General features: G+C 40.8%; 3 protein-coding genes and 2 pseudogenes across 4 annotated transcripts; 2 read left to right on the top strand and 3 right to left on the bottom strand.

Annotated features, from left to right (window-relative positions):
- Nucleotides 1-22,905: 22,905 nt before the first annotated feature.
- On the bottom strand, nt 22,906-26,713 carry LOC143529336 (uncharacterized; annotated as a pseudogene). The gene is made up of 9 exons (XR_013134637.1): nt 26,586-26,713; nt 26,334-26,514; nt 26,175-26,224; nt 24,873-24,942; nt 24,656-24,761; nt 24,504-24,570; nt 24,346-24,421; nt 23,307-23,608; nt 22,906-23,224 (listed from the first exon to the last, which is right to left on the bottom strand). The product of XR_013134637.1 is annotated as an uncharacterized LOC143529336 (transcript).
- A 2,472-nt stretch (nt 26,714-29,185) lies between these two features.
- Nucleotides 29,186-35,342, top strand: LOC143529375 (villin-2-like). The gene is made up of 22 exons (XM_077025190.1): nt 29,186-29,238; nt 29,551-29,650; nt 29,733-29,807; nt 29,881-30,117; nt 30,191-30,368; nt 30,466-30,598; nt 31,072-31,231; nt 31,310-31,475; nt 31,773-31,876; nt 31,955-32,113; nt 32,203-32,271; nt 32,569-32,637; nt 32,736-32,873; nt 32,931-33,059; nt 33,133-33,280; nt 33,369-33,379; nt 33,468-33,608; nt 33,904-34,029; nt 34,208-34,264; nt 34,557-34,773; nt 34,869-35,065; nt 35,194-35,342. The coding sequence occupies exons 1-22, from the start codon at nt 29,186-29,188 to the stop codon at nt 35,305-35,307; spliced, it is 2,781 nt and encodes a 926-aa protein (XP_076881305.1). The 3' UTR covers nt 35,308-35,342.
- A 5,123-nt stretch (nt 35,343-40,465) lies between these two features.
- LOC143529376 (uncharacterized) lies at nt 40,466-41,122 on the bottom strand. Its single transcript, XM_077025191.1, has 2 exons — nt 40,774-41,122; nt 40,466-40,719 (listed from the first exon to the last, which is right to left on the bottom strand). The coding sequence occupies exons 1-2, from the start codon at nt 41,120-41,122 to the stop codon at nt 40,466-40,468; spliced, it is 603 nt and encodes a 200-aa protein (XP_076881306.1).
- Nucleotides 41,123-52,324: 11,202 nt separating this feature from the next.
- On the bottom strand, nt 52,325-53,800 carry LOC143529364 (zeatin O-glucosyltransferase-like). The gene has a single exon (XM_077025180.1). The coding sequence runs from the start codon at nt 53,754-53,756 to the stop codon at nt 52,371-52,373; it is 1,386 nt and encodes a 461-aa protein (XP_076881295.1). The 5' UTR covers nt 53,757-53,800; the 3' UTR covers nt 52,325-52,370.
- Nucleotides 53,801-56,858: 3,058 nt separating this feature from the next.
- On the top strand, nt 56,859-58,613 carry LOC143529365 (zeatin O-glucosyltransferase-like; annotated as a pseudogene).
- Nucleotides 58,614-71,020: the final 12,407 nt, after the last annotated feature.

A 71,020-nucleotide genomic window follows, 5' to 3' on the forward strand; every position in this document is an offset into this window, starting at 1 on the left:
CTGCCCGGGGTCCGGTTGGTGTTTCTTCATTGGCGCCATCCGTGCATAAAAGCTAGAACTTCATTTCTTTTCAGTTTTTTCAAACTTCTGGAAAGATGGTTAAAGAAACTCCGGTAACCACAACCCCAGCTACTGGGGGGAATACCGGCTACACAGTCTTTACAAACACTACCCCGGTTACCCAAGCCGGGGCAAGTGAAGTAAATTTTACGAACACTACCCCAGTTACCCAAGCTGGGGCAAGTGCAGTAAATAATCGCTCACTGGGATTCACCGATACCCAGTTAGAGAAACGAACAAGAATCCCCCGCCAAACACTCGATGAAGTTAAGGCATGGGCGGAGGCACGTCAAAGGGAATTCCAAGCTGAGTTGGACGAACGCTTGCGTTCCGTCCAACAGGCTGACGAATTCGAAGAATACTTGGACGATGACTCGGAGGAATCCGACACCGACGCGAACCCTCGCCATAGGGCAAAAGGGAAGTGTAAGGAAACGGACTCCCAACCGAGAAGGCATTTTGGAGAAGCCTTCAAACCAAAAAACACAGGTGGAAGTCCACGTGACTTCTCCAAAACATTCAGACCAAACGTTGCAAATGCGGGAACGTCCAAATTTGCAAGGGACATTGCAGAAGCAATCGCCCCAAAAAGTGCCAAACAAATGTCCAACATAGGCACATATGATGGTATATCTGACCCGGATGATCATTTGAACAGATTCATAGCGGGGGCAACCGTCAGCAATTGGACGGAACCTACATGGTGTTACATGTTCCAAATGACGCTTGTTGGGCCAGCTAGAGCGTGGTTCGATCGTCTACCGGTCAACCACATCTACGACTGGGCAGACTTCCAACAGAAGTTTAGCCAACACTTCAGCCAACAACGAAAGTATACCGAGGAGCAATGGACAATCCTCAAATGCATTCGAGAGGAAGATGAATCTTTGCCAGACTTCATCACTCGCTTCAACTCAAAGAAGCTAAGTCTGGGTAACATTAGCGAAGATCTTGTTCGCGCTGCTTTTATTCAGGGCGCGAACGACCCAGAGCTCATCCGCACCTTAACGGGTAAAGATGGCATGCCATCCACATGGGATGCCATCATGACAGCAGCAAAACGCTTTGCGGAAACGGAGAAGCAACTGGGTAGAGATCTCCCATAGAGCACAAACCTCTACACCCAGAAAACAAGAGAAGACAACGTCCTTACCGCCCGATTAAACAAAAAGCGGAAGCTAGGCATTTGGCAGTCAAGGGTAAACTTTGACACATCCGGCTTGCAACATCGGTTAGGCGGAAGGGGTAACGTACAGTCGAACCAGAACTCCAGATGGACGCCGCTCACCAAAAGCGTCACCGAGATATTCGCCACTGAAGAGCTCCCATGGCCAAAGCCTCCAATAATCCGACATCGTCCCAATGCTGATCGGAGCAAATACTGTGACTTTCACAGGACGAAAGGCCACAACACTGAAGAATGCACAGACGTAAAGGACATGGTCGAAGCATTTGTCAGAGATGGGACGCTCGCGCACCTCGTGGCGCAATGAACGCTGAGCAGGCTGATGCGTGTAGAACCCCAGCTGGGGAAAACACGAATAAAATTTCCAGCTTCAATGTGGAGACTACATGCTGCGTAAAGAACGAGATCCCGAACCAGGTGCATATCGGCTCGATGGCACTCCCATCCCAACAACATGGAAGGGAGCTCAATTACACAGTTTGCATGTAGATCAATTCCAAATTTGTAAAGAAAAGGCCCAGAGCCACTTCTAATGGAAATGATTCTCCTTAGAACATCGACGCTGATGATTTTACATTTATACTTTATGAACTATCAACACTGATGCCGGTTTTCACCGCATACATAAGTGTGAGTCGTTGCGTAGGGAAGGCGGCAAAACCCGCATAAACCCAAAAAACGGCAAACCTTCACGCAGGTCAGTTGAAGGGGAAAAGTTCAGTCATCCTACTAAATGAAAGTGCCGGTCTATCCGCATGAATCATGATAGAGGAAACTGAACACTAACCTATTAACAACCGCGCGTCGAACGGTTAATTTATTCAACACGGATATGCCGGTTTTCACCGCATAATTACGTGGAAAGTCGTTGCGTGGGGAAGGCGGCAAAACCCGCATAAACCCAAAAAACGGCAAACCTTCACGCAGGTCAGTTGAAGGGGAAAAGTTCAGTCATCCTACTAAATGAAAGTGCCGGTCTATCCGCATGAATCATGATAGAGGAAACTGAACACTAACCTATTAACAACCGCGCGTCGAACGGTTAACTTATTCAAAACAGAATTTCTAACAAAAGGATGAGGAAAACCTACACGCAGGTCAGATATAGGTAAAGTTTAGCCATCCTACTAAGTGCAAGTGACGGTCCTACCCGCACAATCACGAAAGAGGAAGCAAAACTTCAACCTATTATCTACCACGTTCAAAGGTTAACTTATCCTAAACACTTAGAAATTTCAAAAAAGGATGAGGAAAACCTACACGCAGGTCAGATATAGGTAAAGTTTAGCCATCCTACTAAGTGCAAGTGACGGTCATACCCGCACAATCACGAAAGAGGAAGCAAAACTTCAACCCATTATCTACCACGTTCAAAGGTTAACTTATTCTACACTTGGAAAATTGCTAGTTTAAACTAAAGTATGCAAGTCATAACGTTTATAAAGCAAGGAATCCAGAGAAAGTAGCGGTCTTACCCGCACAAAGATTTATATTTCACAATGATTCATTACAAGAATGGCCGGGTAACTACCCGCCTACAAGAAAATAAATCTATACAAGATAAATCTATCCTAGCAGTGGGAAGGGATCTTCAGGATCAGGCTTCAGGGCCACTTCCACTTGGGCCAGCACCATCAGTAGATCGTGGCAGTTCAAGGAAAGCTTTAAGGATAGCTAGCCCATCATCAGCAGCAGTAACTTGGTTCACCTTCTCCACCACCGGATGCGGGAAGGCGGCATACTGATTCACTGCTTGGTCGTAAACAGCTTCAGTATCAACATTGTACAAAGGGAAGTTGGAAGGCGGGATGCCTTTCTCAACGAACCCTAGACCAAGCAGGAAGCCGGCCTTTTCCCCATCCTCGTGAGAAGCGTTGAGGGCTGCGCTCATAGCATCGTCATAAGACGTATCAGCAAAGACCCGATGCACAACCTACAAGAAAATATACATGTGTCAAAACCTTATCTATTTACAAAGAAAAGCGTAAAGAAATGAAAAGCATACCTGAGACAACGCTTCTCGAAGAAGCCATTCCTTGGCAACCAAAGCTTCTTGGAGGGCAGCTTGAGCTTCGTTACGGGCGCGTTCGGCTTCACTCTTGTTGAGGTTGGCAAGCAACACTTCTTTAGCCGCAGCCTCTTCGACGCCCTTTAGCTTCCGCTCAGTATGGTCAAGCACCCCCCTCTGGTCCAAGATCTCCTGGAGCTTTTTGGCGTCTTCCATCGCCAAGGCATCATGAGCCTGCTGGAGAGCCTCTAATTTGGCTTTAAGCTCTTCATTCTCCACGCGTAGAGGCTCAGCAACAGCTTCAGCCTTGGTGGCCCTCTCGGTTGCGTTCCTTGCAGTTTCCTTATCCAGCCGAAGCTGTTCATTAACAGCTTGGGCAGCCTTGGAACGGGCCTCGAGCCGGGCCTGAACTTCAACCTCGAGGGCCTTGAAGGCCTTCTCCTTTTCCGCAGCAGCTGCGGTAAGCCTTTGGTTCTCCTCCCGGACAGCCCGCGCCTGAGCTACTTCTTTAATGCGAGCTGCTTTTAACTTGTCGTTTTCACGACAAAGCAGCTCGACGCGCAGCTGCATCCGGGCCAGGAGAACCCGAAGCTCATAGGTTAGCCTACCCTCCTGGTAGCTAGCCATGGCTTCCCCCAACGCACCACTGGGAGCAGCGTGACGAGCCCACTCCACGCACTCCACAGGGGTGCGAAGGGTTGTTCCTCGGCGGATGTTCCATCGTGGAACATACACTTCATTGGAATCCGACACTGCAAAAAAACAAAAAGCAGGTAGGAAAAGATGATAAAAAAATATATAAAATAGACCAAAAGAACCCTACGCACCTGTAGGGTCAATAACAGGCCGATAGCCGCCAAACCCATCACCTGAACCCAAGGGAAATCCATCCAAGAGGTCAGGCAGATGGGAAGGAGGCAGAGTTTGGCGAGAAGCCCCATGCATACCTGAAGGATCGGCCGTCGTTGCCGATGACGGAGGCATGGTAGAAACCGCCGCGGTCGCCGCCGCGGAATCCGCAGCAAGAGTAACCGCCGGCTCGGTGAAAGATGCGGTAAAAATAGCACTCACAGCCGGCGGTGACGTCATCACAGCTGGAACAGTCGGCTCAAAGGAGTGAGCAACTGAACCAGCGGAAGCAGGCGCAGGCGCCTGGGTCGTCGCCTCAGGTAGGCTGACCAAGCCTACCGTCATGGGCGGAGGGATACTCTGCGCTCCACCCTGGAATGCGTCAACATCCACGCCTGCACAAAGAAGATAAGCATTAATGATGGAAAACTATGAAGTTAAAGATAAAGGAAGTTTGTACTTACGGGTTTTCTTGAGCCTGAAAGTGCGGACGGGCGGGGATGAACCCGATGGAGCCGGCCTCTTCACGCCGGTCACCGATGTCATCCTTGGCTCTCCGGAGGTGACAATCGTCGTAGCCTCCGGAGCGGCGGTCTTATCACCACCGGGATTCCCCGCCACCTCTCCGCTCTCGGTCTCCGAATCAGACCGAGGCGCCGGATCGGCAGTGGAGGCCACCTTCTCCTTCCCCTTCCCGCCGGCAGCCTTCTTCTTCCGCACCAACGGAGGACCATCTGCGGATTCCTCATCAGAACATACGATTAGAGGAATTCCAGCAGAGGTTTCAACATTGAGGGGTCGAGGGTCGAATAGCGCCTTACCTGGCCGCCTGGCGCTAAGGATCTCGTGGCCTAGCGGATAGACCTCCACGAACCGATCCGCCGTTTGTTCTAGGATGGACAACTCGTTCTCGTCTAGAGCACGAGTACCCATCCGAGCGGGACCGTCAGCCTCCCGCGGGTACATGAGCGACTGCAAGTCGTTCCCCTCTGAAATAAACAGGAAAGAAGTTAGAAGAAATTCTAAATTAACAAAAGGAAACAGAGCATACCGTAAGGAACAGAGTTCGAACCGTATTCGAGGACGATTGGGATCTTTTGCGCATCCGCATTTTTCCACACCCGGCTCATCCCCAGCATCACCATCCCGGACTACGCAAACCGGTAAACCGGAGATTGGACTCGGGATATCTTCGCAAACCATTCCGCCTCCTGGTAGTTGGAGGCGTGAAGGCTGGGAAGTGCTTGCCCATTCTTGAATTTCATGGCAAAGAGGATGGCACGAGCGGAGATGTAGAAGAACTCCCGCTTCCACGAGCGAAGACTGCGCTCGGTTGCGCAAATCTTCAAACCCTTTATCCGGGTTATCAACGTATACCACCCCTGGATGCACCTCCAAGTGTAGAAGGTCATCAGGCGGTCAACATAGGGCTCAATGCCCAGAATCCGACACACCCACTCGAAGTGCCGAATCTTGGCAATCGCCATCGGGTGCACCTCGGTCAGGTGCACACCGTGCCTCTCCAGGACACGGTAAACAAACTTTGTCAATGGGAACCTAAGATTCCCATAAACAAAGAATGCAGCATATACCCCGATCTTGCCTCTGGGGGCATCGTACACCGTCTGATGGGGTTCAGGAAACTCAGGCTCGAGAGACTCGAGCATGAACTTCCTGACGACGTACTGATACAGATCGACAGGCAGAGCACACTGGCACTCGCCAGCAGTACTCTTGTCATCGGCTGTAGATTCGAGATCACGTGAAGACATCTTGCAGATAAAGAAGAAAACGATTTCAAGGGAATGCTCGACTGAAAAGATGAGTATTCGCCGGAAATCGTTTTGAAGATGAAGAGAAGAGTGAAAGTGTGGATTACAAAGAACCCTCTCCCCCTTTATATACTAATCGCAATTAATGCGATGAATTTAATGCGTAAGAGAGAGAAATCGAAGGTGCAATGAAACTATGACACGTGGCAAAAAGCAAGCTGGCAACAGCTGTTGAAAGGACGCGTACCATTAATTTCGCGGCCACGCGCCCGAAAAATCGCGCCCACGCGCCTGAAAAAGCGTCTGGAATGACCATGTACTGTCACGTCACCATAACTTCCTGCACGTCCTGACATAGTCAGAAGAAACCGTCGCACGACGTTTCAGAGGTTTGGACTGTTCTTATCCTTTCACCAACTCTCCGAATTTCAAAATTCAAAAAGATTCAAAAGTAAGCGGGAAAATACCCCTTACCTTGGAAACCAAGTAACCTTAAGACGGGTGCGGGTATAGTGTTAAGGCAAAACCCTTCACATACCTAGCACCCGCAGGGAATTGAAGCCAAGAATACCTCGGCAACCAAGTAACCATAAGACGGGTGCGGGTACAGTGTTAAGGCAAAACCCTTCACATACCTAGCACCCGCAGGGAATTGACGCCAGGAATACCTTGGAAGTAAAGTAACCGTAAGACGAGCGCGGGTACAGTGTTAAGGCAAAACCCTTCACATACCTAGCGCTCCGCAGGGAATTGAAACCAAGAAGGATCTTCTGGGCAATGCTTGCGGAAACCGAAATAACATCCCCGCATAGCGGGAACGTCGAGAACTATATTGTTTGAAGCTCCAGGATGGAATTGGTGGTTTTAACATAATTGATCACTATGTTCAAAACTACCAAAACCTCATGGAGAATCCACACAAGTGGGACTCATCGCTCCTGACTCGCGAGGAGGTTACAGACCTACCCGCATCATACCCAAAGATCAAGCAGGAAAGTCGGGAATTTCTGCAAGTGACAAGGACTTCCGCGGGAAGAATCCCCATGGAAAACCTTAAAAAACCCTTTTCAAAACCCTTTGCTTAAGTCCAAAAGTTCACCTCACTTTATTAAACACTCATGAGAAAAACATTGGACTGGGGGGACTTGAAGAGGTAGGTCCCAGCAGAGCCCAGTTGGACCCGCAAGACTCACCTTGAAGAGGGACGTCTGCGCAGAAACCAACTGGATCCGCAGGACCAACCATGCTCAGAGACGTGACGTCCTTACGCGCAGTACGCAAGCTGTTCCCGCAGGAAATGCCTCCCAATGGTGAAGGACTCTGCCTGTTCCCGCAGCTGCGGATACAAGCCATCAGGGAAGGCCACCCGCGCAGCAAGGCTACACGCACAAGGCACTTAGCTCTCAATCACTCAGTGTCACCTGAAGGAATGAGCAAAGCCGGGGACAATCCCGCACAAAGGCGGGAGGGGGAATACTCCCGCCCATAAGCCAGTCCGTACGATACGGGAAGATCTTCTGTACTGTACCTGACGAGGTATGGGCAAAAGATCTGACTAAAGATACGACAGCTTATTGACAACAGTATGGCGAGCAGCATGCTCCTGTACTGTATGTCACTATTAGCCGCTGCCTACTCACCAACTCCTGTCATACCACGTGCATAGCCGGCAGTTGGTGGAAAAGGAATAGTACACAGCAGGCCTGGTCACTATCAGCCGCTGCCTACCCACCAACTACCAGCAGGGCACGTGCGTAGGCCACTGTTGGTGGAACAGGAATACTATTGCAGCCGGCCACACCTCCTTGGAAACCTACCTTCGGCTATAAATACCACAAATGGTATGATCATCTCATCAGAACATATCTTATCATATTATACCTGATATCTGCTCTAGCAATCTCTTAATATACATTTATATTTAAAGAGCAATCTAGTCTGATTCTCACGCCGGAGGGTGGTCACAAGGAGGAACCCCCCCCCCCTTCTCAGTGACAAGCTCACGGTGTCTGTTTTGCAGGTTATCAGAAGAACCATCTTTTCTGGGTCTAACCCCTCGTGGGAAACATCTATCTAACCCCCAGGTTATCCGTAATCTGCCCGGGGTCCGGTTGGTGTTTCTTCATTGGCGCCATCCGTGCATAAAAGCTAGAACTTCATTTCTTTTCAGTTTTTTCAAACTTCTGGAAAGATGGTTAAAGAAACTCCGGTAACCACAACCCCAGCTACTGGGGGGAATACCGGCTACACAGTCTTTACAAACACTACCCCGGTTACCCAAGCCGGGGCAAGTGAAGTAAATTTTACGAACACTACCCCAGTTACCCAAGCTGGGGCAAGTGCAGTAAATAATCGCTCACTGGGATTCACCGATACCCAGTTAGAGAAACGAACAAGACTCCCCCGCCAAACACTCGATGAAGTTAAGGCATGGGCGGAGGCACGTCAAAGGGAATTCCAAGCTGAGTTGGACGAACGCTTGCGTTCCGTCCAACAGGCTGACGAATTCGAAGAATACTTGGACGATGACTCGGAGGAATCCGACACCGACGCGAACCCTCGCCATAGGGCAAAAGGGAAGTGTAAGGAAACGGACTCCCAACCGAGAAGGCATTTTGGAGAAGCCTTCAAACCAAAAAACACAGGTGGAAGTCCACGTGACTTCTCCAAAACATTCAGACCAAACGTTGCAAATGCGGGAACGTCCAAATTTGCAAGGGACATTGCAGAAGCAATCGCCCCAAAAAGTGCCAAACAAATGTCCAACATAGGCACATATGATGGTATATCTGACCCGGATGATCATTTGAACAGATTCATAGCGGGGGCAACCGTCAGCAATTGGACGGAACCTACATGGTGTTACATGTTCCAAATGACGCTTGTTGGGCCATCACTCGCTTCAACTCCAAAAAGCTAAGTCTGGGCAACATAAGTGAAGATCTTGTTCGCGCCGCTTTCATCCAGGGCGCCGAATACCCAGAGCTTATCCGCACATTGACGGGTAAGGACGGCATGCCATCCACATGGGATGCCATCAAGACGGCGGCCAAGCGCTTTGCCGAGACGGAGAAGCAACTGGGAAGGGATCTTCCCAGAGTACACACCTCTACACGCAAAGGACTAGAGAAAACAATGTTCGGATCGCCCGCCAGAACAAAAAGAGGAAGCTAGGTATTTGGCAGTCAAGGGTAAACTTTGACACCTCATCCAGCTCTCACCCTCTTGTTGGCGGAAGAAATAACACACACCCTTCAAGCCAAAAACACCGGTGGACGCCACTCACCAAAAGCGTCACGGAGATATTTGCCACTGAAAAGCTACCATGGCCAAAAGCTCCAATGATCCGGCAGCGACCCAATGCGGATCAGAGCAAATCCTGTGACTTCCACGGGACAAAAGGTCATAGCACGGAAGAGTGTACATCCTTGAAGGATATTGTTGAAGCATTCGTCAAGGATGGAAGACTTGCACACCTGGTGGCATCAATCAAGAAGGGAGGAAGGAACGACAACCGGTACCGAGGCAACGGAAGAAAGCCCGTTGACATCAGCATCAACATGGTTCATGGTAAGATCAGAGGAAGAAAAAGGCGAACGACAGAACTATGCGCGTGGAAGGAAGCTGAGGTGCGCTTCCCGCGAGTGCCAGGAGGACCCAGCAAAGAAGGCCCTATCGTCATCAAAAGCCAGCTGGGGCACTACATCACTTCTCGCACTCTTGCTGACAACGGCGCCTCGTCAACGGTGATGTACAGGCAGTTCTTAGACAAGCTAGATGACGAAGACAAGGAATGCCTGGAAACGATCTGCGCCTCGATAGAAGGGTTCGATGGCAGCACAAACACCCCCCTGGGTATCCTATCTTTCCCCGTCACTCTTACGGACGGGAATCACTCACGCACAGAAGACGTGGATTTTGTCGTAATGAGGAAGCCACACCACACATACGACATTCTCTTCGGAAGAGACGGGATGGCAAGATTCAACGCCGTGGTATCCTCAGTCCACGGCATGATGGGATGGCCAACAGCTAAGGGTGTAGCGATGATCACCGGCATTCCCCAGGTGTGCATCGCATCTGTCTCATCTAAACCCAAACCAAAGATGGCTAAACCAACCATCACCGAGCCAGAAAGATGGGCCTTCAACGGCAAATACCCTGACCAGGCCGTTTCCATTGGCCCAACAGTTGTTGATCCCACACGCACCTTACTCAAGCGCTTATTACAGAAAAACGCTGACATCTTCGCGTGGACACCAGCTGACATGACTGGTGTACCTCGAAGTAAGGCAGAGCATAAGCTCAAATGCGATCCGGCTGTTACGCCAATCGTACAAAAGCGCAGAGTAATGGGGCCAGAACAAACTAACGCGTGTAGAACCCAAGTCAAGGAACTCCTTGACGCAGGCATCGTACAAGTTAGTAGATATCAAACATGGGTTGCAAATCCCGTTATGGTACCGAAGAATAACAAACAATGGCGCATGTGCATAGATTTCAAAGACTTGAACAAAGCATGCCCCAAAGATTGTTATCCGTTACCCGAAATTGATCTTAAGGTGGATTCGTTAGCACCATTTCGCCTTAAATGCTTCCTGGACGCGTATAAGGGGTACCATCAAATCCACATGGCCGTTGATGATCAGGACAAAACCGCTTTTCGGACGCCCGATGGCACATTTTGTTACCAAATGATGCCATTAGGACTTAAGAATGCCGGGTCCACATACCAACGCCTGATGGACAACCAGTTTCATGCCCAAATTGGGAGGAACTTGGAAGTCTACATGGATGACTTGGTCATCAAAAGCCCTGACGCAGAAGCGATGTTGAAAGACATCGAAGAAACTTTCAACACGCTCAGGAAGATAAACATGAAGCTCAACCCGAGCAAGTGTGCCTTTGGAATGGAAGAAGGGAAGTTCTTGGGGGTCATCGTCACTAAAGATGGCTTCAGAGCGAACCCTGAAAAGGTCGAAGCCATTATCAAAATGGAATCACCTACTACCATCAAACAGGCTCAGACACTGAATGGACGACTAGTCGCACTTAATCGCTTTTTGGCAAACCATGCGGATAAGTCGTTTCCTTTCGTGTCAACGTTGAGAAACTGTTTAAAGAAAACGCACTTCCGCTGGACACCAGAAGCAGAAGCAGCTTTTCAGGAGATTCGGTCACGCTTGATCGAACTCCCAACGCTCACAGCACCAAAAGCGGGAGAGGAGTTAATCCTATACCTTTCCGCAAACAGATAGAGCAACCGGGGCAGTCCTGCTAATAGAGCGAAAAGGCATCCAGATGCCAATCTATTATGTCAGCCGTATCCTAACAGACGTAGAAACCCGGTACTCTACCCTCGAAAAATTAGTCTTAGCACTTATACACGCTTCACGCAGGTTAAGACGATATTTCCAGGGTCACCCAATCACCATTCTCTCCAACTTCAAACTTGCAAACGTTCTAGGCAAACCCGAGTTATCGGGACGCCTAGCCAAATGGGCAATTGAGTTGGGGGAGTACGCGATAAAGTATAAGCCAAGACCAGCCATAAAAGGCCAGGTTTTCGCCGACTTTATTGCGGAAGTACCTGCATCGCGGGAAAAAGAGTGCCAGGAAGAGGCTCAACCCTCTCCAGCACAAGACATCAATGATGTCTGGCGACTCTACACTGATGGAGCAGCCAGTAACGAGGGTTCGGGCGCAGGGCTGAAACTAACCAACCCAGCAGGCCAAGAATACACTTACGCTATTCGACTGGATTTTCCAAGTACGAATAACGAAGCCGAGTATGAGGCATTCTTGGCTGGGCTGAGAATTGCGCGTAAGATGGGAGTGAAAAACTTGGAAGCCCACGTGGATTCCATGTTAGTAGCCAATCAAATCAACGGGACGTACACGGCCGTGAACGACACAATGGCCCTGTACCTCGCACAAGCAAAATCCCTTATGCGCGATTTCAACGACTGCAAAGTCATACACGTCAAGCGAAGTGAAAACAAATCTGCGGATGCGTTAAGCAAGCTTGCATCATTAGCCTTCACCCACTTAGGAAAGGACATTCGCATCGAACTCCTCGAGACACCTTCGGTCCCGCACAAGGAAATTTGTGTCATCCAAACCGGTACAGAAACGTGGATGACACCAATAATAAAATACCTTGCGGCAGGTACACTACCAGAGTCAAAAACACAGGCAAGAAAACTACGCTGTAAAGCACTGAATTATCAACTCATCGATGACATCCTTTACAGACGTAACTTTCTTGGCCCACTCTTAAGATGCGTGGACAACCAAGATGCTGACTACCTCCTAAGGGAAGTACACGAAGGCATCTGTGGAGTACACGCAGGTCCCCGCGCTGTTGTAGCTAAGCTAAACAACGCGGGATACTTTTGGCCGGGGATGCACACGGATGCGCTGGCATACATCAGAAAATGCAGGTCTTGCCAGCTCTACGCACCCAACACGCACCGCCCGAAGAATGAACTTGTTCCAGTCACCTCTTCATGGCCTTTTCAGAAGTGGGCCATCGATGTGACAGGCCCATTTCCTACAGCAGCAGGAAATGTTCAGTTCCTAGTGGTAGCCATCGACTACTTCACCAAGTGGATAGAAGCAAAACCCTTAGCCCAAACAACCGCGAAACATATCAAAAAATTTATTTGGGAATTCATTATTTGTCGTTTTGGACTTCCACAGAATTTGGTGAGCGATAACGGCACCAACTTTGCTGACAAGAAGCTACAACAGTGGCTGGAAGAACTTCAAATCACCCACACCTTTACCTCAGTGGCACACCCGCAAGGCAATGGTGAGGTGGAAAGAGCAAATAAGAGCATCGTCGAAGGCATAAAGAAAAGACTCTTGGAACATAGATCCGGCTGGGTGGACGAGCTACCGCACGTCCTTTGGGCAAACAGAACGCTGAAGAAGGCCAGTACGGGAGAAACCCCGTTCAGTCTCACTTATGGCACTGAAGCCATGGTCCCGGTCGAAATTGTTTTACCCTCACCAAGGGTCTTGATTCAGCCAGAAGACAATGATGCGGAAAGACGGTTGGACCTTATGCTAACCGAGGAACGCAGAGACTTAGCCGCAGTGCATGAAGAGAACTACAAGCGACAAATGCAAAAGTACTATAACACGCGGGTAAAACTCTGCAACTTCAATGTAGGAGACTACATACTGCGTAACAACGAGGCTTCGAACCAAGAACGCCCAGGAAAGCTGGCCCCGGTCTGGGAAGGGCCATCCATTATCAAAGAAGTTCTAGGAAAGGGCGCATACCGGCTCGAAAGGCTCGATGGCACTCCCATCCCAAGAACATGGAATGGAGCTCAATTACGCAAATGTTATATGTAGATCAATTCCAAACTTGTAAAGAAAAGGCCTAGAGCCACTTCTAATGGAAATGATTCTCCTTTCACAATGTGTTGATAGCCTTACCTTTATACTTATGAACTTCCCACACTGATGTGCCGGTATTCACCGCATAAATGGGGGAAGAAGTAAGTCGTTACGTGTGGAAGGCGGCAAAACCCGCATAAACACAACGCTAAAAATCTCAAGTTTTAAGGAAAACCTACACGCAGGTCAGATGTAAGTAAAGTTTAGCTATCCTTGTAAGTGCAAGTGACGGTCTTACCCGCACAATCACGAACAAGGAGGCAAAACTTCAACCTATTATCTACCACGTCCAAAGGTTAACTTATTCTGAACACTTAGAAAATTTCCAAGGAAAAGATGAGGAAAACTTCCACGCAGGACAGATATAAGTAAAGTTAAGCCATCCTACTAAGTGTAAGTGACGGTCATACCCGCACAATCATGAAAGAGGAAGCGAAACAAACTTATAATTGGCCACGTTAAAAAGTTAACTTATCTAAGTACTAAAGAACTTGCTAAGTTAAATCAAAACATGCGTAAAATAAACAAGGCAAGGGATTAACACAATCTTTATTCCACAAAGTTCAAATATTACAAAGATTGCTGGGTGCATACCCGCATACAAAAGAAGCTATACAAAAACAAAAATCTACGCTAATGGTGGAGAGGGATCTTCAGGATCATGCTTCAGGACCACTTCCACTTGGACCCGCACCATCAGTAGAGCGTGGCGGTTCAAGGAAAGCTTTAAGAATAGCTAGCCCATCATCAGCAGCAGCGACTTCGTTCACCTTCTCCACCACCGGATGCGGGAAGGCGGCATACTGGTTCACTGCTTGGTCATAAACAGCTTCAGTATCCACATTATACAAAGGGAAGTTGGAAGGCGGATGCCTTTCTCAACAAACCCTAGACCAAGCAGGAAGCCGGCCTTTTCCCCATCCTCATGAGAAGCGTTGAGGGCTGTGCTCATAGCATCATCATAAGATGTCTCCGTGAAGACCCGATGCACAACCTACAAAAAAAAATACAAGTATCAAAACCTTTTCTATTTACAAAGAAAAGCGTAAAAACATGAAAAGCCTACCTGAGACAACGCTTCTCGAAGAAGCCATTCCTTGGCAACCAGAGCTTCTTGGAGGGCGGCTTGAGCTTGGGTACAGGCGCGTTCGGCTTCACTTTTATTCAGGTTGGCAAGCAACACTTCCTTTGCAGCAGCCTCTTCGACGCCCTTTAGCTTCCGCTCAGTGTGGTCAAGCACGCCCCTCTGGTCCAGGATCTCTTGGAGCTTCTTCGCGTCCTCCATCGCCAAGGCATCATGAGCCTGTTGGAGCGCCTGTAATTTAGCTTTAAGTTCCTCATTCTCGAGGCGTAGAGGCTCAGCAACAGCTTCAGCCTTGGTGGCCCTTTCAGTTGCGTTCCTAGCAGTTTCCTTAGCCAGCCGAAGCTGTTCGTTAACAGCTTGGGCAGCCTTGGAACGGGCCTCGAGACGGGCCTGAACCTCAACTTCAAGGGCCTTGAACGCCTTCTCCTTCTCCGCGGCCGCGGCGGAGAGCCTCCTATTCTCCTCCCGGACAGCCCGCGCCTGAGCTACTTCTTGAATACGAGCTGCTTTTAACTTGTCGTTTTCACGACAAAGCAGCTCGACGCGCGGCTGCATCCGGGCCAGGAGAACCCGAAGCTCATTGGTTAGCCTACCCTCCTGGTAGCTAGCCATGGCTTCCCCAACGCACCACTGGGAGCTGCGTGACGAGCCCACTCCACGCACTCCACAGGTGTGCGAAGGGTTGTTCCTCGGCGGATGTTCCATCGTGGAACATACACTTCATTGGAATCCGACACTGCAAAAAATAAAAAGCAGTTAGGAAAAGATGATATAAAAAATAAATAAAAATTAGGCCAAAAAAAAAACCCTACGTACCTGTAGGGTCAATAACAGGCCGATAGCCGCCAAACCCATCACCTGAACCTAAGGGAAATCCGTCCAAAAGGTCAGGTAGATGGGAAGGAGGCAGAGGTTGGCGAGAAGCCCCATGCATACCTGAAGGATCGGCCGTCGTTGCCGATGACGGAGGAGGCATGGTGAAGGCCGCCGCGGCCGCCGCGGTCGCCGTTGCAGAGTCCGCAGCAAAAGTAACCGCCGGCTCAGTGAAAGATGCTATAAAAATGGCACTGACAGCCGGCGGTGACGTCATCGCAGCTGGAACAGTTGGCTCAATGGAATGAGCAACTGAACCAGCGGAAGCAGGCGCAGCCGCCTGGGTCATCGCCTCAGGTAGGCTGACCAGGCCTACCGTCATTGGCGGGGGGGTACTCCTCCCCGCTCCACCCTGGAATGCGTCAACATCCACGCCTGCACAAAGAAGTATTAATGATGGAAATCTATGAAGTTAAAAATAAAGTTTGTACTTACGGGTTTTCTTGAGCCTAAAAGTGCGGACAGGCGGGGATGAACCCGATGGAGCCGGCCTCTTCACGCCGGTCACCGTTGTCATCCTGGGCTCTCCGGAGGTGACAATCGTCGCAGCCTCCGGAGCAGTGGTCTTATCACCACCGGGGTTCCCCGCCACCTCCTCGCTCTCGGCCTCTGAGTCAGACCGAGGCACTGGATCGGCAGTGGAGGCCACCTTCTCCTTCCCCTTCCCGCCGGCAGCCTTCTTCTTCCGCACCAACGGAGGACCATCTGCGGATTCCTCATCAGAACATACGATTAGAGGAATTCCAGCAGAGGTTTCAACATTGAGGGGTCGAGGGTTGAATAGCGCCTTACCTGGCCGCCTGGCGCTCAGGATCTCGTGGCCTAGCGGGTAGACCTCCACAAACCGATCCGCCGTTTGTTCTAGGATGGGCAACTCGTTCTCGTCTAGAGCACGAGTACCCATCCGAGCGGGACTGTCAGCCTCCCGCGGATACATGAGCGACTGCAAGTCGTTCCCCTCTGAAATAAACAGGAAAAAAGTTAGAAGAGATTCTAAATCAACAAAAAGAAACAGAGCATACCGTAAGGAACAGAGTTCGAACCGTATTCGAGGACGATCGGGATCTTTCGCGCATCCGCATCCTTCCACACCCGGCTCATCCCGAGCATCACCATCCCGGACTCCGCAAACCGGTAAACCGGAGATTGGACCCGGGATATCTTCGAGAACCATTCCGCCTCCTGGTAGTTGGAGGCGTGAAGGCTTGGGAGAGCTTGCCCATTCTTAAATTTCATGGCAAGGGGGATGGCGCGAGCAGAGAGGTAGAAGAACTCCCTCTTCCACGAACGAAGACTGCGCTCGGTTGCGCAAATCTTCAAACCCTTGATTCGGGTTATCAGCGTATACCACCCCTGGATGCACCTCCAAGAGTAGAAGGTCATCAGGCAGTCGACGAAGGGCTCAATGCCCAGAATCCGGCACACCCACTCGAAGTGGCGAATCTTCGCGATCGCCATCGGGTGCACCTCGGTCAGGTGCACACCGTGCCTCTCCAAGACACGGTACACAAACTTTGTCAATGGGAACCTAAGGTTCCCATAAACAAAGAATGCAGCATATACCCCGATCTTGCCTCTGGGGGCATCATACACCGTCTGATGGGGTTCAGGAAACTCAGGCTCGAGAGACTCGAGCATGAACTTCCTGACGATGTACTGGTACAGATCGACAGGCAGAGCACACTGGCACTCGCCAGCAGTACTCTTGTCATCGGTGAACACCCCAGCCTCCTGGGCTGTAGCTTCGAGATCGTGAGAAGACATCTTGCAGATGAAAGAAGAAAACGATTTCGAGAGAATGCTCGACTGAAAAGTTGAGTATTCGCCGGAAATCGCTTTGAAGATGAAGAGAAAAGTGAAAGTGTGGATTACAAAGAACCCTCTCCCCCTTTATATACTAATCGCAATTAATGCGATGAAATTAATGCGGAGGAGAGAGAAATCGAAGGTGCAATGAAACTATGACACGTGGCAAAAAGCAAGCTGGCAACAGCTGTTGAAAGGACGCGTACCATTAATTTCGCGGCCACGCGCCCGAAAAATCGCGCCCACGCGCCTGAAAAGGCGTCTGGAATGACCATGTACTGTCACGTCACCATAACTTCCTGCACGTCCTGACACAGTCAGAAGAAACCGTCGCACGACGTTTCAGAGGTTTGGACTGTTCTTATCCTTTCACCAACTCTTCGAATTTCAAAAAAATTCAAAAAGATTCAAAAGTAAGCGGGAAAATACCCCTTACCTTGGCAACCAAGTAACCATAAGACGGGTGCGGGTACAGTGTCAAGGCAAAACCCTTCACATACTTAGCACCCGCAGGGAATTGACGCCAGGAATACCTTGGAAGTAAAGTAACCGTAAGACGAGTGCGGGTACAGTGTCAAGGCAAAACCCTTCACATACTTAGCACTCTGCAGGGAATTCAAACCAAGAAGGATCTTCTGGGCCATGCTTGCGGAAACGGGAATAACATCCCCGCATGACGGGAACGTCGAGAACTATATTGTTTGAAACTCCAAGATGGAATTGGTGGTTTTAGCATAATTGATCAATATGTTGAAAACTACCAAAACCCCATGGAGAATCCACACAAGTGGGACTCAACGCTCCTGACTTGCGAGGAGGTTACAAACCTACCCGCTTCATACCCAAATATCAAGCAGAAAAGTCGGGAATTTCTGCGTGACATCAGGAAAACCGCGGGAAGAATCCCCACGGAAAACCTAAAAACCCTTTTCGAAACCCCTTGCTAAGTCCAAAAGTTCACCTCACTTATTAATAATTCATGAGAAGAACATTGGATTGGGGGGACTTGAAGAGGTAGGTCCCAGCAGAGCCCAGTTGGACCCGCAAGACTCACCTTGAACAGGGACGTCTGCGCAACGACCAACTGCTCCCGCAGGACCCACCATGCTCAGAGAAAACCTTACGCACAGTACGCCAGCTGTACCCGCAGGGAAAGCCTCCCAATGGCGAAGTACCCCGCCTGTTCCCGCAGTTGCGGATACAAGCCATCAGGGAAGGCTACCCGCACTAACAGCAAGGCTACACGCACAAGGCACTAGCTACTTCAGTAGTCACATGAAGGAATGAGCAAGGCGGGAATACTCCCGCCTAAATGAGCCAGTCCGTATGCTTCTGGAAGATCTTTTGTACTATACCTACTAAGGTATGGGCAGAACAGACGATCTGACCAGAACAGCCCATGAACCAATCACAGGGTGACAGCTCACCGACAACAGTACGAGGAGGAGCACCCTCTAGTACTGTTTGTCATTATTAGCCGCTGCCTACTCACCAACCCTTACTATGGGACGTGCGCAGCCTACAGTTGGTGGAACAGTGCATAGCCGGCAGTAAAGGAACAGTGTACAGCCGACCTTGTTACTGTCGGCCGTAGTCTATCCACCAACCAGCATGGCCTGTGCGTAGTCCACTGTTGGTAGAACAGGAATACTATTCAGCCGGCTGTACCTTCTAGGAAACCTACCTTCGGCTATAAATACTCCAACACCTTGTAATGGTAAGGACATCATCTGATATCTCACTCTTATCTAGCAATCTCTTAATATACACTTATATTCAGAGCAATCTAGTCTGATTCTCACGCCGGAGGGTGGTCACAAGGAGGAACCCCCCCCCTTCTCAGTGACGAGCTTACGGTGTCTGTTTTGCAGGTCCCCTGAAGAACAACCTTCTCTGCTGGACCTCATCCTCGAGGGAAACATTACTTAACCCCCAGATTATCCATAATCTGCCCCGGGTCACTTAGTGTTTTTTCAATTATATAAAAATTACTTTTACAAATAATATGTTATGTTTGGATATAAATGAGCTTAAGGTATGAAATTCAGACTCCAATAAGTTTATTAATTTAGTTTAATTCTAACTTCTAAGTAATGAAAATGTATGACTCATTTACACTTCTATGTCAAGTTTTAATTAGTTTTTTAGGCACCCTGAGGGGTTTTAAGACTTAAAGACGTAACAAATACATGTTTTAGTACATTTGAATTATATTTAGTGTTGCATAAAACTAAACCATTTTTTTTAATAAAAATGAACTTAATGCCGTTCAAATGAAAATGAACTTAAAAGACTTTCTACTAACCAGTTGCCGTAATTATAACTCAATTAATAATATATTTTTTATTTGAACGGCGACTCAATTAATAATATTAAGTAAGATTCATGGTGCTATATAATTATACTATTCTATAATAAAAATTATTAAATTTACATGGCCTTTGCCTTGGAATGGTCTAATCATTAAACTTAAAAAAGCTAACGTTAATTGTGGCGGGATTTAGGGTTTTTGCTTAAAGGTATCTCTATAGTATAGTGATATTTCTAAAAAAAATATTGAAACATACTCATTTTGGTACGATAAAAATAATATTTATTTATTTTGTAACTTTTGAAAACTAGAAGATTGTAATGAGTCAGATTTGAGACGGGTTTAGGAGTTAGGTACTCCTATTTATAAAATCTGATTCCAAACCCATCCCAAACCCACGGGTTTCAATACTCATTCGGGTTTTGACAAAATATTACTAAATATTATATCATGTAAAATTACAAAAAGTTATTTGGGTAATATACTTAAGATAGATAAATAAATAAATAACAAAAATTTTGTTAGGTTACTCAGTCATATAATCACGTATACAGGGCTATGTTATCGGATAATCAGGCATATTGCAAATCCTATACCCGTCTAAAACCCGCTAAAATTTTTAAAAGTAATCCCAACTCGTCCAATACCATAGTGGGATGGGTATTACCCATCTAAAATATTTTAGGTTCGGGTTTTTCACTAGATTCGGGTTTCATTGTCATCATCTCAACCCGATAAAGATGCTTATTGAGTTATTTGGTTGTAGGCTAAATAACAAACCTAGGTTTTAATAAATTGTTATGAAAATGTTTTTTTATATATGGATATGACAACTCTAAATCAGTCAATCATCTATGTCTTCACAAAACTAATGAGTCATTGATAAGATTCATATTTCATAATTGAATGTAGACCGTAGAGGCATCGTTTTCATCTGTTTAAGAATAAATATGTTTATTTAGATTATATTTACATCAAGTTAAATCAATTTAAATTTGTTACACTTGTTGTAATAAATACCTTTTAGTGTTTTATAACACATAAATAAATAAGTATTGATAGCTAATAAAAAAGGGTTGGTTGTGTAATGAGTTAAGTTTGAGGTCGTCTAAACTCAAGATCAGTTCATGAGTAATTTTCTAGCTTAAACTTGTCAACGACTCACCATTTATTATTTATTAATTATTTAATTTTAGACACAAATTAAATGAAAATTTTATATGTATATTAATACTATGATCTTTTAGGCTTGCGAGCTTAATATAGCTCAAATATGAAACTGGGTTCAGACTAGTTTACTCAATGATCCTTGATTTAGACTCAAGCTCATTTAAGGTCGGCTATTTAAAATTTTAGCAAGCCGATATTAAGTGGCTTACATGTTGCTCGACTTGTTTACCTCTTAATTGATAAGTAATTTGATATAACTTAGTTTAATTTGAATATACTTCAACCCATCATGACCAAACTCCCTAGATTTATCACCTGTGTTAGAAAACCTTGTAAACTAATTTTTGAATTGTTATGATAAAAAGGGGAATAATATGAAAGGAAAAAGTAGTGGGAAAGAGGGCATGTGCATTTGTAATGGGATGGTGGGAGCCACAAATGGTGATGAGATTTATAGAAGAAAAGGAAAGCAAATTGAGGTTTGATGGAATCTCATTTGATGTAGATTGGGCACTCCCTTTACTAGACATGTATCATGACCCTTGTATCATGCATTGTCTCTCCCATTTGGGGCATTTTGGGCCACCATTCTTCCTTTCTTACATGTATTCTTTCTAGATAACTATAACCATCAAAATATTTCACCTATTTATCTATATATTAAATAAGTTTACATATACCTTTTGTTTTCATGTATAGTTGTATTGAGAAGCATTTTATTTATTTATTTCACATGTTTATATATATATATATATATATTATAAAACCTTCAATTAGAGGAATATTATGTTCATGATTATTATTATCTCAAGTGTTTAGCTGTATGTTTAATTAAAGTAATTATGCTTAATGTTTTGGATTAAGAATGTTTTTTTAAGTAATACATGTTTATTTGCGTTTTAAATCGTTCGTGAACAAGTTAAGACTAAACGAATGAACATTAACAAGGTTTCATTCGGTTTGGTTCAGTTTGTTTACAACCCTAGTTTTAAGTTTTTGAATAATAACCACCGAAACTCTACAGATGTGGGCTTAAACTTTCTTTGGGTTGCTATGTTTTACTTTCAATCCAAGTTTTAAAGCCCAAAGTATTATTATTATAGTAATAATAATAATAATAATAGTAATGAGAAGAGATTACATGTATAGGTGCATAAATCGGGTATGTATTTGTAAATTTTTTATACATGTTTAAAATTTAAATTGGCTTTGTAATTTATAAAAATAATTAAACTATATAACAAAAACCATAAATCTACTTAATTACAAATTATTTAATTAATAATGTGCATTTTACAAAAACTTAAACATAAAAGTTGTGAAGTAAACATAAAAATATACTATAAAAACTCATGTATAATTTCGGGTATTAGAATTGGTATTGGGTATCATGTATAATCGGGTATGGGTATTGGGTATGACCGTCGGGTATTTACGGGTACGGTTCCGGGTACGGGTATTGAGCTCAAAATGCATACCCTATCCATATGGGTCGGTTCCGGTTTCGGGTATAGAATACTCGGGTATAAAAAAGGCCGGTTTCGGGTATTTTTTCGGGTACGGGTTTTTTGTGCACCTCTATTACCATGTATGGGCTATTCATTGGGCCAATCTTAAAAATAGGGGCTAATTAAAGTGGGCCGTTCTTAATGAATGAGTAGGGATCAATGTTGAATGTGAAGTGGGCCGAAGTTTTGATAAAAATAACATTCCACGTCACTGATCCGTTGGCTTGCCATGTCAAGGCAGTAGTGGTGGTTTTCTTTGGCAGTTAGGGAAAGATAGATATGTTATTAACCTTCTGGTCCAATGGCATGTGGATGAAGTTTATGGCTTAAATTTTTGAGGTTTCAAGTTTATAACCTGATTCAAGAGGGTTTTCTCACAGTGGTGGATTTCCTCCTTAATGGTGTTTTTGGGTAAGTGAAACCTGGAGCGTCAAAATCAGTATAGAAGATGTCTAAGGAAAGATAGATATAGTTAGTTAGTTAGTTTAGCTGGGTGAAGTGATCAGTTAAGTTGACTAGGATCTATGTCTGCCTTTTGGAAGCTCAACTTCACATTCGTTATGGCCTATGGGTTTCACATTTGTATGTAGTATTTTTTTTGTTATTATTTTAAAAGTTGAGATGCTCTGTTGGGTTGTCTGTAAGCCCAATAACTACGTAACTTGATATGTATTTAACACAAAAATTTAATGTTATCTTTATTCAATTTAATGTAACACCCTGGACACCATGATTTGTTATGTTGTGACTTAAATCCACTACGACTTTGGTTACACAATTCTTATTTCATGATCACTATAACAATGATAGAGATTAAACTTATCTAAGTCATTCTTAGATTGTTATGATATCTCATTTGTAACACCCACAACACGTTTAACCTATCATGTTATATAAGTTAACAAGTTAGACACGTGTTCAACTAGCTTATCTCGTTTGTGACACCCATAACACGTTTAATATATCGTTGGCCAATAAAGGTAAACCATGTTCCAAAATTCAAAAGCTGTCCTTTTACAGAGCAAAGAAAAAAAAAATCCCAAAACTACAGCTCTGTAAAAAGATATAAAAGCTAAAGTGAAGAACAAAATAATATTATGAAGCTAATCAACTTCCATATCACAAATAGCTTCATTCAGAATCGTTTGAAGCTCACTCACTCTTTGTCTCGACAATGCAATACAATCCTGCACATGTAATACGACACATTTATATTATGATATAAAAACCTTTAAAACAATGATTATAAAACTGAAGTTGTATGCTGACCTGGATTATGGATTCATATGCAACAGCAGGACCACCTGGCTTGTAAAGAGAGACCAACTGATATGATGAATCTAACACAATAGTTATTAGTGTTTCCATGATGGATTCTTCCTCGGCTGTTGGATCAGCTAGGATGTAATTCTTGTGAATTATGCAAGTTAAGCCGAATGGGATATTCCTTAATTTAAGCTTTCATTTCTCCTCGTTTACTGGTTTGTTGTTCTTAAGTTTCTCACCCTCGTTTTCTTTTGAAAAAACCACGATTCTTCAATCGTCATTCAATGACACCACGGGAATTTGCACTGAGAATATTAATCATATAAATTTCAAATTATTAATCATATAAATGTCATGTTATTAATCATATTAAAATCTATTCTACAATAGGCCCATATATGTGTAAAACCAGGGCTGCAAAAGAATCGCATGTCAGCAAAAAGTTCGTCTATGCTCATTCGTTTATAAACGAATGAACATGAATAGAGGTCGCGCTCGTTCAATTGTGTTCGTGAACGTTTAGTAACGTGTTCGCTTATGTTCATTCATTTACGTTCGTTATAATTTGTTCGCTTATGTTCGTTTGTTTATGTTGTGTCATTAAAGGTTTTTTTAGATTTTGTACTTTTTACTTATAATCCAAACAACTTAACTTTTTATATTTTAAAAGTTTGTTTAGTTTAATCACCTTAATTTCTATAGTACGTTTATTACTATTATAATGTCAACCAATTTTCAGATATTTATGTCCCATACTTGAATTTATATTTACTTTTGAGTGATTATGTCTAGTACATGAGTTTAAGAATGTTGATATTGATTTTAACCTTTTAAACTAATATATTTTTGTTTGTGTTGGTTTATGAAATACGGACAGAAACAGACAAACAAATCACTTCCTTAATGAACAAACACGAACAAGAAGTACCATTCGAATATGTGTTTGTGCACCGTCCAAATGTCCAATAAATGCTTAACGAACAAACATGAACAAGGTCTTGTTCGGTTCAGTTCGTCTACAGCCCTGGGTAAAACCACTTACAATGAGAAAATGCAGCAACGGCAGCAAGTAGAGCAGCATCAAACAAGGAACCATCAGCATCCAAACAATATATATCCTTCAAAATCAAACTCATTTAATATAAAAATAAATAAATAAATAATATCTTGCAATAACATAAAATTATTAGAAAATGGTACCAGATATGCCATCCAAGCAGCTTTGCCACTGACCAATGACAACTCCTTAAGATCAAGCATCCCAGAACTACAATAACCACGTATATAGCAATACTAATATTAGATTTGTAACATGCAACAGTTTCAAATATTATGACTTATAAAAACTTTACCTTATGATGGTGTCAGATAACTGCTTAGAGATGACTGGTGCAGCCTCAGCGGGCCTGCCGGGCCTAACAATAGGAGAACAAATTGCAGGCATGTGGAATTCGATTGCTGATTTTAACATAAGATAAAATAATCAAATACAAGTGAAATAGTATTATCAAAAGTTCAAAACAAACAAATTGGCAAAATGATGAACATAAAAATGCGTCATAATCAAACCTATGCAGCCTTCATCTGGTGTTTCCTTTGCAGGAGTCATGACTTCCATTTTAATGGCAGCTAACATAGTCTAGACAAACAACACAACAAAGGGTACTTTAGATAAACATATCTAAAGTACTTATTATTACAGTAATCAGTTTTTAAACTTCGGATAAACATATTCTGATTCTGATTATTTAGGAATCGTATCACATTACTAGCTGCAACAAAAATTGAATCCCTGTTTCACTAAAACACCTCGTTTAACTTAAACACACAAAACAATTGATTATCTATGATCTATATATACACTATCTTCTACAGTCCGTTTCAAACAGCACAAAATAATTGATTATCTATGATCTATATATACACTATCTTATTGTTACAACATCAAACAGCACAAGCACATCTATGATCTATATATACTCTATCTTCTACAGTCCATTTCATCACAGCTAATTACATGTTCTGGATTTTCATAAAAACTTCCAAAATGCACATCCAAACACCCTCCAAATCAGTAATGCCTAGGCATGTAAAATAACATTTCAGTGAACCGTTTAGTGGGAAATTCATTTACTAAATAAACGAACAAACATGAACAAAGCTTTTTGTTCGTTTAGTTAAATGAACGGACATGAACATATATCTCGCTTGTTCGTGAAATTTCATTCTTTAAATCTGTTTATATTGGTTAGTTTACTGTTTAAGTTTGTTCATTTACATATTCATTTATATTTGTTAGGCTTATTACAATTTAGTGCATTATTATGAAACTAAATTATTACTCTTTAATTTGTTATGACCAACACAATTATTTATATTTACTTTAACTGGTGTTCGTCTAAGCAGTTAATGAGGAAAAACATCGGATATCGGTCAAGGTTCGATATTTGAGATATCGGTTATCGCGGTGGGGTATCGGTAATTTTATTATCATCCAGGATTTATATATTATAGCAATTTAACACCAACAACTTAGTAAACTCTCCTACTATCAACAAATTATCCTTTTACAACTTGCAAAACACTAACAATTGTAGCAAGTAGGAACTGACTAAGACTCAAAACACTACCATTAAACACTAAAAGTTGAAAATTAAGACCTAAAACACTGATATCGGGAATATCAGTGATATGTCGTTCAATATCACCGATATTATCAGTACCGATATCCTATCGATAGACCACCGATATTGACTGCATAGGTGTTTCTTCATGTATGTTTAGTTATGTTCGTTCATTTTCTTAACGAGCGAACACAAACACGAAATAATCATAATAACATTCATTAAGAGAATTATAGAAGGAACTTACAGTGGAGCCAATTTTTGCTAATGCTGATCCATCTGCAGATGCCACAGCCCCTAAATTCCAACAACAAATTTAAACAATTAGTACATAATATATCAAAAATATAAAATAAATAATATAAACTGATTAAAAACATGTTAGCACTAGACATTTGAAACTAACCTAGAGCCAATGAAGTATCTCTAGCTTTACCAAGTGGCCTTGCGTCCGGCCGTACGGACTCGAGTAAATGTCGTTCGTGGAATCGCAACGGGAAGAGTCTTCTGAACGCGTCGACTTCCATCTCCGATGACAAATCAGTCGCGCCGTTGACGGAATCCACCATTTTCGTCAAAGTGAAACCCTAAAAAACGATATTAAAAGCAGTTTGTTCAAAATTGGAATGAAATAATGATTGTTTAATGAGAATTGAACCTGAAACGATCAATTTGCGTAATTAGGGTTCAAATTACGGCGAGAAGAAAGAAGAGTGTGTTCTTTTGGTGGAGGCTGTGTGTGTTTGTAAAACGGTGTTTAAAATAGAGTCGGGTCGGGTTAGTAAAACGAGCCTAGCTGTATGCGAGTTACTCTAGCTCGGGTTGATAAGAAACTTAAAGCGAGCAAAACTTTTTCGAATGTGAGGCTCAAATAAAGATCGGTTGGTCATTGAGCTTTGTGTATTTTTAAGTTTAATCTCTTTTGGATTCTATGCATTATATTCACAATGCACAGTCGAGTTCTGGTTGAGCTTTGGCTCGTTGAAGGTATTACACGAATTTGAGATGTGTTTAGGCTCGTTTAAGGGTTTTTTTTCTTAAATATATAAAAGTAATTAAAAACTCATATAATTTAATTAATAAATAATAAATGTATCGAACTCAAGCTTATAAAACAATTCATGAGAAGGCTCACCCCTATGAATAATGCAAATTTTCCTTTATTTGTAGAGGCTATATCAATAACAATAATCTATACAGACGTTTTGACTACTAAAATATATTTTGACTTTTTATTTTAATCATTAATTAAAGATAACCAACGAATTTAGTCTCAAGTGTGAGTCGAGCTTGCGCTACTTGTAAAGTCCAATTTAGTTCGGACAACTTGTTGATGATAAGTTATCTCGTTCTTACATAATTTATTGTCTTTTCATTTTTTTGTTTATACAAGTTTTAAATAAGTTACAAAAATCTCAATTTATAATTGTATAGAGAATGCATATACAAGGAAATCAACAATAAAATTTGGACTAGTTAACTAACTCGAGTTGAATCAACAATAAAATTTGGACTAGTTTCTAAAAAACAATATTTTATTCACAACAACAAATCTCCACAAACCTGTTATAAAATATTAAACTTGTATATATGTGTACATTAGAATGGTGTGACATCATGGCCCACCATCTCTCGTCAGTCTATTGTTTGCAGATACCAACTTGCCACAAACTTGCTCCACAATGAAGAGGTTTGTAGCCGACACGAATTTTAAAAGACAAACTTGGCCACCTAGACCATGCTGCTGGTGCTCTTAGTGGTATCAAAGACACCAATACAATATCCACTTCAATACTTCATTAGACATGCACGTAAGAAAGACCATGCATGAGATCACGGGAACAAACGTTTGCTATATCTCTTTTGTTGCAAAATTTTAAATTTACTATTAACAAAAAAGGTATAGCAAACGTCTGATCTTAGCTTTTATTTTCAACAATTTTAAAACTATTTACAATATTTTGTTTTAGATAATCAACCAGTTGTTCGATGGATGCATATGAATTCATTGCTCATATTTTCACTATAAATTATTATCGGTCAATAACTTATGTTTTAAAATTAAAGTTGAATTAAAAAACATATTCTTTCATTACCATTTATTATGGATGAAGAGGTAGAACTTGAAAATAGGACTATCATCAATTACCTGTCAATGGCAAATTTAGAAATTAATGGAACCAAAAACAAAGGAAATTTAATACGAAAAAATAGCAAGACCATTCAAAACCATTCTAAAACTAATTACACTAATTCAGATATTCAATTTCTGCTTTCATTTTCATCCGCTTCTCTCATATCATCAATTTTCAATCCAACCTCAGGTACATTACATTCTGATCTTGTTAAGTTTTTGATAATCATGATCGTAACTTGTATCGTGAGTTTATTATGTTCATCGCGTTCGTTCATTAAGGAAATGAACTTGTTCGTGAACCGTCGTGAACGGTTCACGGACACAAATGACACAAACAATGTTTTGTTTGATTTGGCTAACCGAAAATGGATAGTGTCAACTGTCAACAGTTAGGTCCAGCCACCAAGTTCGTGTTAGCGTTATAGTTAATAATTTTTCTCGACTCTGTATATGATAAGAATAGAAAAGTCATTAAAAAATATTAAAAAAAACTTTAATGAACATTTGAACAAACATAAACAAGCACACATTGACGGACATAAACGAACACATTATCGAACGTTCACAAACATCATTGAATGGGCATGACCTCTGTGCGTGTTCATTCATTTAGTTAACTAAACGAAATTTTTTGTTTATTTATTACACGAATGAACATAAATGAACTTCCTGCCAAACAGTTCACAAACATTTCGTTGAACGTTCAGTTTGCTTACAGCGTTTTATATATTAATAACAGAGAAAATCACAGTTTTGTATGTTCCATGGGCCAACTTATATGAAATTTGTTCATAGAAATTATAGCTACTGATGTAAAACATGTTTGAGGTTGACATTGACTTATAAATATATCAAAATATGGACATATTTCTGTTCTGCTTTTAATATTAGCATAATGACACATCTTACATAACTATAGTTTATGAAGATTAAACAAAACTTACTATTGAATATTATATGATGTTATTATACTGTAATGAAAAGGTAGATTTGAAATTTACTATTGAATACATGTTCTTTTATACTTTGCAGTGGCTTTAAACTAGAGATTGCATAGTGGGAAATTTTGGATGTATATTTTTATCATAATTTAAAGCAACTAAAAGCCAATATTCAACAACATGGCTACTGCAAAAGCTCTTGAACCTGCTTTCCAGGGAGTCGGTTCTAGACCGTATCCTACATGCCTCATTATATTAGGCAGAACCGGAAGAACAAATAAATTATTCATTTTCCGATCTTAAAAAGTTCTAAAGTACAAGAAAATGGTTGCAGTACACGATGGCTATTCTTCTCTTCTAACATTTTAAAAAGAACATATTAACAAATTAGTTTAATGGTTTTTATGCACGTAACACAGACATTTGTATGTAAGAAGTAAAAGTTTTAAAACATATGAACCATTGATAAAAAAAAATTAAATATGTGTATATATGCATATATATCATTTTTGTATATTGTTATTTTTTTTCTTAACAATTTATAGAGGGCTTGGAATTTGGAGAATCGAAAACTTTCAACCCGTACCTTTGCCGAAATCTAGCTATGGCACATTCTACTCTGGAGACTCATATGTTGTCTTGCAGGTGTTTTATAATGTTTAAATAATATTATATTTTTATGAAATGATTAAATGATATTATTGTTTTAAACGGTTGATGTTTGCAGACTTCTGCTGGTAGAGGTGGTGCAGGTGTATTCGCGTATGACATACACTTCTGGTTAGGAAAAGATACTACTCCGGTATAACATATATACATACATTATGTCTATTTATGTATCTTGTAAATGTTTATTAGTACATGATATACATCAGGATGAAGCTGGAACCGCAGCAATAAAAGCAGTGGAACTTGATGCGATTCTTGGTGGGCGTGGAGTGCAGCATAGAGAACCTCAAAACTTTGAATCTGATAAGTTTATATCGTATTTTAAACCATGCATTGCGCCACTCGAAGGTGGTGTTAAATTGGGATTTAAAACACCCGACCCGGAAGAGTTTGAAATAAGATTGTATACGTGCAAAGGAAAACGTGTTGTTCATTTGAAACAGGTAACATATGTTTTCAACATATATTCATTTATGTATGCTTATGTTTGTATAAAGTATTTTTAACTTTTTAAAGGTCCCGTTTTCTCGATCTGTGTTGAATCATGATGACGTGTTTGTGTTGGACACGAAAGATAAGATATTTCAATTTAACGGAGCGAATTCGAATATTCAAGAACGCGCAAAGGCATTAGAGGTTATTCAGTTTTTGAAGGATAAATATCATGAGGGGACATGCAATGTTGCAATTGTTGGTAGGTTTTTGATATTAATAATGATATATATATATATATATGCATAGTTTTTAGTTTTTTTTTTACTAATTTTTCTATTTGTTATTTAACTTTTTAGATGATGGAAAACTACAAGCCGAGGGTGATTCGGGTGAATTTTGGGTTATTTTTGGCGGGTTTGCTCCTATTGGCAAAAAGGTTATGAGCGATGATGATATCGTTCCCGAAAGGACAGCTGGCAAACTTTATAGGTATTAGTCTAAAGTTTTGGTTTGGACTTTTTAGTCTGAAAATGTTTCAATTGAGTAGGGGTGTAAATGAGCTGAGCTGAGCTGAGCTGAGCCCAGGCTTGTTTAGACTCGGGCTCGGCTCGTTTCGAGCTCTATTTCTAAAGCTTGAGCTCAGCTTAAGCAAGCCAGTACGACCAAGCTGGGCTCGTTTACACTCCTACAATTGAGTATATAAGTTCAGTGACATCATGTACAAAACACGTGAAGGGTATTTTCGTCATTTCACCAAGAACATTTGTAGGGAAACTTACTTTTGCTCTATGACTTTTTTTTATCTTAACAACATATTATCTATACTTGCATACAAGTTCATTAACATCATATGCACAACACGTGAGGGCATTTTCGTCATTTCACCACGAAAATTTGTAGGAAAACTTTCATTTGCTCTATAATTTCTTTTTATCATTACAATATTTGATCTATATTTGCAGCATTACCGGAGGGCAAGTTGGGGATCAAATTGAGGATTATTCAAAATCTTCATTTGAAACTGACAAATGTTACTTAATGGATTGTGGTGCCGAGGTTTTCGTTTGGGTTGGTCGAGCAACTCAGGTGGACGACAGAAAAGCCGCCTCGCACGCTGCTGAGGTAAAATAAATACATAAATAATATTTTCTTTTACATTTATGATATCAGTTACTTATTTTCATTATTAAACATTTATAGGAGTTTGTCACTAGCAATAACCGGCCCAAAGCCACCCTTATAACACGACTAATTCAAGGTTACGAAACACATGCATTCAAGTCAAACTTTGACTCTTGGCCGTCATCAATCGCACCTTCTGCTGAAAATAGAGGAAAGGTGGCTGAAAATAGAGGGAAAGTTTCAGGTAATGTTAAAGTTACATTTTCAAATCATTCACGTATAAATGGGTCGATTTGGGCTGTGTTTGACCTTGGATGGGTCAAACGGGCCGTCTGGGTCAACGCTGTTCAAACTTGTCAAAATTCTATTTTTGATGCATACAACTTCCTAAATTGTTTTCATCAATGTACTATCTCATCATTGTAACAATATGGTGCATGTAATATTATTAGCGCAAGACTGCAAGATCTTGTAATGCATTATTCATTCTTTTACAAATATATGTAAAATGTTTTTTTTTTTTTTTTTTTTTGTAATTTAGCTCTGTTGAAGCAACAAGGTGGCGGGCCAAAAGGGAAAGAAAAAAACGCACCTGTAATCGAGGAAGTCGTGCCGCCTTTGCTCGAACCTAATGGGAAACTTGAGGTTTGATCACATTAATTTCTATATTCACCGGTTTCTTGTATTACCATTATTTACATGTTTAAGTATTTTGGGCATTAGGTGTGGTCTATTGATGGCGGTGCTAAAAACCCGGTAGCCCATGAAGACATTGGTAAATTCTACAGTGGAGATTGTTACATTGTTCTTTACAGTTTCCATTCTAGAGAAAAAAAAGAAGATTTTTATCTTTGTTATTGGATTGGAAAAGATAGTACTGAGGTAAAATAATAATAGTAATAATATTTGTTTTAATATTATGTGAACTATTAATATTGAATGTCTGCATTTTAATCCATCTCTATTAACAGGAGGACCAAAATACTGCCGCTAAGTTGACTACTTCAATGTTCAACTCACTCAAGGGGAGGCCCGTTCAGGTATCATTACGTCTGTAAACGAACCGAACATTCAGTGAACTGTTATAGCGGGAAGTTCGTTAATGTTTGTTTATTTATGTTTGTGAACCATTCGTTTATACATTAATGAACAGACATAAACGAACACTAACATGTTTACTTTCTTAACGAACGAACACTAGCAAGAAAACCATGTTCTTTAATTTTCTTATTTGATTGTTTGTTACGTTAGATTTAAATGAACGAACATGAACATGCTCCGTTTGTGTTCATTCGGTTCATTTACAAGCGAGGTCTAACTTTCGATCCTTTCTTTAGGGCCGTGTTTATCAAGAGAAAGAACCGCCACAGTTTGTAGCTATTTTTCAACCCATGGTTCTTTTGAAGGTACTTATTGTAACATTTATATAATTCTAAATCACATTTTTAAATTTTGTTAAAGTGAATATATGTTTTTTTTGTTTTTTTTTTGTTTTTGTACTTAGGGTGGATTAAGCTCAAGTTACAAAAGCCACATTGCAGACAAAGGAATAGCCGACGAAACTTACAGTCCGGATGCTGCTTCAATCATTCGAATATCAGGAACCGCAGTGCATAATAACAAAGCTATTCACCTAGACCCCGTAAGTATAAAATTACTTAATTACCCCTGTTTTAACTAACTATAACATGTATTTTAGGTACCAGCCTCTTTGAATTCACACGAATGCTTCGTGGTACATGCCGGTAACCACCTATACATTTGGCAAGGAACACAAAGTACTTATGAACAACAGCAATGGGCAGTCAAAATTGCTGATTTTTTAAAAGTATGCATTTCATACTCTTATATAGTTTTTGACTTTATGGTTAATGTTTTATATATATTTTTTTATATTTTAGCCCGGGGTAACCGCAAAGTATCAGAAAGAAGGAACTGAAAGCGCAACGTTTTGGCTCGGGCTTGGAGGGAAAGAAAATGTCAGCACTAACAAAGTATCATTGGAAACCATTAGAGATCCTCATTTGTTTTCATTTTCACTTGCCAAAGGTTAGAGAAGTAATTTTTACTTTTACATTGTGGTTTTGGATTTGACATATTAATGGTTCTAACTTGTTTTTTGTTTGTGGACTTTCAGGAAAATTTGAGGTGGGTAAATTATTAGATGGTTGGTTTTGTTAATTATTTATGTGACAAATGTGTAAATAAATTTTTTCTAAAAAACTTTTTGTTAAAGGTGGAAGAAGTTTACAACTTTGATCAAGATGACTTGTTGCCAGAGGATATATTAATATTGGATACACATGCTGAGGTTTTCGTTTGGGTTGGTCAATCCGTTGACACGAAGGAGAAGAAAAACGCTCTTGATTATGGCCAGGTATTCGTTTAGCGATCACAACAAGCGGGTTGGGTAACATGTCGAAATGGGTGTTATTTTTACAAATCCAATTTGCCATGTCATGTAAGATTATTCAATAATAATTTAGTAGTAACTTTTTTCCGGCAAAAATGATTTAGAAGGTTTTATGCATAAAAATGCACTGTGAAACTTTTGACTTGTTTCCTTTGGGCCTAATTTGAAGTTTAACGTGTTCATAACTAAATGGGTCAAAATTGTTACATGTGACATTTTTGTAATGAAAGTTTACTTTTTTTAACGAACTTGATTTCAGAAATACATTGCATGGGCTGAAGCTTTGGACGGGTTGAACCCGCGTGTGCCATTATACAGAGTTCCGGAAGGAAATGAACCTAACTTCTTCACAACATATTTCTCATGGGAACCTTTGAAAACCCAGGTATGTGTACTTGTTAAATAATAATAATAATAATAATAATAATAATAATAATAATAATTTATTATTATTATTATTATTATTATTATTATTATTATTATCCATCAACCCGTTTTTATAATTATTTGGATAGTAATTTGTTTTCATTTTAATTAATTTTTTTTTTGTGATGCAACTATAGATTCATGGGAACTCATTTCAAAAGAAGATTACTATACTGTTTGGAGCAGGCCATGAGGTAAATTCTTGCCTAAATTTTGGGGCTTTGGGCTTTTTGGGGTTTTGGGATTATTGGGCTTTTAGGCTTTTGGGCTTCTTGTTTTGGGTTTTTTGGACTTTTAGACTTTTTGGGCTTTTGGGGTTTTTGGCCATTTAAGGCTATGAGCTTTTTGGGCCCGATTAGTTAAACCGAGTAAAACTGGGTTGACAGCTAGGTTACCCGCTTTCAAAGTTGCCCATTTGGACCTGTTTTGATCCGTTATCTGACCCGCTCAGCGCATTTGATCATTTGACATTTGTTGTTAACACAGAGCTCTGGGAATCAAGGTGGTGGTAACACTCAACGAGCTTCCGCCTTGGCGGCTTTGAACTCAACTTTCAACTCATCTGGCGGCGGTGGTGGTGGCGGCGGCGGCAAAGGACCCGCTAAAGGTTCAAGTGCCGGTTCACAGAGACGGGCTGCAGTCGCTGCATTATCCGGGGTTCTTACCAATGAGAAAATCGAAGAACTCGCCCCCGAATCACCAGGTATTTAAAACGGGCCCACAAATACTACACTAAATAGTTATTTTGACTTGGCCCGTTACATACAGACTAACGGGCCAAATTTGTTAAACATGCAGAGAAGCCCGAAGAACCCCCAGAAGAACCCGTGGAACCATCTGAGCCCATTCCTGAAGAAGAAGACGATTCTGAACCGAAAGTGGCTATTGAGGAGGACGAAAACGGTATTTTATCGAGTCAATCCACTTTCAGCTATGAACAAGTTAGGGTCAAGTCAGAGGACCCTGTTCCCGGAATCGATCTTAAGAGGAGAGAGGTTAGTAATTAGTTTCCTCAAAAATATTCTTCAAATAATAGTTGAATAATATGCGGGTTAAAATGGGTTCGGGTCAGAATATCACCAAAATAGACATTTTAATCCATTATTTTTTTTTAATGTTATAGGTTTATCTTTCAACTGAAGAATTTGAGTCTTATCTTGGGATGACAAGAGAAGACTTTTACAAGTTACCAAAATGGAAGCAAGATATAACCAAGAAAAAAGTTGATCTCTTCTAGAAATCAAAACCACACACCAACTAATAAACACTAAACACCACATTATCAACATACTAATAACACTATTATTTTTAAAACTGATTATTTCGCGGTTTCGACTCAATCAGGTGCATATTCTTGATTGTGGTATGATATTATCATTGTATTTAGTATATGGTCTTTTTGTTATTTCATCTTGGAGTTTTAAGAGTCATTCTTTGCCTCCTTCAAGATTTTAAGACATTATAGCAAAATAAACTCTGTATTTTTTTTTTTTTTTTTGTTACTTATGATGTCTTTTATATTTAAGAAGGTAGTGCAATTTGTATTTGAATTCAATTACATAATGGACAAAGATTCATTGTTTTTGATGATATTATGTTATCGATTATTTATGATTTGTACGTACTAATTGTATAAGTAACTAAGTGCTCTCGCATACCACGATAAAATATGATTCTTGTCACATTGATGAAGCAATAATAGAGATTTTTGTATGTGATACAAGTAAGAGTTGTGAAGGTACATAAATGTTTCTATAGAAAACAAAGTTGTTATCAACATTCTCTAACGTGACAAATGAAGATCTAGAGAACAAGTTATGGTATATTCATTTAATTCATACAATAAATGTTTCATCCATGTTGTAAAATTGATTTAGGAAATTTGTAGTCCTTAAAATAACATGTATAATATAAATACATTTAAACAGTTATAAAAGACACAATTGCCATAGGGGCTAGTTGACAGCCTTTGCCCCCGTAAGTTCTAAGCCGATAACAAATCTTAATAGTTATGAAATTCTGAGTTAGTAAATGATAAGTCAGTGTTGAGTACACTGATGTGGTTGATTGGTGATGGAGGAGGTGGCGTTGGGCGTGAGTGGTAGACTAGGGGTTTTGAACATATGTGAATGGAGAAAGAGGTAAAGTTTTTATTCGACATCATTTTGAAATTTAATGGATAAGAGATTTGCTAAGTGATTAGGAGGTAATTTTCTGATAAACCAAACACACTTAATGATGCTACCAAACAACCCATTAATCTACACTGTTGTTAAAGAAATTTGCTTATTTTCTTAGTTAAAATATTTTTAGGAAGCAGATACTCCAGTCATCACTCTCTTGAAGTATACATGTATTCTCAAGCCACAAAAACGAAGTTGTCTCGGGTGATGTTTGTTTTTTTTAAAGGTCAGTGCATGCTCTTTTGTTTGCGTTGTATAGGCTATGCGCAGACATTGCATCTGTAGACTGTTTGTTTTTTCGAAGACGTTTCATTAAAAAACGTATGCGTAAACTCTTCTTGCTACACACTTAGCTCATCCACTTCTAAGATCTTCTAGGGTCTGAAAAGGGTTAAACATCGCCACCTACCAACACCCACTGTCCACCACCACCACCGTTCACCACCCACCATTCGTTTACCACTACCCACCATACGTCCACCACCACCACCCACTACCACCCTTCGTACACCACCACCAACTTATTTTAACAATTAGCATATGTTAAAAAAAACAAACAATCTTCTTCTTGCAGACTGCAGAGGTTTAGTCCACATCTTCTTCTATAGATGTCTGCAGATGTGGTCCGCAAACTGCAGACATTTTACATTTGAAAAAATAAACAACACCTTAATGTCCTTCGAAACTCCTTATGGCTTCCTCCTAACGGGTGTCTGGTTCACCGAACTTTTAAAAGAATTTGAATTGTAAATGGGAGTGGATTATTTGTTTGGTAAACTTGTTGATGAAATTGGAATTTTCCACCTATCTCAACCCATTAGAACTGAAACGGGGACGAGGCAGGTATATGGGCGGGACAGGTTCGGGGTGGGTTATGGACCATAACGGATTTTAGGTCGGGGCGGGTTTTGGGTCGTGACGGGTTTCAGGTCGAACAACATTGGGTTGCAAATGTTGTAAAAAAAGGTCGGCATCTTCTCATAGAGATTATGCTAGTTTAGTAGCACTTAGTAATATTAATTAAAAAAGAATTTGTCTTAATCAAGCAACTGACAATTTCGGACTACCTCATGAGTCGATTGGATCTCTATAATAAACTGTCACGAGAAACAATGATTTTATGTGTCGGGTTGATATAACATTATTAAGACGTAATCGCAAATTTTAGTTAAAAGATGCCTAAATTTATATCATGCAAATGTTGACTAGATCGATGTTGCACAAGGAGACTTTTATGTATAGATTTCAAGACATGTCCTCCGTAAACCCTAAACCATGAACTTTGGACGACTCGCCCTCTATCGAGTGCGACAAAAGATGAAGAACACGGCGACAACGAAGTCATAGGCACAATCCTCAACCATAGAAAGTCAAGGTGATTGCAGCTTGTGTTTGCCGTCGAACAAAAAAGTTAGGTTGATATGAATTGTATTCGTCTATTGAGAGAGAAGTTAAAATAACCGAAAAAATAAATGAATAATAATATTATAATCTAATTTGTCTACACATAGAAAAAGTAATATAATCAATTTATAAACTATAATGGAACTAATTTAGGGAAATGAATATTGATAGAATCAATATGATACTTTTTATAGAATATAGATTGAAATAAGCACAACAATTCACCAAATGTAAACAAGAAAAAGAAATACATAAATGAATGGAAAAGAGATTGAATGTGATTGGAGAGTCAATATGTTCTTGCCACCTTTTTTTAATGATCGATATCATTGTAACCAAATTGGAAAAGAGACCATGAACTGTCATTGTCTTAGGGATTTGTTTTTATACCCCGCATCTAGTAAACATACAAGTTGTTTAACTTTAACATACATCTCTTTATACTTTTTTTTAACGGCCAACAAAAACTTTAATATATAAACAAAATCAACACCTAGCAAGAAGCTAGCTAGCAACATCGAAAAACATATAAAACCAAACATATAAAACCAGCCTAAGCTACCAACCACCTAATTACATTACAAAATTAAAAGAACACCAACTCTCCCACAATAAGGCCATATTCTTTGACCTATTTTTCACCCATAAGAAGCTTAACGCCTTTATCTCGCTTATGATATTCTTTATACTGGGATCTTTATCATCAAACACCAAAGAGTTTCTAACCTTCCAGAGACACCAGATTGTAGTAAGACACACCGCATGAAACGCCTTAGCCTTACGGGTAGGAAGGCGAGAGAACTTGTACACTTCCAACAAATCACGAGTCTAGAACGCAAAAATATTTGGGACATTACACCAACTGGTAATAAAGCTCCACACCATTTTGGCAAAATGACATGAAACAAATAAATGTTCCGCCGTCTCCAAATCTTCCATACATATCGGACATAGCATCGATCCAACCATAATATTTCGCTTGGTTAACGCAAACACAGACGGAATCCTTTCCATTTCAGCTCTCCAAGCTAAAATACATACCTTCTGGGAACCAAATTATTCCATTTAAACACATACCGATCGTCTGCAACCGAGCCCATCCCGATTCTTTCTTTTATACTTCTTACCAAAAAACCGGAACCATCATCTAACCCCCAAGTAGGACGGTCCTTACCTGCACATAATTGGACAGTTTGGCATGCAAGTAACAAACCCCTTAGTTCATTAATTTTTTCATTCAATTGTGGAGGTCTCGTCCAACCCCACAAACCACAAATTTCCCCTTCATGCATTACCAATCTCTCTGCCACCTTACAATCTTTATGGAGCTCTAACCCAAAAAGCAAAGGAAACTGATCCATGAGAGGAGTTTCACCACACCACACCAAAGGTCCATCCAAAATAAAACACTATTCCCATCTTTAACCTCCCAACGAATCATATTACACAAACCCACTCCAAGGTCCCCAGCTCACATTCCATCTTAACTATGTATTTCCACACACCCGGAAGAGATAGATTGGCTGGAATACGTGACCATGACCGCTCCTAGTGGTGGAAAGCCCACATAATATTCCGCCACAGGTTGCTTTTCTCACTTTTGAACCTCCACCACCACTTCGCAAGCAAAGCAAGGTTCATTTCATGGAACGATCCAAAACCAAGGCCCCCTTTGTTCTTCGGAGCAATTACTCTATTCCATGCAACCCAATTTACCTTGGCCTCCTCCTCCGACCCTCCCCAAAAAAATACCCGCCGAATTCTATCAAGCTTCTCCAATACACCAACCGGAGCCTTGTATAAGGAGAGATAATATGTAGGTAAAGCGTTTAGAACCGCCTTTATCACTGTTGTCCTCCCACCTATTGATAATTTCTTTGCCTTCCAACGCGAAAGCCGCTTCCTGAACACCTCCACAACCGGTCCCATGAGCCCACTAGGTTCATGTTGCCACCAACTTGTAAACCAAGGTACTTAAACGGAAGCGACTCGGTTTTACATCCCAAAAGATTCGCCATTTCTAACCTTTCCGGCTCCTCCACATTGATTGCATAAACCCAACTCTTAGAAAGATTAATTTTAAGACCCGACACTAGATAAAAACATCTCAATATGCGCCGCAATTTTAAAGCGTTGCCCTTCTCCCATTCACCCATAAACGCAACATCGTCCGCATATAAGAGGTGATTAACAATTGGGCCACCCGTACCGCACTTGATGCCCTTGAATAACCCCACTCTACCGGCCCGTTTCATTATATTCGTCAACGCTTCCATTGCCAAAACGAATAAAAACGGAGATAGTGGATCCCCTTGGCGGAGACCCCGAGAACAATCGAACTCCGGCGTAGGCGACCCATTCACTAGAACTGAAGATCTTCCACCGACTAATATGGCAGATATCCAACTTCTCCATTTCGAAGGAAAGTTCATTTGTTCAAGTATGGAATCGAGGAATTTCCAATTTAACGAATCATAAGCCTTTTCTATATCCACTAGCCCCCTCTTCTTGGCTTTATTAAGCCACGCCACAATTTCATTCAAGATTAGAGGACCATCCAATATGCTTCTTTTTGCCACAAAAGCTGTTTGCTCCATGGACACCAACTTCCCTATCACCTTTTTTAACCTGTTAACGAGAACTTTCGAGATGATCTTGTTTATGCACCCAATTAAGCTAATTGGTCTAAAATCACCCAACTGAACCGAATCTACTTTTTTTGGGATTAGCGCGATAAACGAAGCTAGGACCCTGGCACTGAACTGCCCACCCATATAAAATTGGTCAAAGATTTTCAGCATATCTCGCTCAAAACAAGCCCAAAACCGTTTTAAAATTTAACCCGTCCGGCCCAGGAGACCGGTCCCCTTGACAATCCCAAACAACGTTCTTAATTTCTAATAACGAAAACGGTACCACCAGACATGAAGCTTCTTCATCATCAAGAACCGACAAATCCGAGCAAACTATTCGCGGCCTATCATCAATCGGTTCGGTGAAACGCTCAACAAAATAATTAAAAACCTCACCTTTCATAACCGCCGGATTAGAGTTCCAGCTCCCTTAAACCATAAGCCCATGCATTCTATTTGACGAGAGATTTGCATTCAACATACTATGAAAGTAAGCTGAATTATCATCCCCATCCAAAGCCCAACACACCCTTGCCTTTTGCCTCAAATCTTTTTGTTTCTCCAAATCAATCGACTCAATTAAGGCAACACATTCTGATCTAACATCTTGCTCATGAGTTGACAACGGCCGCTGTTGAGCTACTAACTCCAAGTCTAAAACCAATTGTTTTTTATAATCATACACACTATTCAACTCTTTTTTCTTTTTTTCCAACCATATCTTTATTCCATTCTTTAACCACCGAAATTTCGTAGTCAAAGCTAAATCAGCTGGGCCATTAAATCGGAACCGACAACACTTAGATACCACAAAGTCAAAGAAGCCAGGCATTTCTAACCAACTATTAAAGAATCGAAATGGAATATGACCAAAATCAGTTGGAACCATACTTAGAACAAGCGGCTTATGATCTGACATACCTTTTACAAGAACATTCAACGAGGCGAGAGGCCAAGTACTCATGAACTCCTCGCAAACCAGAAACCGGTCGATTTTACTGAACTTATCCCCCCGATCTGACGCTTAGGTGAAAGCACCACCCCCTATTTGAAACTCACAAAGTTCCGCATCTGCAATAAACTGATTAAATGCTTCCGCGCTAGAAGCCACAAAATCTGAGTTGAGTCTTTCAGAGGCGACTCTAACATCATTAAAATCCCCGGTGAGCACACAAAGACCCTCCACTGCCCTCCTCATTTGTAACAGGGCCTCCCATAACAATTTCCTTTCACCGGGCTCATTTGAAGCATATATGTTGAAAATATTTAGTCTCACACCAATAGCTTTGATAACCCCAGACACCAACAGAAACCGTCTATGTTTGTACACCCCTATTTTTGAGAAATAAGTCGGGTCCCAAACACTCAAAAGCCCACCCGACCTACCCACAGCCTCTACTAGCTCAAAATCATAGATCGTTCTACCCCAAACCTGATTGACGCGGAACATTGAGTTTGGACCCACCTTGGTTTCTTGAATCGCAACAAAATGAATTCCGTGACATGTCTTCAACCCCCGAACCCAGTTCATTTTTCTGAGTTCGTTCAACCCCCTAACATTTAAAGACATAATATTCATTTGAAACCACCAGCCTCCACTACCGCATACCTCACCAGATCAACATGGCCACAAAGTTCTACCCCAATTGACTTTCCCACGTGAAGCATTTCTCCAACTTCTGCCTCTAATGTAACCGGTTCAGGAAAGCAAATATCACCCTCAACCCCATCGCCCTCACTAACACCTACTCTTCGACCTTCCGAACTCGGGTCTTGAGCATCTATTCTTGCCATACAATCTCCTGCCTCTCTAGATAGAGTATCCCCAGAGTTATTATTTGTTGGATTTTATGGACGTTTCGGGTCAAGTCAACGTGATCGACCCGGACAGAGTTACACCGGGGATAAAGAGATAAAGGCCTACTTAAAGGTTAATTAGGCCCGACACATAAAATAATGGACAGGGTAATGGACTAGGCTTTGTTTGTTAATTGGGCTCAAGCCCAATTGGTTAACTTGGATAATACCCTAATAATAATACTATATATATAATAAGATTTTGTTATTTTATCCTTACCCTTAACAAAACATAAACCCTAGCTGCCATATTTACTCCGGCGCCGTTTTCCGGCCAGCCGTTTTTCCGGCGGGTCTATTCCGGCCGCCATATTTATATCACAGCCACCAAACGCTTGTACCACCTGTTCCTTAGTCACAGCTAGTACCGCCGCTGCTCTATACAAGCTCCGGCTGACCCGAGATCCCCGCAAACCTGCAACTCCGGCACCACCGGTTTTCCGGCGAGAACTATCCGGCCACCGTAAGCACCAAACAGCCACTATTCATCGTCCTTTAATCACCACAAACACCACCGTAGCTCCTTATAGCTCCGGTGCTGTCAAGAAACCGCTCATACGTTTTTCCGGCGACCTGGTTCGTCTTCTCCGTCGAGTCACGTTTTTCCGGCGAACTCCGTTTCGGTGATTTAAGGTTGCTGCTGCTTGCTGTCAAGGTTCACCGCTGTCCGCCGTGTCTTGTAGCTGTTGGATCTGAGTTCAATACCTTCTGCCGCCGTCATTACATACTGCCGGAATCCGCCACCGCCGCCGGATTTCCAGTTGGTTGTTGATTGTGTCCAGTCTAGCACTCTCGTTAATTCCTCGGTGTGTCTTCCCGGTTCTTGTTAACCGAGGTATATCGAAAACACCCTATGGTTGATTATTATTATTATTTGCTAGTCATACTCGTATCGTTTGTAATCGGATCCGGGTTCGGGTTTCGGTTTATCGTTCGTTTTTAACTCGTTTTTATCCGCTGCGTTTTATTGTTTAGTTTATAAACTTGATTATTAATATGGATTAATAATTATCGAAACGACATAAATAATTAAAACGGGTCTAAAAGATTTGTCCGAACCACCACCCAACATTATTGGCCTCAGGAAAATCATAGAACAATGATCGATTAGTACTTGGGCCCATACTTCCAACCCCACCATCGAGATCCAACATTGGGCTATTGGATCCTGGAGTCCTTAATCTCCTAGGCCTTTTCCTCGACAAAGTTAGTCTATTTTGGGCCACCATATCAGAGGGCCCATCCCCCTCCGGGTTCTCTTCACTAATTTGAATTTTCTCCTCAATGCGGCCTCCTAACTTTGTTACAACGTATACCACACCTTCGGAGTTAACCATTTTCCCCCATGATTGCCAGGCCACCCAACCAAACTCTTCTGCGATCTTATCACGCAAATGAACAGGCAGACCTGTCATTTTCAGACATGCAATCCTTTCGTACGGCACTTTCCCAAATAGACTTTTTCCCTGCAAACTCCTCCACGCCCGTCTTTTCATTGAAGATCACAAAGAAGGACATGCCTCCCACATATGATAAAATCGCCATGGGGAAACCAGCCTCCTCGAGCATAAGTCTAAGTTTACTAACAGTCTTCATGCACTTCGCCACCACCGATATTGATCTTCCAACCCATTCCGGTGGTGGCCATTCACCTATCCCTTCCAACCTTATGAGCTTCTTTATCACCGACAGTCTTATACGACCGTCCACCCATGACTGATCCATTCCTAACCGAAACCGAGGCATACCGAGCAACCGTCACCCCAACTTTTGCTTCTCTAATTTTCACCCCATTTAGCTCTTGTACATCCACGCCCCCCCTAAACCTGATGAAACCAAATAAATTCCCAAAGAAGTCTTTCTTTCTTGCCACATAGGCATCAGACATAATTCATCTCTAGTTATCCCTTCCGGGAGATTTGAAACGAAAAAGGAAGTTTCTAGTTTAGAGACTCCTTTCTCACCGCCACCAGGTTTCTTACTCCTCGCCTCCATTCTTCGAAAAAAAAATCAGAGATCTTAGCTCTTGTAGCAACGTCGACTTCTCTTTATACTTATGTAGTTATATAAAAATAACAATAATTATTATTATTATTATTATTATTATTATTATATACTTTATTAAATTATATGTTTCGAACTTATTGATGATGGACTTCTAGTATCTAATAAACATATTATTAAATCAATTTTTTGAGTAAACTAGGATTGGTGTCAAATTAAATTATCATTTACACTTTCCTAAATTTAAACTTGTCGCTAAGGTATGAATGGTCTGAATCTCGGTAATGTCGAGTGCTAGACCGATATTAAACCTTCCCAAAAACGAAAGAATGAATTTTGTGTCAAGCTAAAAGAATTTTCGTCCCTAGTGTCTGTTCAAATAAACATAATTCGTCTCAGTCATTATTTGTGAGATAAGTCTATAAGGTGGTTTACTTATGAAAAATGTCAGGTACTACTTAGGTTATGATGATAATGTTGAAACCGTGAAAGGATGATTGTAAGGCTCACGGTAAAAGGTTGTTGGATACAATCTTGAGTCAATCAAGATTTTGTAACGTTTTACCGCACATAATTAGTTGTTTGACTTTGGGTTACAAGTATGAAGCATTAGGGGTGGTGTTGTCTATTGTTATTTTCTGATGGTTTTGACCGTTTTGTAATGGTGGAAACTAACACAGAAAAGAAACACAAACAAAAATAAAACATTTAACATGAGAAACTAACAAATAAAACAGCCATGTCACACAAGATTAATATTTAACATGGAAAGCACCTACTTAAAGGAACATAACTAGTATAGAAAGAACCTATAGCGAGCTGCTCTAAACCAAAGAGATAAAGAATACTATTGATCATTATTATTGTCTGTTGTACTTCTTCCTTGCGACGTACGACAGTACCCATGGAAAGCAACTAGTCATTAACAAACATTGGGACCACCTAAAGACGATGCGATCCACTCCTCTAAAACCAAACATCTCTTCACTCCATTTGTTTTCAAAAGGTTGATGTTCAAAGGAACACATTGTGTTACATCTCACTCCATCTGCATTTGCTCTAACTTCATAAAGGTATTTTTTTGTAATATCGCCCCCCCCCCCCAAGTTATTTATAAAGAAAACTAAATGTTAATTGTTAACAAACTTATCATGGGTTTTGTTTTTATATTACAAAACACATTTTAAAAATCGACTATACATTATTTTAGTGATATGATGCTATATAGCATGTTTTCATTTTTAGGGTTTTTATTTCATAAGTTATGGATATAAATGAATATGTTTTATATCCAACATACATTTTCACTTTTTTGGGTTTCTTTTTAGATTTTTAGTCCTTGATATGAACTTTCGTAAATACACTTCTAGATCGATTATTTTGGTGATTCTTCTGAAATTTCAATAGGATAAAACTCATTAACTTTGACAATAACTTTGTACAAATTTGTGTGAGGATTTTTAAAACTGAGAAAATGAATAAATGATAGATGTGTTGTGTATATGGACATAAAAATTGGAAATTGGCTTTGGCAAACCTCTTGGACCCCCCTTGCTTGGGGGTGTTCACCTCTAAAATCATAAGAAACTCAAACAAGCACACACCCTACACATTTTGACTTGTTTGATGTATATTATGACTTGCGTTAGTCGACTAGTTCGTCCAATTGTACTTAAAAGTCTAACATGTAAGCAGAAAATTATTAAATGTTTTGTGATTTGTGTTTTATCTAAAAGAGCCGGTTGCAACATACATTTTCACTTTTTTGGGTTCCTTTTTAGATTTTTAGCCCTTGATATGAACTTTCGTAAATACACTTCTAGGTCGATTATTTTGGTGATTCTTCTGAAATTTCAATAGGATAAAACTCATTAACTTTGACAATAACTTTGTACAAATTTGTGTGAGGATTTTTAAAACTGAGAAAATGATAGATGTGTTGTGTATATGGACATTAAAATTGGAAATTGGCATTGGCAAACCTCTTGGAACCCCCTTACTTGGGGGTGTTCACCTATAAGGTCATAAGAAACTCAAACAAGCACACACCCTACATATTTTGACTTGTTTGATGTATATTATGACTTGCGTTAGTCGACTAGTTCGTCCAATTATACTTAAAAGTCTAACATGTAAGCAGAAAATTATTAAATGTTTTGTGATTTGTGTTTTATCTATAAGAGCCGGTTGCAACTCGTTGGCTATCATCACTCAAACAACACATCTAAAATTTTGTTTAGGTAGAAACTTATGAGCTCGGATTAGGGATGAAATTGGTACGACATAGTTACCGAACCCGTCTTACTGAGAAATGCAAATACAGAAATGAGCGAAACAATATAAAGAACACCATACCTACTGTAACATCCCAAAATTTCGAGTAATAATAATAATAAATATTGACTCGTTATGACGGAAAGTTTACTTGGGTTAATAAATAAGTAGTAAATGGTAAAAGGGAAAGATAAGTAGGCTAATTAAATGGAGCTAATCATGGACCAAAAAGGAAAGATGGGCCTTAGGTCCATGGGCTTAAGGGAGTATAAATACCCCTTAAACCCTAATTCTTTCCATTTCCATCCATATTTTCCATCTTATTCTCCCTACACCTCCATAACACACACAACCCTTTCCTTTTTCGGCCGCAACCTAGATCAAGGAACCAAGATCAAAACCAAACCTTTTATTGATAGATCTTTGGGATACAAGATCAATACTTCATAACAAGCTAGCCGCAACCTAGAAACACCAAAAAGGTATGTTCTTTACGTTAAAGGTTACGTTTTTGTGAACGGTTTGCTATGAAACTTGACCTTAGGGTAAATCGGACCTAGAGGTTTCATAAAAATGTAAACTTGATGATTGAAATGAACTCAATAGACACATGGTTATGTACGACTCGTATATGAGCCCTAAATCTAGCTTAAAACGTTTTAAATGTGTAAAGGTTCAAACTTTATACCTAAAACGGGATAGATCTTGAAGTCGTGATAGTAATGGGTGTAAAACGGGTATGTATGATGATGAAAAAGGTTAAAAGTCCATAACTTGATCCTTAAAACAAGATACTGGGCAAGGTGGAAACATAAGATAGGAAAGATTAGATGAACTGGGGGTTTTCGGCCAAACTTGAGAATCCTTGGTCAAACCATAGGGTTCTCGGTCAAACATGCAGTCAACATTGTGTTCTCGGTCAGATTTCTCGGTGGCCATTTCTCGGTTAAGGTTCTCGGCCGAAAACACGAGTTCTCGGCCAAGTATGAGATCTCGGTCAACACGAGATCTCGGTCAGACCTGAGAGTTCTCGGTCAAACTTGGGTTCTCGGTCAACTGGAGTTCTCGGCCAACATAATGGTTCTGCCAAGATTTCTCGGCTGACCCAATGCTGTTTGGGCCTGAACCTAGTTGGGCCTAGGTACCATGTTGGACAGTTGGACCAAGCCCATACCCACCCCATATAAAGCAAACTAGCCCATTATCATAGACTTAACAAATAAGCCAAATTTAGAAAATAATTAAAAAGTCTAATGGAAAATCTGTTAAGACAACTAATTAAAATAAAATTTTTTCAAGCTGACCTGGTAGCTTAACCCCAGCCAGGGGCTCTGCCCCTTGGACCCCGCTAGGGCCTGCCGCCCCTAGAACCCCGCTGCCAGGGGCGCTGCCTCCGGACCCCCGTTCGCTGTGGGTAATGATTAGACTAGAAACATGAGATGAGTAGTGATAGTTAATTGATGCATGTAATTATTATACAGTTAGCCGTGCCCAACTGAAGAAAGGAATAACTATCAACGGTAAACGTAACCGACTTCAGGTGAGTTTCTAGCCCCATTTCCTTGTTATGTTTTCGGGTTGTGTGCATACTCGATGTGATTAGTTAATACACTTACCTTAAGTGGTAAGTGTATGCCTTATATGATTTATGTATGAATGAATGCTTGACGATGCATGAACGATCTTCGGATATTGCATGTGCCGTCAAGGGATAGTATATAGATATGATTGACATGTACATGATGTATAGATGATGTATGGACGTATGAAATTTATAATTATGAATGGATAGAAGGATACGAAAGGTATAGATAGAACAAGGGAACCGACCCTAATAATGTCAGCGAATGTAGGGAACCGACCCTAATAATGTCAGCGAATGTAGGGAACCGACCCTGATAATATCGGCGAAGGTTATAGGGCGGAAGGCTCTTTAAATGTATGCGTATGAATGAAAGTATGTATGTTATTGTGAAAGAAAGAATGGAAGTACGTAAGTATGTAAGATAGTAGGAAGGCATGTACCTTCGGGTGCATATGTGAATGTATTGTATGTTACATGATTAACTAGAACTCACTCAGCGTAGCTGACTTTTAGTATGCACGCAGGCAAATAGGTTGAGGCAGCTCGCATGATTGAAGACACATGGCATGGAATCGAAGATACTGACATCTTGAAGGAAATGTTCTGATGTTTTCAAAGACTATGTTTTATGTTTAAATAAATCTGAATGTTCGTTAAGACAAGATTTGACAGTTTTGTAATATATAATGGTTGAAGTTATATTCCGCGTAAAGTTTTAAGTAACTCTGATATTTAGAACTGCGTTTATGAGTAAATCCAACACCAAAGTAGGGCTACCGGTGACAGGGCCTTACAAGTTGGTATCAGAGCAAAGTTCGAGAGATTTAAGCATCCTACATGCTTAGACTCGAACAAAGATTGGGATTTAAGTAAGAAAAGAGAGAATATGCTAGTTCAAGAATGTCATGTGTCACTCAAGCAAGCTAAGTAAAGGTAAAGTGTATGATTAAAAGACGCATGTGCAATGATAAGAAGGTTATGTGAATGATAGGGATAGGATTACTTGATTGCTTTGATTGACTAACTGTTTAAAGTAGAACCAGCACAAATAGACTCATGAGGGGAAGTGTATAGGACACGGAAAGTAACGTGATCAGCTAATCACAACTGGCCACTGTTATTACCTGTTAGCCTTACTTTCCTTGTACTAAATAGTTCTCTGAGTGATGATGTTTGTGTTTCCCCTTTTAGAATACGATGGCTGGAACTGGGGAGATTGTGAGAGGAGGAGGTCGCACTGGACGCCGAGGCAGGCCTCGTCATGCCCAGCGACCTTCGGTTGAGACAGCTTCCAATACCAGAGATGAAGGGAGTGCAGCTTGAGGAGGTCCGGTCAACAACGAGGGGGTTCAACTGGATCCCGCAATTCAGGCAGCTATCGTTCAAGCTGTAGCCGCTGTTGTGAAGAATATTACTCCGGGAGGGTCCACTGGAAGCCGGGAAAGAATTGCTGGAGGGGCAGATAGTGATGGTAGAAGAGATGAGGAAGAAGAGAGGGAGGCCTTGAGTGGGGTTAATTCTGTGAAAGCCGGTGACAGAAAAAGAGGCCGAGGTGGGTGCAACTATAAGTCCTTCAAGGGATAAACATTATAAAATATAACATTATTAAGATTTGATACACCTTAATTTTGGATAAATGATTAAGTTAAAGTGAAATTCGTCTACCCTTTGACAAGGGCTTGGGGCGAATGATGGAGTCAGCAATTAAATCGGCCAACTCAGCTGCAGACAGGGCCAACGCGGCGGTGGTGGCTGCCGGCCACGTTACCCAATAGGACGTGGGACTGCAATGAGAAGTCAATTACTATTTAGTATTTGTTATGAGGTCCACTTATATGTAGCCATTAATTTCCTTTTTTTCTAATATTTAATCTAAATTAATCATCAAAAACTATGTCAAAAATACTACTGTTTATTCAAAACATAGTTCTTTTGATAAATAATAAACTATTAATAAAAGGATAGTCCATAGGATCCTGGTTTGTTCGAATACTCATTGACATCCCATAGCATAATATGATTAATGATTCTAAAATTATTTGTAACCGTTAAAAGATAGTAACTAAGCAAAAACTTAAGTATACATAAACAAAGATAAAAAGGAAGAAAATTAAACACCGACGCAACGCACCGGAAATCCCCTATATATTATAAATACATATGTTTACCAATCCCCAAAACCTTAAAATTGGGTGCCGCTAACGACATACGGTGATCCCGATAAAAACGAAAATTTGGTCGGTTCGTTTTGGTCCTTTTTTGAGTCCGTTTTGTTGTTGTTGTTGTGGGCTTGGGTTTATATGCGTGGAGTTTAAAACTTTGATTTTGGGCTTTTAGTGGGATTGTACATTTGTATGGCCTTGGGCTCTTTGGATTGGGATAAGTAGGCTTACAGTGTTTTAGAGCTTGAACTTTTTAGGCTTTTACTGGGATTGTATGGGCTTCTTGTTGGGTCTAGAATAGTGCTATACTGCTATCATCTAAAAATTACCGAGTACCGATTAGTCGATTACATAATAATAATACTTTTAAATGGTTTAGTTTGTTACATTTCTTACTGTTTCGTAGTGGGGATGGAGTTAAAATATACATTCTGGGTTTATAATAGTTGTATGGGCTTGTTCTTTACTTTGTACCGGTGTAATTTTTTTTGTTGACTGATGCCGCTTCGTTATTATATTTGTGTCATGTTTTTTTAATGTGTTGCATGAATGTTTTATGATCGTACGCCAAAACAAAGTTTTTTTTTTTTTAATTTATTATTATTATTATTATTATTATTTTTATTAATGAAAGATATATAGAAGGCAATTATAAAGTCTGGCTCCATTGTGAACGGTATTTTGACATTATTTAAACACCAATGTTCGTTGTTTGTATAATAGCTGTTTAAATGGGTTGCTTTATTTTAATTGATAATTTTAATATTTTTAATGAATTATTTTAGTAAATTATATGGAATAGTTGAAAATCGAGTATCACACCTATTTTTAGATTAAACCAACTTTTATTAATCTAACTGGGGTTTCATTATCTCATAACAAAATCCTAACTCAACTCTTGTTTCTAAATTGACCAATGTTCTTTCAGTCATGATAATTAATTTCAGTTAAATTTAATATAATTTTTTGTGCTAGGGTTTGTATTAGACGGGTTGTTTCGATTATTGTTTATTTATTTCGATTGATTTTAATTATCTTTTTTACGGAAGTTTGTTTATTTGTGTATTTTTAAACCAAAAATAAAACTGAAAACATGTACATATATTTTTACCCCATTCGTCCCGTTAATACTCTCGCTACCTAGCTATACTCCTCTTTGTTGTTCTGTTCCATAACATATATCTACATGCATGTAAACGGTTACACAACCATGACTATGGTTTCTTTTCTTACTCACCTCCATTTCATTCCAAAGAGTGTCAGCTGGCATGCAATTCAAATATACTATATATACTAAATAATAATTTAGTAAAAATATTCAAGTAATTTTGCATCTGAATATAATAAAAAATTCAAACACAAACAATGTTAGCAACAATACATTAAACCATACATGCTTACTTGGAATATATTCACAAAAGTCGAAGAATATATTCACAAAAATTAGGGGCCTTCAATACATATCCGAAGGTTTCATTTTTGTTTTGAAAATATATGTTCGCTTCAATCTTCAATTCATAGTTATTGCATGATATAGTTATCGCATAAACCTAGTTATTACATAAAGGTAGCTATCGCATAGTTAAGTACTCTTTGCATAGTTATCACATGCTAAGCGAGTACTCATGCTATGCGATTGTTTTTGTTGTGTGATTACTAGGTCCTTACAAAAATATGTAGGATGCAATTACTTATTAAGCGAATATTTTTGGATGAGCTACTATTTGAAGTCCTCACTAGGTATTGAAGTTGATAGTTTTATGTGGGAACACAAAGATATCAAGAATGAAGAAACGAGTACCTAGACTAGGAATCATTATTTTCTGTAAAAGTTCATTAGTTTTTAGATGCTACTATAAAAATGTTAGCTTATTTACCTTTCTATTCTAAAATGTCAAATCTGAGAGGCGATTTGACGGTTATAATAGAAGATGTTATTGTATTTGAATCCAACGTTGTCATAGTCAAAGTTCATTAAAATCAATGACAAAGATTATTAATATTTATTTTATCTAATTTTATATAAAGATAAATATAAATATAAATATACTAGTAGATTAAAATCAAATCAATTACATTGCTATTGCATGCCAAAACATATTTCATTTGTTTTTTTATCGTTGAATCAACCAACATATATATAGATTATAACACACATAGATATGAAGACAGATTATAAAATAACTACTTTCACATATTTAATGTCTTCTGATGTGTGAAACAAAATCATCAATCTCCATACGTGTAACACCTTCTTCTTTCACAGATCGCCTAACATCTTCACCAATCTTCTTGGCCCTCTTCCTCATCTCATTGCCCCCATCAGAATCCATCAATATTCTAATGGTTTCCTCAATCACCGAAGACGTTACTACGTCACCATTACGCCCCCAATCCCCTACATTTACACCAGTCTTTAAAACTTCAGTTATTAGCGTAGCGTTTCTTGGTTGGTCCGAATGCATAGGCCAAGCAGCAATTGGAACTCCCATTGTAATACTCTCCATGCTGGAGTTCCAACCACAATGACTCATGAACCCACCCGTTGCGACATGAGCCAACACCTCTAACTGTGGTGCCCATTCTCTCACCACCAAACCTTTTCCTTCAACTCTTTCTTCAAACCCTTTTGGCAATTCAATATTCCTACCTTCACCTTTAAAGATATCACCTTTATCCGCATCTCGTAGCACCCATATAAACTTTTGTCCACTCTTCTCTAAACCATTAGCAAGTTCTTGAATTTGCTCATTGGAAAATGAAGTTGTGGACCCAAACGCAACGTATATCACCGAGTCTTGAGCTTGTTTATCGAGCCAGTTAAGCGACTTATGACGTTTTGTAGGGTCTTTGTTATTGTTTATGGAAACCGGATTGAAAGGACCAAGTGCCCATTGCTTTGTGCTACCACTTAGTCCTTCTTTAGAAAGATAGTCAATAAACTTACCATCAAATACTTTGCAAGTATCATGAATATTGCCCGAATTAAACTTCTCGCATCCAACATGCGAATAAATGAATTCCCAAAATTCTTGTGGGACAAGATCTTGAACAATAGGCATCTTCGAAAGTGGCGTGTAGGATTCAACATCATCTAAACATGGTCTTCCTTTCTCTTCCCAAAGGTACGAATACGTGGTAAAAGCCGATGCACAATGAAATACATAGGCTTCTACGTTTGGAAATGAAACTACATCTTGAACGACCGTATTCATTAGATAGTCATGAATAACAACTACTCGCCTTGCAGTCTTTGAGATTCCAGCGAGTAGTTTTGCAAAAGGTTCGCGGAGATGAGATGATGCTTTGAATGATGGGATGAGGTGTGATGGGAACTTTGTGGAAGAATTAGGGTTTGGTGGTGGAGAGTCAAAGTGAGGTGTTTCAAACTCATGGAAATGAATATTTGTGTAGTTGTGGCTCCAGCCATGGATTCGAAGCTTCGCTTGGCGGTTGTGGGTGGTGGTTCCTACGATATGGACGGGTAGATTGTAGCCGGAAAGAATACGGCCGAGGTGGAGGAGTTGGTTGAGATGACCTTGTGCTACAAAAGGCACCACCACCACCACAACATCATTATCCATGTATTTGGCCTATGGGAATAAGAGAGTGACCATGTAATATTGTGGTTTATCTATCAATATTATTGAAGATTTGTGGCATATATCGTTTCCATCTACTGAATTTTAATTGTTCATTATTGTTTATTACATATGTTAAAAAGGGACAAAAGTCTGCCGTCCCGATTTTCTAAGTGTTCTAAAACGACATGCATACGTTGTAATTTCTCTTGAAAATGATGTTGACAGGTTGATTATATAATTAGATATTAACAAATGTAAGTGTTAACCAAGTCAAGTTAAAGATATTTTGTATAGATCCTTGTTAAGAAAATTATATGGGGTGTAATCCCACAAAATCCTAACTTATTATGTAATATCTTTATTCCAAGAGAAAACCTTTTAAACTATAAAATAAAAATAGGGTGATGTTAAACGTACGTATATATCATCGTTTTGTATCAAGTTCCATCAAGTTGATAAATACTGTTATTTAAAAGTGTCTTGTTCCGGACTTCAGGTTACTCCATTTGTTATAAGCACATGTTTTGAAATGTTTAAAATAAATGGATCGTTTCAACCAACCCAAAACCATTTCTTTTTTCATGAAAGTTTCGGCTTGCTCCGGGTGGGAGCACCATTCCGTGCTCTTTGGGAGGTGGTAGCTAGGAGCCGAAGCAGGATACCAAAATGATTTTAAGATTTTTTTTAAGCACGTGATGGAGAGCCCCCGGGGCACACGAACCATTCAACGTACATTTATACATGGTCTTGTTTCTGACCGAAAGGGATAAAAATACACATAACACCAAAATAATATCTCTTTTAATGATATCTTGTATATGCGTACGTTAAAGGTGTTCAAATTTGAATATTCGAACATCTTGATTAATGGTTGTTTTCAGTCCAAATCAGTATCTAAAAAAAAGTATCCAAAAGTCTGCCTTTGAATGGTTGAAATATTAAATCTAATCCGATGGAGCATTCCAGCATTGTGAATTTAACTCGTCCCAAAAAAAGTCAAAAAAAATACTACAGTACTTAATTCATAATTCTAATTAAATTGTGTTTTTTGAATAAATAAGTAAAGAGTTTCAGATATCTGTACTATCTAAATTTTCTAAAATCATTATCCGAATGTGATTTCAATTTGGACCCACACCATCTACAATCTAATATCTTCACGGTGGAAAGTGAAACATGGGAGAAGTCAACTTAAAGAGGCGGTGGGTACACGGCACTTAACGTAGAACCTGTCATTAAATACACTGCACACTCATTACTCATAACTTATAATAATAAATATATTTGTGACACTTAGTGCAGTTATTCACTCAAATGTGCACATTTAATTTTCCCATTTTGAAACACATACATACTGTTTAATTTAGCCTCTCTAGAAATAGATTCAGTTAAAACAAGAATTTTTTCTTTTCAAAGAGTATTGGTGAGAAAATTATTTACTAAATTGGTGTTGACTCAAAACTATTTATTAAAAGAGTGTTTTTGAAAAAAATAACCTCTTTCTCTCTCCTAGAGTATTAATTAACATGTATTTTAATACAATTAATTTTATTTCTTTCATAATTGTTTAATCATGGCCTTTTTACATGAGGAATAAAAATTGGCATCCAATTAGTATTTATACATATGTAAAATTAAAAAGTTCTCATACGAGGATATAAACATTTAAGTATAAAAATAATTCTGCAATGAATTTCCTTGCAAAAACTTAACCGAATGTATTTTTTTTCCATTTAAAAAACGCTTCACTAACTGAAAATGATTGAAACCTTTGTTTTCTTATACATTTTGTTTCTATAAGCTTCTTATCAAGAATGTAAATTTATCAGATATCTCCATAAACTAGTGAAACTATAAAAAATAATATAAACAAGAAAAAGAAAACCTGTTTTTTACGTTTTTTTTTCAACACGGGATACAGGATGTCAGGATCTGTTGCATAATTATTTTATTCTTGTAGGTTATTGGATCATTTCAGAAGTTTTTTTACAGCGAGAAGTGAATGTGTAACTCCATTAATCCTTAATTTCACTCCATTTCTTATGTGTAGGTGTGTTGTGTAGGTGCATATGGATGTGTGTAGGTACCTATGTTTGTATATGTGTATGTATGTTTGTATATGTGTATCTATGTTTGTATGTGTGTAGGTACATATGTTTGAATGTGGCTCGGTACATTTATATGTTTGTAGGTATGTTTGAATGTGTAATTAAGATATAAATACAAGCAACCTACATATATGTATGTAACATCATATGAAATTGAGTGAAATTAGGGATTAATGGAGTTATACCTTCACTTCTCGCACTTCTCGCAGTAATATCACTTCTCGCAAGATCAATCCCCATTCTTGTAGTTTATATAGTTTGAAGAAAATACATGCACTTTTCATATGCTTCAAATTATGTCCGTTCATTTTTTACACTAATCAACATAAAAGAACTTTTCGTCGAACGGTTCATGAATTATTTAGTGAAAATTTGATTCATTTACACCCCTACATGTATATATACACGTTTAATATGAAAATATGTTATAATAATAGTAATAAAAATGTTGTATGGTGTAGAAAAACCTCTTATTTGAAAATATTATAGAATTCTACACAACGATTTATTAAAACTATTAGATTATTTAATTGTTAAATGTAATGTTTTATTACAGTTAAATAAAAAAAATCTAATGTTAAAAATACAACTGCATTTAACAAAGACAAAAAATATATTATAACATCATATGGTGTGAAATATTTGTTAAGTTAATGGTAAGAAATTCATCGTTTATTTTTTTTTATTTGGATCAGAGTCAATGACCTGTCTGACTGTATACTAAGTTTATTATTCATGTAGAAATCTTTTTATTAGATATATAATTGTAATAAATAGGTTTTATGGTACTAAAAAATTAAAATACAGGTTAATTAATAAAATAAGAGAGAGAAATAAGTTATTTTTCATAAAAACACTATTTTGATAAATAGTTTTGAACCAACACTAATTTAATAAATAATTTTCCTTTCAACACTCTTTTGAAAAAAAACTCGTTAAAACAATATCAGATTTGAAAAGATTTGATAACATATTAAAACCACTTTGTGAATCTAAGTCGGTCTATAAATATAAGTTGATCAAGAAAACATAACATTACATAACATTCATATTTCCAAATCAATGGAAAATGATGTTGTGGTAGTGGTGGTGCCCTTTGTAGCACAAGGTCATCTCAACCAACTCCTCCACCTCTCCCGTCTTCTTTCCGCCTACAATCTACCCATCCATATCGTCGGATCCACCACCCACAACCGCCAAGCGAAGCTTCGTATCCACGGCTGGAACCACGACTCCGAAAAAAATATTCATTTCCATGAGTTTGAAACACCTCACTTTGAATCACCACCTCCAAACCCTAATTCTACCACTAAGTTCCCATCACACCTTATCCCATCATTCAAAGCATCATCTAATCTCCGTGAACCTTTTGCGAAACTACTAGCCGAAATCTCAAACACTGCAAGGCGAATAATAGTTGTTCATGACTATCTAATGAGTCCGGTTGTGCAAGATGTAGTTTTGTTCCCAAATGTGGAAGCATATGCATTCCATGGTGCATCGGCTTTTACGACGTTTTCTTATATTTGGGAACAGAATGGTAAACCATGTTTGGATGATGTTGAATCCTATACACAACTTACAAAGATCCCTGTTGTCGAAGATCTTATCCCACAAGATTTTATTGAATATGTCACAACTCATGTTGATTGCAAGAAGTTTAATTCGGGCAATATTCATGATACTTGCAAAGTATTTGATGGTAAGTTTATTGACTATCTTTCTAAAGAAGGACTAAGTGGTAGTACAAAGCAATGGGCTCTTGGTCCTTTCAATCCGGTGTCGATAAACACTAACAAAGACCCTACAAAGCGTCATAAGACGCTCGAGTGGCTCGATAAACAAGTTCAAGACTCGGTGATATACGTTGCATTTGGGTCTACAACTTCATTTTCCAATGCGCAAATTCAAGAACTTGCTAATGGTTTAGAGAAGAGTGGACAAAAGTTTCTATGGGTGCTACGAGATGCCGATAAAGGCGATATCTTTAAAGGTGAAGGTAGGAATATCGAATTACCAAAAGGGTTTGAAGAAAGAGTTGAAGGAAAGGGTTTGGTGGTGAGAGAATGGGCACCACAATTAGAGGTGTTGGCTCATGTCGCAACGGGTGGGTTCATGAGTCATTGTGGTTGAAACTCCAGCATGGAGAATATTACAATGGGTGTTCCAATTGCGGCTTGGCCTATGCAATCAGACCAACCAAGAAACGCTACGTTAATAACTGAAGTGTTAAATATTGGTGTAAATGTAGGAGATTGGGGGCGTAATGGTGACGTAGTAACGTCTTCGGTAATTGAGGAAACTATTCGACTGTTGATGGATTCTGATGAGGGTAATGAGATGAGGAAGAGGGCCAAGAAGATTGGTGAAGATGTTAGGCGATCTGTGGAAGAAGAAGGTGTTACACGCATGGAGATTGATGCTTTTGTTGCACACATCATAAGACAATAAATATGTGTTAAATTCTATGGTGGTTGAGGCAGTCCTGTCCCATAAATAAAAATTTTTGATTTCGCCAAAAGTATGTTGAATAATATTAATCGTTTGGTTATTTATTTAATGAACTTTGACTATCAATACACAAGAGATTCAAATAATTTCAATATTTAATACTTTTGTATTGATATATGTATGTTAGCATGATAAAATCATAAAATAAGAGGCACATGAGGTTTTTCTTTATGTGTCCTGGTCTCAAAATTAACTTATAAAAATCTAATCTATATGATTTTAGGGTGGAGCCGATTTATTACTTCTCTTTGTACAAGGTACCTTGCAAAGTTTATTGGGTTGCTTGGGACATCAGAGTTGTCAGCCCAAAAGCCGTTATAGGCTTGGGCATTTGTGAACTAAAAGACATTAACATCCTCACAAAATGAAGATCAAAACCTTTAGAAAAAGAAAAATGATCCTTGCCTTCCATCAAAAGAAGAAGAGTTGGTTGAAGGCTTGAAGCCATCATAAAGAAAAGCCTTTCGGGGTGTGGAACAATATTGTGGTGCGGGAATTGAATATTTTAAGTGCTCGTGTAAATTTTTAAAACTTTCGGTTTTGGAGTTGGAGTTGGAGGTGGAGATTGAAACACACCTTTCTCTCTCAAGTTGAGCTTTCTGAATTGCAACAGTGCAATAGGATGCTCGGTAATGTGAAGATCTTTGGTGATAGAGATATATGGTTGTGGGTAGGCATGGCCGTCTTTGAGAAAGAGTAAACTCAAGTTAGGATTTTAGGCATACAGTTGGATAAGACCTCCAACATACACCGCAAACATACTAAAAAATGATAATTAGACCGAAGTTAGACAAAAACATACTAAATCATAAAAAGCCTTAAGTTATTTGAAAAAACAAATGTATTCGTGGTTAGTTGTTTTGCTTTGTAACAGTAAAATTTGAAATATGCCTCGAGTTTTCGTTTCATTTTGAGCCCCCAAAAGGGTTGGGTCGGCCCTGTAGGTAGGGGATAACTCATGCCAATTCTCATTGGGCTCAGTTAAAAGTCTATTTACAATGGGTTCAAGTAGTTATTTTGTTATGAAATGAAATAATTAGATCCCTCTAAAATGCAACAATTTTGGATGGAGGACGGAGATGGATAACTTGCCAACTTTAGCTGCTTTAGGTAAAAGAAATATTCGAGTTCATTCCCATTTGTGTGGTTTATGTGGAGATGTTTGGCGACGACCAACCACTTATTCAGTTCATGCTACTTTGATACGGTGATTTGATAAATTGTTAAAAATTTGTGCAAAAACAAATATACGTTTTCAGTGATTTGCATGAAGAAACACTGATCGACCCCGGGCAGATTACGGATAACCTGGGGGTTAAATAGATGTTTCCCACGAGGGGTTAGACCCGGCAAAGATGGTTCTTCTGATAACCTGCAAAACAGACACCGTGAGCTCGTCACTGAGAAGGGGGGGGGGGGTTCCTCCTTGTGACCACCCTCCAGCGTGAGAATCAGACTAGATTGCTCTTGAATATAAATGTATATTAAGAGATTGCTAGAGCAGATATCAGGTATAATATGTAATACGAGATAGTATATGATGATAAGATGAGATGATCATACCATTTGGGGTATTTATAGCCGAAGGTAGGTTTCCAAGGAGGTGTAGCCGGCTGAATAGTATTCCTGTTCTACCAACTGTGGCCTACGCACGTGCCATGCTGGTAGTTGGTGGGTAGGCAGCGGCTGACAGTGACCAGGCCTGCTGTGTACTATTCCTTTTCCACCAACTGCCGGCTATGCACGTGGTATGACAGGAGTTGGTGAGTAGGCAGCGGCTAATAGTGACATACAGTACAAGAGCATGCTGCTCGCCATACTGTTGTCAATAAGCTGTCGTATCTTTGGTCAGATCTTTTGCCCATACCTCGTCAGGTACAGTACAAAAGATCTTCCCGTATCGTACGGACTGGCTTATTTGGGCGGGAGTATTCCCCCTCCCGCCTTTGTGCGGGATTGTTCCCGGCTTTGCTCATTCCTTCAGGTGACAACTGAATTATTGAGAGCTAAGTGCCTTGTGCGTGTAGCCTTGCTGCGCGGGTGGCCTTCCCTGATGGCTTGTATCCGCAGCTGCGGGAACAGGCAGAGTACTTCACCATTGGGAGGCATTTCCTGCGGGAACAGCTTGCGTACTGCGCGTAAGGACGTCACGTCTCTGAGCATGGTGGGTCCTGCGGATCCAGTTGGTTTCTGCGCAGACGTCTCTCTTCAAGGTGAGTCTTGCGGGTCCAACTGGGCTCTGCTGGGACCTACCTCTTCAAGTCCCCCCAGTCCAATGTTCTTCTCATGAATGTTTAATAAAGTGAGGTGAACTTTTGGACTTTAAGCAAAGGGTTTTGAAAAGGGTTTAGTTTTAAGGTTTTCCATGGGGATTCTTCCCGCGGAAGTCCTTGTCACTTGCAGAAATTCCCGACTTTCCTGCTTGATCTTTGGGTATGATGCGGGTAGGTCTGTAACCTCCTCGCAAGTCAGGAGTGTTGAGTCCCACTTGTGTGGATTCTCCATGAGGTTTTGGTAGTTTTGAACATAGTGATCAATTATGTTAAAACCACCAATTCCATCTTGAAGCTTCAAACAATGTAGTTCCCGACATTCCCGCTATGCGGGGATGTTATTTCCGTTTCCGCAAGCATTGCCCAGAAGATCCTTCTTGGTTTCAATTCCCTGCGGAGCGCTAGGTATGTGAAGGGTTTTGCCTTAACACTGTACCCGCGCTCGTCTTACGGTTACTTTACTTCCAAGGTATTCCTGGCGTCAATTCCCTGCGGGTGCTAAGTATGTGAAGGGTTTTGCCTTAACACTGTACCCGCACCCGTCTTATAGTTACTTGGTTGCCGAGGTATTCTTGGCTTCAATTCCCTGCAGGTGCTAAGTATGTGAAGGGTTTTGCCTTAACACTGTACCCGCACCTGTCTTACAGTTACTTGGTTGCCAAGGTAAGGGGTATTTTCCCGCTTACTTTTGAATCTTTTTGAAATTCGAAGAGTTGGTGAAAGGATAAGAACAGTCTAAACTGCTGAAACGTCGTGCGACGGTTTCTTCTGACTGTGTCAGGACGTGCAGGAAGTTATGGTGACGTGAAAGTACCTGGTCATTCCAGACGCTTTTTCAGGCGCGTTGGCGCGATTTTTCGGGCGCGTGGCCGCGAAATTAATGGCTCGCGTCCCTTCAACAGCTGTTGCCAGCTTGCTTTTTGCCACTTGTCATAGTTTCATTGCACCTTTGATTTCTCTCTCTTCCGCATTAAATTCATCGCATTAATTGCGATTAGTATATAAAGGGGGAGAGGGTTCTTTGTAATCCACACTTTCACTTTTCTCTTCATCTTCAAAACGATTTCCGGCGAATACTCACCTTTTCAGTCGAGCATTCTCTTGAAATCGTTCTCTTCTTTCATATCTGCAAGATGTCTTCTCACGATCTTGAGACTACAGCCCAGGAGGCTGGGGTGTACGCCGATGACAAGAGTACTGCTGGCGAGTGCCAGTGTGCTCTGCCTGTCGATCTATATCAGTACATCGTCAGGAAGTTCATGCTCGAGTCTCTCGAGCCTGAGTTTCCTGAACCTCATCAGACGGTGTATGATGCCCCCAGAGGCAAGATCGGGGTATATGCCGCATTCTTTGTCTATGGGAATCTTAGGTTCCCTTTGACAAAGTTTGTGTACCGTGTCCTAGAGAGGCACGGTGTACACCTGACCGAGGTGCACCCGATGGCGATCGCGAAGATTCGCCACTTCGAGTGGGTGTGCCGGATTCTGGGCATTGAGCCCTTTGTCGACCGCCTGATGACCTTCTACTCTTGGAGGTGCATCCAGGGGTGGTATACTCTGATAACCCGGATCAAGGGTTTGAAGATTTGCGCAACCGAGCGCAGTCTTCGCTCATGGAAGCGGGAGTTCTTTTTTATCTCCTCTCGCGCCATCCCCCTTGCCATGAAGTTCAAGAATGGGCAAGCACTCCCCAGCCTTCACGCCTCCAACTACCAAGAGGCGGAATGGTTCTCGAAGATATCCCGAGTCCAATCTCCGGTTTACCGCTTTGCGGAGTCCGGGAAGGTGATGCTCGGGATGAGCCGGGTGTGGAAGGATGCGGAGGCGCAAAAGATCCCGATCGTCCTCGAATACGGTTTGAACTATGTTCCTTACGGTATGCTCTGTTTACTTTGTTTATATAGGTTTTTGTTCTAACTGCTTTTCTTTTATTTCAGAGGGGAACGACTTGCAGTCGCTCCTGTATCCGCGGGAGGCTGACTGTCCCGCTCGGATGGGTACTCGTGCTCTAGATGAGAACGAGTTGCCCATCCTAGAACAGACGGCGGATCGGTTCGTGGAGATCTACCCGCCAGGCCACGAGATCCTGAGCGCCAGGCGGCCAGGTAAGGAGTTATTCAACCCTCGACCCCTCAATGCTGAAACCTCTGCTGGAATTCCTCTAATCTTGTGTTCTGATGAGGAATCCGCAGATGGTCCTCCGTTGGTGCGGAAGAAGAAGGCTGCCGGCGGGAAGGGAAAGGCGAAGGCCTCCACTGCCGATCCGGTGCCTCGGTCTGATTTAGAGACCGAGAGCGAGGAGGTGGCGGGGAACCCGGGTGGTGATAGGACCACTGCTCCGGAGGCTGCGAATGTCACCTCCGGAGAGCCCCGGATGACGACGGTGAGCGGCGCAAAGAGGCCGTGTAACACCCCGACCAAAGGCGGATTATACATCGGGGCGCCACATATTGCTTCATTACTCGCGACACTATTGGTGTCAATATTTATTAATACACATTTTATCGCGCACGCGCAGCGGGGAAAATAAAGAACATAAATCAAACATAAATCAATATATTATAAATTATAACATTCAAACAACATTAACTTGTCTTGATACATTTTAATTCTAGGTCCAAAAGTAAAAACGTCCTACGTGTCCACAAGCTCCAAAACAGCTACTGCAAACCTGAACATGTGTTAAAATAAACGTCAAACACTTGCGTGTTGGTGAGAAATCAAGTTTAATACAATACATAGATAACAATAAATCTGCGCGCAACATGTGTATGTCTGGTTTTCAACAAGGGTGTAATCTGATCGGGACCAACTCTAAGAGACAAGACTGCCAGTGCTCACAATTGAGCTCACAAACAAGACTAACTGTGCATGTGTAAACAAAAGAGAAAATCATAAACGAATGTTCTCCCGTGTTCATCTAATGGTACCATGAAAACTGCGGAATAGACCGTCCATACGGTTAATGATCCACACATACAAATAAACAGCCAAGTCTACGTCCTCAACACATGGGATACTGCGCGACTAAAGTTCATAAACAAGTTTGAGACTCTAAGTTGTATGAACACATGAACATCCCAAAACATTAAAAGCAAAAAGGGATTAGATACGAGATAACTCACTTGATAAACGATGCGGTGTAAGATAAAGCAAGAACCAACTTTAAACAAGCACAAGTTAACCTATAAATAAGATTATTGTTTTAATGATCTGTTTTAAGTCTTGATTATAAGTTAGGATAATTAATAAGTAAATTATTATATATAATATATATATATTACCGGAAAAGCAGGGAAGAACAAGGAGGAAGACGGAGGCAAGAGAGGAGACGGCAGGAGGACAACGGCAGAGAGCAAAAAGGGAGGAAGAGATAATAAGAGATAAGTGTTTTGTGTGTGAAGTGTTAGGAAAATATTATTATTACTTATAGAGAAACCCTAGGAGACATAAACCCTAGAAAAAAGGGGAGAAGATCTCAAAAAGTAAAAGAAAAGATATCAACGGTAAAAAGTTCTGAAAAGTAAAGATATCAAAAGATATGGCAGCTGCAGGGGGCAAGATAAAGCTGACAGGGAACAGTAAAAAGCATGGGCGGGTCAGATAAAGGTACTGGATAAAGCATGGCAAAAGCAGATCTCAAAAGATAATGTCAGTCACTTTTTCTACCAACCAATGGGGTTGGTACGCATGCTGCGCCGAAAGTAACTATTCAGACATTAGATAGGTTAGGTCAACAGCTCAGAAGAAAAGGCAACACAAAAGCATACAGGCTGGATAAAACAGGACTAGACTAAAGGGTCAAGCGCGAGAAGGCTGAGTGCGCGAGCGCGAAGGCTGGCACAACAATCCTTAGCGTGCTGCGGGAAGAATCACAATTCCTTAGCGCGCTGCGTGAAGAACCTGGAATTCTAAGCGCATCGCGGGAAGAACATACATTCTTAGCGCATTGCGGGAAGAACATGCATTCTTAGCGCGCTGCGAGAAGAGTTCTCTTCACGCATCGCAGGAACAAGATGTCTTCACGCAGGCTTCCATGTAAGGAGTCTGGCGCGTGGAGCTGCAGACATCCTTAGGCGGGAAGAACCAAAGGACAAGCAAAGAGTTGAGGGAAACAAGGCTTAAGGGCGGGACGGCGACAAGAGGGAAAAGAAGGCGGAATGAGAGAAGGAAGAGGGAGGGGACGGCGGAAAGAAAGAGAGAGAAAAAGGCGGGAAGGAAATATATATTTTTATTATTAAAAGTAAAATATAAGTATAAATAAATATTAAATCATAAAAGAAAGAGATCGGATAAGGGAAACGGGTACCTGGGTCGGGTCGGATCAGGGCAGATGTCACAGTCTCCCCTACTTTAAGAAATTTCGTCCCGAAATTTATCTCGAAGTAGGTTGCGCAGAGAACAGGTGCGGGTACTTGATCTTCATTTGATCTTCCCTTTCCCATGTAAACTCGGCTCCGCGCTTGGACTCCCAACGAACTTTCACGATAGGGATACGACTGCGCTTGGTTTGCTTAACCTCGCGATCCATAATCTCAACAGGCTTCTCAACGAAATGCATAGATTCATCAACTTGAACTTCATCAAGTGGGATGTGAAGGTTCTCGTCAGCTAAACACTTCTTGAGATTGGAAACATGGAACGTTGGATGCACATTACTGAGCGCGAGCGGCAGGTCAAGTCTGTAGGCAACTTTTCCCACACGCGCGAGAATCTTGAATGGACCAACATAACGAGGAGCAAGCTTACCCTTCTTCCCAAAGCGGACAACACCTTTCCAAGGCGACACTTTGAGGAGAACAAGATCACCAACTTGAAATTCGAGAGGCTTTCGCCTACGATCTGCGTAACTCTTCTGTCGGCTTCTGGCAGTCAGCAAATGATCACGGATCTTGGCGATTTTATCGGTTGTCTCTTGAACAAGTTCGGGTCCTGTGATTTGAGTTTCACCCACTTCGCTCCAACAAATCGGGGAGCGGCACTTACGACCGTAAAGTGCTTCAAATGGGGCCATACCGATACTGGAATGATAGCTGTTATTATAAGAGAACTCAATCAAAGGCAGGTGCGAATCCCAATTACCTCCAAAATCAAGAACACAAGATCGGAGCATATCCTCAAGAGTTTGAATAGTTCGCTCAGACTGACCGTCAGTCTGAGGATGATATGCCGTACTCATGTCCAAGCGAGTTCCTAGCGCAGATTGGAGAGATTTCCAAAAGCGAGATATAAAACGGCCATCGCGATCGGATATGATGCTCAAAGGAGTACCATGGCGGCAGACAATTTCCTTGACATAAAGCTGCGCGAGATGCTCAACACGGTAGTTTTCACGAATGGGCAGAAAGTGAGCAGATTTAGTCAATCGATCCACTATTACCCAGATGCTATCATGTTTGCTTGCTGTCAAAGGTAACTTGGTAATAAAGTCCATCGCTATACCTTCCCATTTCCACGTAGGAATTTCTGGTTGTTCGAGCAAACCAGATGGGCGTTGGTGTTCAGCTTTAACTTTAGAACAAGTCAGGCACTTAGCTACGAACACAGCAATATCCTTTTTCATACCGGGCCACCAATAAGTTATGCGCAAATCCTTGTACATCTTATCAGCGCCGGGATGAATAGAATACCGAGATTTGTGCGCTTCACTCAGGATATCAGCGCGAAGATTCTCATCAAAGGGAATCCAGATGCGATTGAGATAGCAGAGAATTCCACTCAGATTAGGGACAAAGAGTGCTTCCGCGCCACACGCTAACTCGGCGCGAAGGCTACCATTACTGATGGATGCGCGCTGCGCGTCACGAATACGCGATTCAAGGTTGCTTTGAATCGGCGCGAAGTGAAGCTGGGTGCGCGGCAAGATACAGTTAAGTTGGCAGGGTTTTCGGCTGAGCGCATCGGCTACCACATTAGCCTTACCAGGATGATACCGGATCTCACAATCGTAATCGCTGATGAGTTCGTTCCATCGGCGTTGCCTCATGTTAAGTTCCTTTTGATCAAAGATATGCTGAAGGCTTTTATGGTCAGTGTAGAGGATGCATTTAGTACCATAAAGGTAGTGTCTCCAGATCTTCAAGGCAAAAACAACTGCACCAAGTTCGAGGTCGTGAGTTGTATAATTCTTTTCGTGAATCTTAAGTTGCCTCGATGCATAAGCGATAACCTTGCCTCGTTGCATAAGAACACAACCGAGACCTTGGTTGGATGCGTCGCAATACACGACAAAATCATCATTACCCTCAGGTAGCGCAAGAACAGGAGCTTCACACAACAAACGCTTGAGCGTTAGAAAGGCTTCTTCTTGCTTCGAGCCCCAAATATACGGTTTACCTTTGTGCGTCAGAGCTGTTAAAGGCAAAGCGATCTTCGAGAAGTTCGAAATAAAGCGCCGGTAATAACCAGCTAAGCCTAGAAAGGAACGGATCTCAGAAGGAGAGGATGGCGTAATCCAGTTCTTGATTGCTTCAATCTTGGATGGGTCGACATGAATACCCATCTTGTTTACAACATGACCAAGAAACTGTACTTCATCAGACCAGAATTCACACTTGGAAAGCTTAGCATAGAGCTGCTCGGTTCGAAGCTTCTGCAACACTAACCGAAGATGTTGCTCATGCTCGGCCTTGGTCTTAGAATACACCAGAACATCATCGATAAACACGATCACGAATTTATCCAAGAAAGGCCTACACACCCGATTCATAAGATCCATGAAAACGGCGGGTGCGTTGGTTAGACCGAAGGACATGACCAAGAATTCAAAATGGCCATAACGAGTTCGAAAAGCAGTCTTCGGAACATCTTCATCGCGGATGCGCAACTGGTGATAGCCAGAGCGGAGATCAATCTTCGAGAAACAAGAGGCACCTTGGAGTTGATCAAAGAGGTCGTCAATACGCGGTAAGGGATACCGGTTTTTAATGGTGAGTTTGTTCAACTCGCGGTAATCAATACACATGCGAAACGATCCATCTTTCTTTTTAACGAACAACACCGGAGCACCCCAGGGCGAAGAGCTAGGGCGAATGAATCCTTTAGCAGTCAACTCTTGAAGTTGGCTGGCCAATTCTTGCATCTCAGCGGGTGCAAGACGGTAAGGAGATTTAGCCACGGGGGAAGCACCAGGGACAAGATCAATACGGAACTCGACTTCACGAGCGGGAGGGATACCAGGAAGATCATCAGGAAAAACTTCAGGAAAATCACGCACAACAGGGATATCGCGAAGCTTCTTTCCTTCATCGGGTTTAACCACATGGGCTAGAAATGCAATACACTTCTTCCGCATGAGTCTTTGGGCTTCGGCGCAAGACATAAGTTTAAGACCACTGGAGGGTTTTTCGCCGTAGATGTGAAGATCACCATTTTCTCGAGGTATGCGAATCAATTTCTTGGCGCAAATAACTTCGGCGCGATTATGCGAAAGCCAGTCCATACCAATAATAACATCAAAGCTTCCAAGAGGCATAGGGATGAGGTCAATCAGAAAATCGTTTTCGTTAAGGTTAAGCGTGCAATCTTTAATCACAGAGTTAATTAATATAGTTTCACCGTTAGCCAATTCAACTGAAAAATCCTCTTTTAAATCGCTGCGCGGTCGCGCAAGCTTCTGCTCGAAGGCGCGAGAGATAAAACTTCGATCGGCGCCAGTATCAAAAAGTATAGAAGCATAAAATCCGTTAAGCAAAAATGTACCATTAACTACATCATTATTCGCTTGCGCTTGGTGCGCGGTTATGTTAAAAGCTTGTCCACGCGTCACTTGGTTTGAAATCTGGTTTACCGGATTCGCTTGTGTAATCTGAACTTGTAGTCTCGGGCACGCGTTCCGGAAATGACTGGGATCACCGCAGTTAAAGCACGATCTGGGTCGTGGGTTTTGGTAGATTGATTGTGGGTTCTGCGGGTAGACTGGTGGTGTTGGCGCAATTGGATTGGCGAGAGGGACTCTACAGCTTTCTACAAGGTGACCAGTGCGGCCACATCGGGTACAAAGTCGACACGGGGTCTGGGTTGGGTGGTGAAATCTACAGGTTGGGCAAAAGGGATGGTTTCCTGTGTAAGGTTTCTTAGGAGGCGGGGCAGGGAGTGCGGGATTGGTTATGGCATAGTTGTGGCCTATAGGAGGTGTTGGGTAGGCTGACAGAGGTTGAGGGGCGTATGCTAGAGGCTGGTAAGCGGGTTGCTGGACTATGGGCGGGTTGGTAAGCGCGTAAGCTTGTCTGCGCCTACGTTTCTGGTTATGGTTTGAGGGTTCAGGTTTGGTTTCTGCGGGTTCAGGGGCAGTTTTGGTGGGTTTGGTCTTCTCAGATCCCCGCAGGAACAGGGTTCCTGCTCTGACATGGTTGTCGCTGAGCACAGCGGCCAACTCGATGGCGTCAGAGAGGGTAACTGGGTTTCTGGCCCATACAGAATCTTGAATTTCCATGGGGAGACCCCCAAGGAATTTCTCTATGGCTCGGCGGGAAGGGGTAACAAGGTGAGGGACAAGCAAACTTAGTTCGTGGAAGCGCGTCGCGTACTCTCGCGCTTCACCACTGTACTGCTTAAGATTCCAAAATTCCTCCTCCAGGCGCTTAACTTCGTTGGGAGGGCAGAATTCTCGCGTAAGAATTTCCTTGAATTCCTCCCATGTCATGCTAGAAGCAGCCTCTGCGCCACGCGCATGAGCTACTCCATTCCACCATGTAAGCGCTCTGGATTCCAGGACACTGGAAGCATACAGGGTTCGTCTGTCTGAGGGGCATTGGGTGTGGAGGAAAGTGTTTTCTATTTTCTCAAGCCACTGGAGCATCACAGTGGCTCCTTCAAGACCTGTGAACTTTGGAGGGTTACCCGCGTTAAAGGATTTAATGTTATAACTCGAGGTGTTGGTATTGTTTTGGCTCAAAGCTTGGGCTATTGCGGCGGCCATTTCCTGGGAACGTTGCTGTCTACGCATGCGCGAGGCTTCTCTTCTCTGAAATCGGCGAGATAGCGGAGGCATTCTATAAAAATTTTAATTTTAGTTAATATCTTGGTTTTTATCGCAAAGTTTTAATCTTATAAAGCTTGGTTTCACGGAGTTAGATGCTATCAAAAGTTAAAGTAGATTAAATGACCCTAAATGCAGACTTAAGAAAGGTAACAAATTCGAATCAGAAATCGACAATTCATGTATCACCATGACTTTCCGAATTCCCAATTTAAAATATACGAGTAAACGAGTATTGGAGATTGACGATTCATGTATCACCATGACTTTCCAATCTTCAATATAAAATATACAAGAAAATGAGTATTGGAGGTTGACAATTCATGTATCACCATGACTTTTCAAGTCTCCAACCTCAGAACATAATCGTAAATGGAAATTGAAAATCAACTATTCATGTATCACCATGACTTTTCGGATTTTCAATCCCAACAAACGAATATGTAAGTAAAATCAATAAAAATCGAAATTCACAAAAATCGAAATATCGCGGAATAAAACATAAAACCATATACTGCGCAAGTGCGAGCATATTCATAAATAACGAGTAATTAACAATAAGCGCGCAAACATGAGATTTCTCTCATGCGCGAGAAGGGACTCTTAGGTATTCTAGGCCGTTACGTCTAACCACCTATCCTAAAGTCAACCTGGCTCTGATACCAATCTGTAACACCCCGACCAAAGGCGGATTATACATCGGGGCGCCAGATATTGCTTCATTACTCGCGACACTATTGGTGTCAATATTTATTAATACACATTTTATCGCGCACAGCGCAGCGGGGAAAATAAAGAACATAAATCAAACATAAATCAATATATTATAAATTATAACATTCAAACAACATTAACTTGTCTTGATACATTTTAATTCTAGGTCCAAAAGTAAAAACGTCCTACGTGTCCACAAGCTCCAAAACAGCTACTGCAAACCTGAACATGTGTTAAAATAAACGTCAAACACTTGCGTGTTGGTGAGAAATCAAGTTTAATACAATACATAGATAACAATAAATCTGCGCGCAACATGTGTATGTCTGGTTTTCAACAAGGGTGTAATCTGATCGGGACCAACTCTAAGAGACAAGACTGCCAGTGCTCACAATTGAGCTCACAAACAAGACTAACTGTGCATGTGTAAACAAAAGAGAAAATCATAAACGAATGTTCTCCCGTGTTCATCTAATGGTACCATGAAAACTGCGGAATAGACCGTCCATACGGTTAATGATCCACACATACAAATAAACAGCCAAGTCTACGTCCTCAACACATGGGATACTGCGCGACTAAAGTTCATAAACAAGTTTGAGACTCTAAGTTGTATGAACACATGAACATCCCAAAACATTAAAAGCAAAAAGGGATTAGATACGAGATAACTCACTTT

Source organism: Bidens hawaiensis, unplaced genomic scaffold (assembly GCF_021521415.1).
Source record: "Bidens hawaiensis isolate Kalapana, Puna unplaced genomic scaffold, B.hawaiensis_p1.1 tig00008535_1, whole genome shotgun sequence".
Classification (NCBI taxonomy): Eukaryota; Viridiplantae; Streptophyta; class Magnoliopsida; order Asterales; family Asteraceae; genus Bidens; species Bidens hawaiensis.

Coding starts and splice junctions, on each gene's coding strand:
- LOC143529375 (XM_077025190.1), top strand. CDS start 29,186: ATGGCTACTGCAAAAGCTCTTGAACCTGCTTTCCAGGGAGTCGGTTCT. Junction 30,599..31,071: donor ACAGCTGGCAAACTTTATAG/GTATTAGTCTAA, acceptor CTATATTTGCAG/CATTACCGGAGGGCAAGTTG. Junction 33,609..33,903: donor ACGCTCTTGATTATGGCCAG/GTATTCGTTTAG, acceptor ACTTGATTTCAG/AAATACATTGCATGGGCTGA.
- LOC143529376 (XM_077025191.1), bottom strand. CDS start 41,122: ATGCCTGGCTTCTTTGACTTTGTGGTATCTAAGTGTTGTCGGTTCCGA. Junction 40,720..40,773: donor TAATTCAGCTTACTTTCATA/GTATGTTGAATG, acceptor TTATGGTTTAAG/GGAGCTGGAACTCTAATCCG.
- LOC143529364 (XM_077025180.1), bottom strand. CDS start 53,756: ATGGATAATGATGTTGTGGTGGTGGTGGTGCCTTTTGTAGCACAAGGT.